The sequence below is a fragment of the Dromaius novaehollandiae genome, chromosome 2, assembly GCF_036370855.1.
Source record: "Dromaius novaehollandiae isolate bDroNov1 chromosome 2, bDroNov1.hap1, whole genome shotgun sequence".
Classification (NCBI taxonomy): Eukaryota; Metazoa; Chordata; class Aves; order Casuariiformes; family Dromaiidae; genus Dromaius; species Dromaius novaehollandiae.
This window is the reverse complement of record NC_088099.1, coordinates 65,965,816-66,037,904: the sequence shown is the minus strand read 5'-3', so window position 1 is coordinate 66,037,904 and position 72,089 is coordinate 65,965,816. Positions and strand designations below refer to the sequence as shown.

At 40.6% G+C, this 72,089-nt stretch overlaps 1 protein-coding gene across 1 annotated transcript; it reads right to left on the bottom strand.

Annotated features, from left to right (window-relative positions):
- Window positions 1–51,315: 51,315 nt before the first annotated feature.
- LOC135327375 (uncharacterized) lies at window positions 51,316–58,014 on the bottom strand. Its single transcript, XM_064505492.1, is given in 4 exon segments — window positions 51,316–52,346; window positions 55,881–56,864; window positions 56,866–57,159; window positions 57,331–58,014. Coding segments are annotated over 4 exon segments (2,826 nt in total). The 3' UTR covers window positions 51,316–51,482.
- Window positions 58,015–72,089: the final 14,075 nt, after the last annotated feature.

The window sequence follows — 72,089 nt, the reverse complement described above, 5'->3', positions numbered from 1 at the left end:
AGGTTTCTTTAGCTTTAAATTCTTCACAGGATATTTTTTAACAGCCTTTTAAAAAGGAGCATATTTTAAGAGCTGGCCAAGTGTTTGTAAGGTTAAGAAATGTCCTGATAACACAAATTTTGCAAAGACAAGTGATAAGTATTGCTTATTATAGAAAATATTGAAAGAAACAATCTTAAATGAGGACTCTTCATAGGAAGTTCATCCTACAATGACCATCTACTGAAACTGTTCTGATCAAAAGGCTGTAAGATTTATATCCTACAAGTTCCATTTTTCAGCAATATACATCACACACTTACTAAAAATCTGTAGAGATCCCTACCAATACAGACACAGGATTAAGAAATGTAAACTCAAATAGTTAAAATTGCAGTGCAGAAGTATCCTCAGTAATGTGGATACGGTAGAGGCTGGATTAAAAGCCTGGAATCAGGTTAAGGTTCCTTACAATGACAAAAATGCAACAGCGAGCCTAAGCTCTATGATAGTGCTGTTGTAGAGAACCAAAAACCACTAAACAATGGATTCTGTTTGATGCCAAGTGCTTATTAATTTGAAAGCCATTCTTAATTTTCATTTATAGCTTCCAGAACTTTTGCACTGTTTATAGGTACTCTATTGAAGATATTTTCATTTTACACATATGGTTTTATATCATGAGAACATTCTACTCCATCTTAGCCATTTGTCATATCCTGCCAGAACCAGCTGAAAATGAGTATTTATCCCACAGGAGCAATAGATTTCAGTAAAAAAATCATTTTTAAAAAACCCTTTACCTACAGGATTCTTCAGTAAGTCTTACATTACAATGGAAGCTTCAAACAATAGTCTTTGCTTGCATAGTTAGCCCTCCTATAAAAAAGCTAATCATTTTCTAGTCTTGTGATCTGAAACACTGCCAGACTATTTTATATTTATCTCAGTGGATGAATGTGTATCTGTGCATTTGGGTTCCACAAGCCAAATGCTTTCCAGTGCACTATCTATATGAGCACAGCTCTACTCAGAATAGTTTCTCCCTAAGAAAAATTAGATGCTTGTTTGTCTTTATAAGACTCCCCTGACATGGAAGACACTGTCCAAAGGGCAAAATAAATCAATACACAAAGCTTCATGCTGCTGCAACCAGACTACTTTTGGTACTCAAGCAGTACTACTTTAGAGCTCATGCCTTATGTTACATTGCATGAGACAATGGATACACCTACTCTTAAGTTAAACAAGACAGCTTGCTTTAGTAGATAATCCAAAAGCATGCAGATGACTTCCAAGATGCCCCTAGACATTATTATACAACATTTAGCAAAGCCAGTTGATAGGTTTTTCTTCTTTCATAATTTGGTAGCACTAAAGTTCTAAGGTAAACACCTCCCTGTTTAAAATAAACAAGTCCCTCATTCAGTCTCATTGTTTAGTACTTTTATTCCTATAGGTACAACAGAAGACAGTGAAAAATGGAAGCTATTTTCCAAATAGGAAGAACACTGCTAAGTTTAAGAGCTACAATTTTCATGCAGGCAGAAAGCAAAGAAAGTGTTCAATAAGAAAGCTTAGCTAAACCAAGAAGGTAGAACCAACACCAAGTATCAAATGAAAATTGACTGCAATAAATTTTCATTTTTAGCCCTCTAGCCCTTTAAGAGACCTCTTTTTTAGGCTAAAACAATATAAGGAAACAAATTTCTCTCCAACTAGACTCCTCATCAGGGCCCTCTGCAGACCTCTACTTCCTCTACTGGAGTCTTCTTGTCCTCTTCTTCAGTCTTCCTCTTCTGGCTTCAGTTCTTTTCCTTTTACAGGACTCTTGCTTCTCCTTTGTCACCTTCAGAAGACTAACTAGATCCTGCCAGCTGCCTGACCTCCTCCAGACAGGTATAAAAGCAAGTCTTTTATTCCCAGCATGCTCTGCTAGCAATTCGCAGGCTGCCATGACTGCTGGACTACACAAGTGACAGGATCCTTCTGTTTTGAGCAGGCACCATGTTGAAAAAAATATTTGAATTCAGTCTTTAACAGAATATTGTTAAATTAAAAACAGATAGATGAAGCAATAAGCAGTCCCTGGCTTCTTTCCATGCCTCTGACAGTTGTCACCATCCCAAATACAGGAGGGCTGGATCTGTTCATGAACAATCAGTTTCCAGACAATCTTATTACATTAAACTGAATTTGAGCTCAGGTTTTAAGGTTTTCAAATAATTTCAAGGAGTCAGAGAACATATCTGGAACATAATATTAAGCAGTAAACTAGCCAGCTGAGAGTGGAATATAAAGAAAATTGAAAACAGCAGGGAACAAAAGCATAGAGCATTGAGTCTTCTGAATATGAACTGTGATAATAATTTTATCAGTTAGAAAACTGTTAAAAATCAAAAACATGGCATGTTAGGTTAACTATAAAGTTACAAAGAATTTGGACTCTGAACCAGAAAGAATGAGAGGTTAATTAGCAATGGATATAATTCAGGAAGTCCAACCTCACCCAGTTTTTTTAAAAAGTGATAACTTTTGTGTTGTTTATAACAAACAGATACACCATTCTAGTCCCCATGTGTGTAATTTTGGGGTTATCCAGCATGAAAAATTTTTGAATTCTACTCCAGTCAATTCAGCAATTTCTTGCCACTGAGAGAGCCTCCATTCCTACTTATAAGCATTATTTCTTTCCTAATCAGAGATTGGGAAATGCTGTATATCAGATGAAAACAGGGCACTGTCTCTTTAAACAGTATTCTCCATCACTGAGGAGAGCTGGAAATTACTCCCACATAATAGTAAATTATATCACAGCCCAAGTCCCTGCCAGCTCAGTTTCCCATATCCAAGGATGGTGCTCCACTGGTCACTGCAGTCTCCAGTAACATCCATGCTAGGTCATACAACCCTGTCCAAACATGACAGGTGTCAGGAATCTTACACCAAAAATGGTACAGCACAAATGCTCCCAGGCTGCATGTCTCCCTCAGACACAGTTACTTCACATTATAGGCACTCCATTTCCTAAGAGATGGTCAACTGTGGCAGTAGTAAACAGTAGTGAACTTCCAGCACATACCTTGATGAGCAGTCTGCCTTGCACCTACCAGTCCAAGAACAGAAATAACCTAGTGGTCCATGTACATACTGCCATGGCCACCAGCATAGCAGCTGGTTATTATGACCTCCCTGCCATAACAAAGATCTGGCTGATGAGTTTTTGGGGGAGCAGTCACAAACAGACACCATCTCAAAAAGAGCTGCTGTTCCTTTGTTGGGGAGGCATCTAAGTTAAGAATTGTCAGACTCCACAGGACTTCCTTTTCCTGTCAGTGTGCTTCTCCATAGGCAAGCTGAATCATAATCAAGTTGAAAATGAGGACATGCAACTTCATTCTGCACCAGCAAGTACTGTAGTAGTTGGTTTCCCAAGGAAACAATACACAATGATCAGGACACCATGCAAGACTGATTATGGCACTCTGGAATGTGGACAGGCAGCAGCATAGACACAGCAAATTCATGGAAAACAACATGGTGGAGACATCATCCACCCTCCACTGGGCATTAAAGGAGTAGGAGGTTCTGCATTCAATGCCAGCTAGAAGAGACACAATAAAGGATTATCACTGTGTGGCCCTCAGTGGTATGGGGCTGTCAGAGGATGAGTTTGCCAATAACAAGCCAGTGAACTAAAAAGGCCAAATATATTTAAGCTGAAAGATAAGCAAAGGGGAAGAGCTGAAAAATAAAGTAGCTGTCTTTCAGTGTTGTATTAACCAAAAGTGTGGATTTTACTGCCACAGTACAAAAGACAGGATGATTACTTGGGTGGTGGGTCTTAATATTTTTTTAATCCTATGTATGAAACTTTCTGTAAAATATGTATACATATACATGCAGTTTTAAACAAATTAGTTATTTTACATACAGAACTTATGGATGCACACTCTGTGCACAGCTGTCTCCAAATGTGGAGAAGACCTTCTCAGGTATAGGTGCCCTGTCAGTGCTACAGTTGCTGGTGGGAGCTGTATGCAGAGAAGGCTGTAGTAGTGAGTTATCTTGCTGGCTGCAAGTCTCCAGGCTTCAAAAAAATTGAAGGGATATGAAACAGGCCTACAAAACAGTGGTGTGAGGAGTGGATAGGGATCAGTTGTTCATCTCTTGCAATAAAGCATCAAGGAGGTCAATAATGAAGCAAGAAGGACCAGGTTTTAAAGCAAGTGGAACTGATTCTTCACACAGATGCCAAGACACCTATGGAACCAAGTATCCATACACCCTTGCCAAAAAAAGACTATGTCAGGGCAAGTACCATGTTTTCCCTGTTCTTATTCTTCCTCAGGTGTCTGTTTATGGTCAGTATTGAAGGCAGAATAATGGATTAGATGCACTCAATCTGATTCAGTATGGCTATTCTTACACTTCCATGTCTTTATTTTTCATAGTCTCAAGCACTTACCCACTGTCATGACAAATTTCATAAACCAGAAGAGCTGCATTGTTGGTAGACAGGTTGCAAGATTTTCATCATTTTTACAATGTTTGTTCAGAATCAATTTACTACAGGCCATTTCCAATTGATACACAGGTCCACTACACTGAGAATTTAAGGACATGAAATCAGCAGAATGTGCAGAATGTTGTTTTTCCAAACTTTTCATCAAAATAGATCCAGAGTATTTTCAAATGCTAATATGTTGCACTGTTTTTATGCCACTTGTACTTCTATAGCAGTCCAGCTCTTTTTCAACATGAATGCCACACAAAACTATCATTCACTGCACTGAATTACTGTCACACCACTTCAGCCAACTTTCACTAGGATTGAGCAAAAAAGCATTATTTCTCATTCTGAAGCTTTATACTATAGGATGCCCCCTTTCAAAACTTACAAGGTCTGTGGCAGGTTACAGCCTTCACTATGATGCTCAGCAATGCACAGGTTATTCTGTGCATGCAAACAGAATAGGCTCCTGAAAATTAGAAGATACAGCTGAGTATGCAACACTGCTTCAAAGACAAGATAGATTCATATTGGAGTTGCTCAATCCAGCCTTTGGCCTCCTACCATCTTTTCAAATATTTTGTATGCCAGAGAAAGGTTTGAAGGTTTCTACACAAATAGTCTTCATTCGTGAAAGCTGGCCAGAGTAAACATTGCCTCAATGTCTTAGTGTATTAATGAAAGAATTCCTACATAAAAGTCTCAAATGAAATATATAGAGTCACAACAAAAGATACCATATGTCAGTGAACTTCAATACTAAGGATAAATGTCTTATGTCTTCCCTTGTTATTATGGATTCACAGCATGAAAAGGAATATATTGCAGTTTGTCATTGCTTAGTGCAATAACTTGTTTCATACAAAGCACAAATATGCACCTTTGCAAGAGAAAAATATAGGTGATTGTTTGTCCTTTCCAAAGATGAATGGGGAGCTGAGTGCTGCCAGCTGCCTGTACTAGCCAACTTTGAACTCAGCTGCAAGGACAATATCATTTCATTTTCCACCATTGCTAATCTGAATCTAAGCATGTTCACTACTATCCTTTGACAGCTACAACTGTCAAGTCAGCTTGGGTTAAAAAAGGTGGCAGTTTGTGAAAGCTGGTACTAAAGAAAAAGTAGCACTTTCTTGATGGTTAAGTACTTCAGGGCATGTAGTGATATTTCCAGCACTGACTGTATCCAGATTCCTCCCGGTGTCTTGAGAGGTTTTGCTCCTAAGATTGTGAGAAGTCAGGCAAGTTGAGCCAAGAGCCTAGAAATCAGTCTTTAGCAACACAGTAACATTGTCAAGATGATACACTCCGACCCAGGTCTTTAAGACAGTACTGTTCAGAAATTTTGCAGAAACAAGGACAACCCTACTTTCCTTATAAAACCTTCTCTCTCCTTTCATAAGAGCTTTACCCAGGGAAGGACCAGACACCTCCAAAGATAAGTTAACTTGCCCACCAAGAAAGCAACTTTGCTTCAGAAAAGAAGAGAAAGAAACAGCAGTCAACACATCAAGACTAAGAGACCAAACATGCTACAGAAACATGAGTACTGAAGTGGACAGCTTGCAGTGCAGCTTGAAAAAACATATCCAAGTCAGCATATTCTATTAGAAAAGCCATAGCTGCTTTCAAGTTTTATTGCATCAGTAGTTCCTTCAGAACAGGTAGTAGTAGTAGAGCACATGCTTTGGGTATGGTGATGCAGCACACCATGGAGTAAATTTGGGTAAGGTAGTGCACAAGACATAGCAGCTGTGCCTGGGCTCAGCCTTAGCAAGTCACAGAATTGTGTTTTGTCCAAAGCTTCCTTCTAAGTGTCTTTCAAATACCACCCCTGCCTACTTTGGGTAGCCCACAGATGGCCATAACACTTGCTCCACTCATGCATTTCAACTGAGAACATTAACACACCAGCAGCAAGTGGGGACATGAACACTTGCCAGAAAGAATCCTAGGCCCTGCAGCTTGGACCACAGCACACAAGATGCTTGAAATTGGGGATCTTTTTCTTCAGTACCAAATATGGCTTTGAAGCACAAGATGAGGTGGCATGTCAAGACAAATAGTTCAACTACATTCTTGAAATATCAAAAAATACCTGAAAAAAAATCACTGGCTAGTTTCTTTCAAAATGTGAGCATATCATCCAAGTCACTCATCAAGACTTTCATTTTGTTTTAACAATACATCAAGATACTTATGCTACTAGAAGGAAACAACTTGTTTTCAAGCTTTTCTGAAGTAAGACTACAAAGCCCTAGATAATGGACTGAAATCTTAAATGCATATTGTTAGAGAATTTAACAGTCAAGGAGCTCAACTTTGAGTTTCTCTTCAGGTCCTTCTAGCCTTCCCATATTGGGGGTTAAGTGTGATGGTATGTTTTAGTTAAATATTTAACAACTGACAAATGGAAGCAGGTAGTCTAGGTTCTGCAGTGGTTCATGGTGAGATAGTTGATGACCACAATAAGTATGGGCCATATCAGCATTTCAGATCCCTGGTGTCCCCAGAGTTACTACTGGATTCAATAGAGCTAAGTTATCAAACTGCAATAGTCTATACCAATATTAGTGCACACTTTGTTTCTCTGGTTAATGAAACCACAAGTAATTACACTGAGCACTGGAATATAAGCTGATTTAAGACTGAATTGCTTAGACTTGAGGGTCTTTTTTTTGAGGGGGGAATTAAGGCATTATTAGAAGTTCTTGGACCAATTGATGTAATGTCAACAAGGCAATGCAAAGTATTGTGGCCTATTTCATAGTATAAGTCAGAAGAAATGAGAAACTATGAGGAATAGTCTCATTCTGTTCATATATTTGCATTCACACCAAGCTGCCTTCAGACTTTACTCCCCTCCTCCACACCCAGAAAAATCACTGTCTACCTCCCAGGCACAACTACAAATACTTCCAAGAAAGTTCTCCATCCACCTAAGCAGTCAAGCCTAGAGCAAGCTGTACCTAAACCCTTCTTTCTCTGAAAGGCACATAAAATTGCCCAGCTTGATTTCACAACTGCTCCCTACTGAGAAAAGAATTGAAGTAAATAGCCCTAAACCAAGACATATCACCTCTCCAGCTAAGAAAAGCAATGACTGCACCTAAACTCCAAGGGGTCTACCTGGCACAAGTAGACCTTCAGACATACCTCATCTTTCTAGAGAAAATAAATGGTGTACTCCATAGGCATCACAGGATCTACAGTAACTCCTCCTCTCTAACCCCCTCTAATCTCATTCATTCCTAAAGCTCAGCTGCCTTTCAAAGGATCCAAGACTTAAGCTGTAACATGGCCCAGCCATGCAACCTCAGCTCAGATTGCTGAGGAAACTGATAAGTTGCAAGTCTGTAAACCAGAGCCATGCAAGATAAGAGAGGCAAAATTAAACTTATATTTGAGATAGTGAGTGTAAGTAGCTCAAGGTTTCAAGATAAAAGCCCCAACAGAGATGCATAAAATCCTACAAGGAGATGAGAATGATCTTCAACAGATTCAGTGAAAGATGGCAGAATAGCAACATCAAGAGATCTGTTCCAGACCACATGCTGTTATTTTACCTTTTACACAGCTAAGTCAAGCACTACAAAATATTTCACTTCCCACTCTAAGCCAGTCTTGTATGTCTAAGTGCATGGCAAAGAGAGTATTTCATGTTTCTGCTTTAAGTCAAGCAAATTTTTGGCATACCTGGATAAAAGGCAAGCAGTGTATGTTTCACTAGTAGGCTTCATGCTGCAAGACTGACAGATGAACATTCCTGTACTGACCCACCTTGGCAATACCAGCAATGGAAAAAATTGGTAACTACACATACAGTGCAGTATCACTGTTAGAAAACAACATAGGCCTATTTTCAACATAGACACCTAATGAAAGCATGCAATACAGTGCAGACATATGGCCACTATACTAATTACACAGTTCAAGTGGTGGTAAGTCACAACTTATGCTATACCAAGCCTCTGGCCACCCTAGTAGGATGTTGAAATTTTCTTAGTCTTCACAATTGACAGATATACTAGTCCCCATTTACCCTTTGGTAGCACTGCCCCTAAAGGTTAATATAGAATTCAGATCTGTGCACAAAAAACACTGGGCCATACAACTGCATGTGTGTGCAATTCCACTTGTAATAGCCCTATCTCATCCCATGTCCTTTACCTTGCTCTAGTAGCTGTAGTGCAGGTTACAATAAGCATACAGGGTCTTCCTCAGTAACTGAAGTTTAGCCTGGAGTTTGATGGCTCTCCACCTCTCTTCTAGATGCACTGTTACATAGCTACTCAGATAAAGGTAGATTTCCAGGAGAAAGGACAAGTTGCCAGTGAATAGCTTAACAGGACAGCTTGGCAGGAATTGAGCAGGATCATCAAGCAAAAGAGGTGGATGATCTCATTAAGCCCTACATCAAATGCAAAGTCTTAAAGTTGAACTCAGCTGGACTAGAATTAGAGGGCACATGGTACAAACATCTGAGTGAAATACCTGTATTGTTCATTGCTAGCATCTGATTAGTCTTTGATGTAATTAGCCACATAGAGGCTAGGGAACCTAAGGGTATTATAAGCATCCACAATTCAGTAGGCATTTTGGAAAAGAAGCAACATGAACTATTATTTCAAATGTTATTTATATAATAACATATTTAAGTACTTTACAGCATGCTATTAGTTATCAGTATTTCAATAGTTTACAGATAGTGGGAGGACAAATTCCCACTAAGTGGATCCAATAGTTTGTAATTTGACTTACATGTGCCTATCAACCACCAGGCAGAGTAATTGGAGAAGAAAATCGACTCCCTGCTGACCCCATGAGGCTCCTCAGAGAGAAAGACCCTTTGAGCACAGAGACAGGCAGAGCACGCATAAGAGCATAGTTGCTTCTTTTCCTTTCTGTTGCATCATGCAGTGATGTTATTCTGACAGAAAGCCTGACCTCTCCTGTCCTCCACACACTACCTCATGCATCCATTATCATCTCCTAAGGGCTCCAGTGCATTTACTTGATAAAGAGATTCCTTTAAGATTAAAACTATCTTAGGATCAGGACTCACCAAGAACACCCACAATCAATTGCTTCCATAAATCCTACCCTTAGAAAGCCACACAGGTTAATACAGAGCAGTGCAAGGTTTATTTCTCCCAGCTAAATCACTTGGCTACCACTGACAAAACCACCTATGAACTTCTTTAGAGCTTTATAAGAGAGATCAGTTAATAATTATCATATTATTAATCAAGTCTGGTAGCTCTTTGGAAGAAGAGAAAAGGATGGTCACTGCAATTTTTGTTTTAACTTATGAAAACTTTCAGAGAAGATGATCAGAAAAGAGTGCTCCCATACAGCAATTTCAAACATAAAGGCATTGGGATAACACACTAGAAGGAGAAGAGCAGGGAATGGTTACAAGCTGTTAAAAGAAGAGATTAGCAAAAATAATATAACAGTTTTTTCCCCAAAAAACCTATGATATCAGTGAGACTCTTTAAATTTCTATGAAATACTTTCAAAAAATTCCTCCATAAATAAAAACTATCTTACTTCCAGTGTTGTAGCTATCATCATCAAAGTAATGAGTCAAGTTCAGAGTCCATCCAGGGAGTCCAGGCAGGAACAGCAAGAGATGAGCCTGAGTCTGTCATACAGCATAGCTCAAAAGAGGAAAAGCTCCCCCCAGCCTGAGCATAAATGGACCCCCAGGCCTGTGGCAGGGAGGAATTGGTGGGGGTACCAGGTGAGGCTGGTCAGGACCATCAAGGCTCATTAGTACTCTCAGGGCCCTGACTCCTAATTACTATAAAAAGAAAGCGGGTGTTTTAAAAAAAAATTACTTCTTCTCACCTTTAGTTTAGGAAAACAAAAGTCAGAAAGAAAAATATTTTCTATTTAAAATCTTTTCAGAAAGGGCATCTATCTTGATAAGGATGTATATCCACATTAGGAAAAAAAAAAGGTCTACAGGTTTACGTAATGTCAGTCTTGTATTTGAATTTCTGCATGCAAGTGTGGGGGCTCTTGTGATAATCATCTCTGGAAATTATGTTAGGAATGAGGGCAGGAGGGAAAGAGCAGGCTACTGTTTGAAAGCAAAAGTTAATTTCCCTTTTCTGCCACCTTTGAAAGCAAATCTGGATCTTCCACAGCAGAATTTCAAATTGAACCACGTGAAAGAGAGCTTTGTCATACAGATGGAAGCAGCCGAATTTACAACTACGTGGTTTTGTGCCTGACACCACCACCTTCAGAAAGGTTCACGATTAGGAATACAGCCATTTATAGTGTTACGTTGGTGTTTGTATTTCTATCACTAGCTTTTCACGTATCGATAAAAGCATCATACTGCTGTAGCAGAAGTAGATAGATGCTTTAACAAACAGCAGCCTAAAGGGTTTGATTTTACACAGTTAGACCTGGAAAATGCATGAAGTTAACACATGCAGTGAAAAAAGAGCTAATACTGTATTGAGACCCATAGATATAAAATAAAGCAATAAACAGAGTTTGCATTTCAGAGAAGTCCCTCTATTCCTGTAAAAACAATCCACTGATGTTATGATAGCATAAAGACTGGAAGGTAAGGAAGCTACTAATCAACACTGCCAATTGGAATCCCACTAAAAAATGTAAGAACTGGTGGTTCAAATGTTGCCATGACTAGCATAAAAACAGTTCAATGGCAGAGTTTTTTAGTGACAATAATCTATTTTAAAAGCCAGTTTTATTAACACCCCACCCTCCCCCAGACAATCTGCAAATATAAGAAAATGTAAGAAAATGCAAATGTAAGAAAAAACTTTGGGACATATCTAATACTGAATGTAAAACCACAGAAGAAACTCCAAATTATATCCAGAGATCCAATGACAAAACGAAACAAAACAGGACAGCACAGATTTGCAATACTATTTCTGTTATCATAGAGGAATCAATACATCTGAATATTCTGTTAAAATTATTTTAGTTTAAATCTTTAATGGTACATATAAAAATTTCATAGAAGCACCATTTATCAGAAAAAAGTTCAGAATTCAGATATGCTTTTAAAAGTGGGGAAAGAAGAAGGAAAAATATGCTTAAATGTTAAAGAGTCAATAAAATTATAAAACCTTCATTTCCTTAAATACACAGAGACTTAAACTTTTTTTTTAATTTTGTGCTGTTTGAAGTATTTTCTCAAATTTAAATACACTTATATTGTTCATTTAAAATATAATTTTAGTTTTCTGAAGTAGTAAGGCAATGCCATTGAATTTTAATAGCTAATGATGCTTATGATAATATTTACCCTGAAGATACTAAATCTTCTCTTCTGAAGCTTCAAAATTAAAGTGTTTTTAAAATAATTTTACATCTATATGATAATTAGTTTTCTTCAGAAGAAATGCTGAAATTCCACTCTTTCTGGAATTAATGTAATTTCCCTTCAAAAACTGTAAAATATTTAACCTACAGCAAAGTTTCCTATAGTCATGTTGTCACAAGTGTTCCCCACATGGAAAACACTGATGAGACTTTTCAAATCCTGTTCACGTCAGCACTTAAAACATACTATGAATCTGTACCTGGTGAGGACAATTTGCAATAAGAGGCCTGGAATCAAAGTAAATGGAAATCTTTCAGAGGTAATTTTGTACTGGTCAATTGAAAATAATATCAGCAATCTACAATATCATGTAATATCATTTTTTAATAATAGATAACTTGGCTACTTCTTACTTGCAGCTGGTGGGCGTGCACACGCACACACACACACATGCAGAGTCGCAATTTAAAATGAGCTGGAGATTCTTCTGAGTTTCTCCTGCCGTTATTTCCTTTTACCATGGTAGTTCCTAGAAGCTAGAGTTCCACATTGCCATTACCCTAAAATGAGTCCCATACGTGCTCAGTTCAGAAAGCGCAGCATAAAGTCAAAGTAGATGTGTGTAATGTCAAATAAGACTGTTACCTCTGGTTTTCTTCCAGGCTAAAATCCTGCCCAGATCATTATATAACAATAAAAGCTACGGTACTAAGTTCAACCTCAAGTTTTGAAAGACAGTTATCACAAAGGTACGGTAACTTCATTTCAGAGCTCAGATTTTCTAGGTAACAAGTTAGTTACAAGCAGTTTATTTTCTCCATTGCTATGTACTTAATCAAGCTAAGGAGCAAGTGGGTTGTTTTCACAGGAATTACCCTCCAGCTCAAATGAAACATATCTCATGTTTTCTTTAAAGGCTCTTTCTACCTTCAGATGACAGTAGGAGTATGAGACAGTATGACAACATGACTTTTCCGTCTTCTTTTGCCTAATGAACACTTTAATGTGAGAACAGCATAAACTGACTTTAAAATGTCAGCAGATAACACACTAAATTTCTGGCAAACATGGGTAGCGTTCCCAAAGAGAATAACCTATTCCATTTCCCCTCATATATTTGGACTTTATGACCAGAGTATTGCTTCACGTTATGGTTGTTTCCCAAAGCTTGCTCCAAGAAGGAGGACAGATTCCACTACAGAATGATTGACTACATCCCACTGTAGGAGCTGATTTGGACTCAGTACTGATTTATAAAAGTAGATAATACAAACTCCACCCCTGTTTTCTTCCCAAAGTGCCCTTCATATTCTTGCATGACTAAGAAGATGATAATGGTCTGCGTATTTTATTTCATTATACTTACTTTTCTCTTTAGCATGCTGCTTATCATTTGCTGCTTTTCAGTAAAGAACTCTTCTAACCATCTCTTCTCTCATTCAGACCTTCAAATTGCTGTTCATTTTTTGTCCTTGGTTTTTGGATCTTTATATTAGTATAACACTTTCCGAAGTGTTATACTCTAAAAAACTAATTAAATATATATAGAAAGCTAAGCTGTGGCTTAAACTCAAGAAGAGTTAAAACCAACCACATCCTTAGTTTTGTCTTAAGCATTAGATGGTAAAAATGTTTGCTTATTTAGATAAACAAAACTAAAATATATTCTGTTCCATAAGTTTCCAACTTAATTTTTATTATATTTATAAATTCTAGAAAACAAAGGAAGGAGCTAAGTTAAGCAAAGATGGCCAAAACTAGCATTTTGGATTGTCCAGAAGTCCAGTTCATAACTGTCCTGGCAGTTCTTGAAAAAGTTATCAGGTTTTCCTAGAATTTAACTCAGTAACAGGAAATGCACTTCATTAGGTGTGCATGTGAGAAAGTATACTAATATTTATAGCTTAGTGGAAAAAAAACTTAGGGTAATTAAGTCCTTCAGACTCTAAATAGTGTTGGGGGAAGAAATCCTTTTTAAATGCATGGCTTTGTTACAGTTTTAAAGGAGAGCCTTAAAATACATCTTGGCAGCTTGAAAGTCAGCAGTTCTGCAAAATGACCTCAAATTCTTATCATATGTATGGAGCAAACTGAAGTTTCTTCCTACTGCTTTACTTCCCTTCTCCTCCAGTCTCTGGTACTGATTGAGCCACAGAGCAAACCATAAAGCTGATTAATTTAGATGGGCAACACCAAGCTATCAGCACCATCCTACACTTGAGCTGTACTGTAATAATATCAGGCTTCCCTACCCATTTCCTAGTTTTTAATTTTGTTTCCTCTGCAATTTGCTATCATGTAGCATGAGAAGACACCCCACAGAAAAAAGAGCTCCAGATAAATACATTCACTAAACCACAGAACTCTGGCCCCAAACTCTTTCCCATGAACAGAGAACAGCCCCTGCCTGTGTCTGCACCTCTGGGTATGAGGCAGTCAGCGACTGTCTTAGGCAGAAGCAGTGGCAGCCACAGGGTCTTCTTACTCCAAAGGAAATTTCTTCAAGGAACCTTTTTCCCTGTGATCCACATCCATCATTCAGATGGCTTTGGGTACCTATATTTTAGTCCCAAAGTATTATTTAGTCCCACTTAATTATGTAGTTTCTTGGAAGTTTTCTGTAACTAATGCACAGAGCAGAAAATAGCTGAGAATAAGGAATGCATATTGGAGAGAAGTATGGAAAAAAAGATTTGGAAGAATGCCTAGATCTTGTTAAGCATGTCCCCAAGAACACAGCAACAATCAAAAATTATTTACATGGAGTTTCCTAAATTCCCCAAATTCTCAGTCTGTGCATTAATTCAGCACGGCTAGGGGCACTGAATTGATTTATTTGTGGTTGCTAAATGTTGGTTGTATGGCCTGGTTTATGTTTTGAGTTAAATTAAAGTAGAAGATCCTTGCTTGGAAGTATTAATCTAGAACTGTTTTGTACATGTTTATTAAGTTAACTTTTTCCTGCCAGTTATAGGGCACTGTAAATTTGCAATGGATTAAAATGAAAATGATAAAACAATGACAGGCTTAATCCAATCCTGTCAATATTGCATGTTTATTGGAGGCAAAAGACAACTGAAGTGATTTGGGCATTTGATGCCAGATGAAAAGAAGGAAGCTGCAACTATTAAAATGAATCTATAGTACCTGCTTGACATTTTTACCTTAATGCAGAACAGAGACTGTAAACAGAAAAGGCTCAAGCTAGTGAAGGAAATCATAAAAAAATACAAAAATAGATGAAAACAGGGATGCCACAGAAGGGGGAGGGAGAGGAATGCCAAATAATCTGACACACTAAGTTCAGTTTATTAAGTGTACCAAGTGAAGGATATGCTATCAGGGAAAGCTGCTCGCCTGTTCACCCACTCACTCCCACTCACAGAATCACAAAATCACAGAAGGGTTGAGGTTGGGAGGGACCGCTGGAGAGCATCTAGCCTAACCCCCCTGCTCAAGCAGCGTCACCTAGAGCACGTTGCACAGGGATCCGTCCAGACAGCTTTTGACTATCTCCAAGGATGGAGACTCCACAACCTTTCTGGTCAACCTCACACATACACAACATCAGCTGAGACCTGCCCTCGTTCCCACTCCTCTGATACAGTAGGGTAGAGCTGGCAGGGGGACACGACACCCCTCCGACCCTTGGGCAGGGGCTCTGCTCCAGCTCGTAATGGTCCCACCTGGGGTACTCAGTTACCATGCCATGCTGGATGGCTGGATAACAATGTTTCCCTGATCTCTACTATGGGGGGGGGGGAGAGGAGGCATTACAGCCAGACCTGTCAATCAGGTCTACCAAGATGATATGATGGTTCAAATTTTCAGGTTTTGCAGGTATTATTCTCCTACCTGTTGTTGACCCATGGCCAGCACCAAGAATCATTGCCCTCAGTTCTCATTTGCATTTTCCTGCTTGACACAGCTCGTCATGCTAAGCCCCTGTTTGCATCATATTCAGCCCTGGGCCAAGGTAGGGCTGTGATACTCTCGTGTCAAGGGAACATTTAAATACCTCTTTAAAAAGATGTATGGTAGCTGCTGTAGCAAGAACACAGTTCTAGAAACTTGAAGTAAATAAATTAATTCCAAGGACATATCTGTGTAACCTCTGTAAATGGCATGTTGAATGTAAGCCTTTGGCTATTCTAAGTGGGATCTAGAAAAATGAACAGAGCTTGTGAAGTAGGACAAACCAATACTCAGGTCAGAAACTCCAGATGTTTGAGGGGAAATGGAAAAGCTTATGAGACAGCAGGTTATTCTCTCTGTAGTTCAGAGCATTTTGACCAAGAGTGTCTGATCTGAGAAATGTAAAAGTCTGCAAAACTTGCAAACTTCGCAAAGAATTCCAGGTGGTACATTCCAGATTGCAGAAGTAAACACTGAGCATAGCATTTAACATTGTTAAGGGGTAAATACTGAAAGTTACTAGTCTTTTCTGGTAGTTGATCACATAATTCTGATTGCATGATTAGGAAGCTCTGTCCCACTTGAAAACCTTAGGAAGACAGAAACAGTTTTCTCAAATGTATACGATATGCTAAGTGTGGCTAAAATACCACTTTTCATATTTGGCTGATGTTCAATGTGTGGAATTTTTGCCACCTGGAACATCCAGCTAAGATTTTGTTCAGAATGATTAGAGAATCAGAATCACTCATCTTTGGCAAAGAAAATTTTATCGTATAGTTTGAGCTGTGAAATGCTATTTAAAAATGTAGCCATCTTAGTCCTCTTGAAAAAAATTCAGTCAGTTCTCTGCGACAATCTATCTAATCACAATCAGTCTAATAATTCATGCAAATGTTAGACTCTAGGTGAAACATTTTTTCTGTATTGTGAACAGAGTTTGCACTGAAACTGGTCTTGCAGCTGGGTAAGCATTTAAAGGTGCTTTGATCTGAACAAGAGCCTGCAGTAGTCATTTGATAACATTCACATAAAACTGCCTGTAAATTTGAATTGGTTCTAGAGTTGATTGAAAATTCAAATTTACATTTCTCAGGCAATGTTTTTAGTGTGAAACTTATGCTTATAAAACAGAAGCTTTTATAAATATCATCATCATGGAATTTGCAAGTTGACCTAAGAAAGAAGTTGGCTTCTTGTGGCAAGATTTCACACTTTGTTTTCACAGCATCTTCTTAACATGCTTATTAAAGCTTTCTTGAAATGCAGAGACTATAAAAAGGAAAAAAAGAAAGATTTTAGAAGCATTCCTCTTGAGTATTTTATTTTATTTCCAGTAAGGTGATAGTTACCACTTTCAAATTCTTCAGTCAATGCAACTGCAATACTTGCTAGCAACTTTGATTTGCTAAAAGACAGCTACAACCAAGGTCAGCTGCATGATGTTACTTGGTCTACCTTGGGCAGAATAGATTTTTTTTTCTCTTTTTATAATCTACCACTGAGTATAATAACCAATTTATAGCTTTCTCTCCTTTCCTTGTTATGACCAGTTCAAAAATCACATGTGATAGTTACTGAAATTCCAATATTTCTGTCAGTCTTTTGTTGTTATCATTATTTCCTCTTCATTACCTGAACCACTGCTTCCGTCAACGATAAGAGCTTCTTGCAATGGGCCATAACTCTGTTAGTGCAATTAACAAAACATTTTGTCCAGATGCAGAATTAGTGGCAATGTTACTGTCAGAGAACATGACTTGTATAGTGATCAGGTACCTGTAAATGGAAAATTATGTCCTTCCGTGCAAATGGAAAGCAATACCTCAGTCTCAGTAACTTTCCGTAGTGAAATGTTAATTTATTCATCTAGAAATATGGAGGCCAGCATAGCTGATGGTGATATCTCTGTCTGGGAATAAGACCATGCACAGGATGTAACAGAAGTGTCTGCAGTGCCTGCACTAGCAGAGAGTTAACAGTAATTGAAGCAAAGCATGATCTGAAATTAGTTTCTAGTGAGTCCTTCATGTCCCTGTTAGGGCTATGAAAGCATTATTTTGGTTTTGAAAATTGCCTGACCACATCTTTGTCACATAATATATTGTTATTACTTTGATCTTACCCTAATAAGCTGTTCCACAACCCTGTGCTTACACAAGTCTGGACCTCTTTCTGATTTTACCTATTCCTCATTAGCAGACTGGTATACCAATAACTCGTTCTAATATGAAAACTCTTCCTTTCCTTCACTTTTATTTCACTGAGGCCATGCTTTCCACTCCTCTCCCGTAGTCCAAGCTTGGATTGTCTGTACTGTGCTGGAGGGAAACAAACTTAATTATTAAGCTGCCTTCTGAGGCTGTGTCTATTCTAGTAAATTAAACATGGCCAGGAACATTTCTTAGCATCAGAACATGAATATTCTAGCAAGCTGTTTCTTTGGCAGAACTAATTCCAGTTCAACTAGCACTCATTCCCCAGCATTCACAGGCCCAGTTCATCAGTACAGACATTACAGGGAATGTTCCTGTTTACTAGTAGGGATGAGACCATGTCACTCTGGGATAGTCCTTTCAGACCGTGGGGCTGGTACTATGCCAGATGGCCTTGGGTCTTCATGTCTGCCATGCCGCACTTGAGGCCTCCTCAGGCACAGGCCACATGCCATCATGATGTCAAGGCCCCTCTCTCTCTCTCTCTCTCCCTCCCACTTTATATATATATGTATATATGTAGGATTAGGAGATAGCAGAGCTGCCCTCTCTCTCTCTCTCTCTTTTTTTTTTTTTTTTTTTAACATGCAGGGTAGTAGATTCAGTGCACTGAGAACTAAGAAGGAGCCCTGAGGAAACATCCATGGTTCTGGTCAAAGCAGCTCTGGCCAATTCATTTTGCTACCTCTGCTAATATAGTTCAGCCTGTGGAGGTGATAAAAGTATACAGCCTGATGACCCTGTGCAGAGCTAGCTAGTTAGGTGAAGAAGCAAAAATTGGTGTACATAAGGCCGTTAATTTTCTATTCAGTGTAGGTCTAGAAGTATAGTTCCACTATGCTGAGTTGCAGTGGATCCTTCTCCTGGTTTTGTTCTGTGTGCAGAAGATCTGAGTGGTGGTCTGCAAACCTCCACCATGATCTTGCCTTGTGTGGATTTGCTCATTTATCATTGTCCGGTAAGAGTTAAGGATAGCAGTGATGGTAGTCCTCTTCACCAGGAGGAGCTTCCTGAAGGCTGAGGCATGGTGACTGGTAGATAGTTACCAGCTAGCTACCAATTGGTACTGGTCTCCCAATCACTAAACCTCTTCTGTGCAGTCCTTTGGTAGGATTGCCATCATTAGTAGCTTCTGGTGGTGTGGCCCAAACATAGATGTGTGGTGTTGTCAGTGGAGTTGGAAGACATTTGAATTAGGGCTTCCCAATTACATTGGGATTTTTGATTTAGCAGAATGATACAGCAATAAACTGAAAGCACAATACATGTGTAAGTTACACTTAGCAAAAGATAGCAATTTCAATATACCGTTCAATCACAATACAGATGTAATTCCCATTACCAGTCTTTATAATACGCTCACTGTCAAAACAGCGGGAGTCCAGAATCACTGGGAAGGAATAGATGGGTTGAAGCCAGCTCAAACCCACTACTCTCTTCAAAATCCTTTTGTTAGTTGTTCCATTTTTATACCCTGTGTTTGGCTGAGCGATGTGTGTACTACCCCCATGCTGGTCTGGTGAACTCAGACAGACATTCACTCTCCTTTGCTGAACTCAGGGAGAAGCATTTACACCAGCTGATCCATTCAACTAACATAGCTGTTTATCTAAAACAAAGGCCACCCTCAGGTCCCATCTGTGTTGAGACAAATTCAGCTGTCTTTGCTGTGGTCAGCCACTCCTTTCCTTCTTCCCTGAGCTTCATGGGAAAATCATCTTTGTCCATCTCTTCTGAGCCTTCTTCTATTGTAAGGGTTTATTGGTCACTGATACTGATCAAAGCAACATAACAAGAAAATAAATTTATTTCTCTGACCATGTGCATCTTCCTTCTCTGGTCGGGGGAGACCAATACATTTCGTCTAACATTTATGAAGAAATGCTCAGAGGGGAAAGACTGGGCTTCCTAATAGTATCCTTCACATCTAAATAGTATGAGCATCAGTTACTTTTCTCAGATAAACAGAGGAATGAGGAATAGAGATTAATACCAACATTTTTTAAGGGTGTGTATTGATTTAACCCTGTTCTAAGATCAAAAGCATCCACTGATTTTTTTTTTCCTTAAATGAGGTGCTCAACAACTTACTTCAGCCTGTTCAGAGTTGCCTACAGGGCAGGAGAGTAAATCAAGGCAGCTGGGAACAGGCATCCCTTGGTTTTTCAGGAATAAAGAGATCCTATACTCGCTGCATGATGATACCGCCTGATAAAGAAAGAATCATAATTTTAGCTTTCTGCTCTGAAAACATCTGTGCACTTCTGCGTCAGGCAACAGGACCATGAGCTTCCTGGTTCCTGTCAAAGTCCTGATTAAAGGAGATTCAAATGCCATTAAATAGGTATGCTTTCTGGAGTGGGAGGATTTAAATCTGTGGTATTTTCTGGTACTGAAATGAGACATTGGAACATTGCTTGTGCTTTGCTGTGTTTTTTGCATACAATGTATACAGTATGAGAAAATGACACTGAGTATAATCTGATGCAATTGTATATATTACCTTACATGTCACCTTTTAGATAGCTGAGGAGTACGATCTTTTCCAGAGGAAAAGAAAATAAGCCTGAGGAATATGAAAAGTATGAGAAATGGAAGGTTTCTTTTGCATGAGAAACAATGGGACTCCCTTTGTATCCCTTTCCAATTACAGCTATTACTCTCTTACACAAAGACGCCTGTGTCATTTTTCTGAATTTGTCTCTTAGCTGTCTAATCTTTCAAACAGGCTACAAGGTCATTGTGACATTTGCTTTAGTAAAAGAGATGACGATACTCTATGTTCTACATGCACTATAACTTTGTAGTTACATAGTTTGCTTTTTCCATAGTAAAACTGATACGGCAAGAAGTATATACAATTTATAGTTCCAGAGGAAGTAGCTGCTTTTCCTCAAGCTGCAAATAAAAAGTCAAGCTGCTTTTAGGTAAGCTGGAAAAATTCCCTTGCATCTGTTAATGCATTGTCAAAAGAGAGATGTAGTATTTGGAGAATCACGGTAATTATTTCCAGCATTCTAGAGAAATTCATTCTGGAGTTTTTCCTCATAGACTATGTTCAGCTTGATGGTACAAGCCATGTTAAAAGCAAATGTTTCACTAAGGAAGTTTACACATGGACTGACAGTTGAATCTGTAACTATCTGGTTTTTTGGGTCAACCTGTTGGTTTGCAGTTAATCTTGCTGCTTCATTTTACTGAATGTTTCTTTAAAAGGAAAAAAGTAAACTCCCTTTTCTCCCTCTCTTTCAGCCACAAAGATGGAAAATGTGTTTTTTTCTCTTTAAAGTGCAGGACACTTCTAATTTGAAATTAAAACCAAGTACAATAGCTCTTTTAAAGAAACCTTTTCCCTAAAAATTTCCTGCTTTGGGTATTCTATTTCAAATAGAATTAAAATTAAAAATTTCATTTTTAAACTGTTGTTTGCTCTTTATCCTTTACTCAATTTGCATCATTCTTCTTCCTTTAACCTCTGTCCTTTTACATGCTGCTATTTGAGCCATATCTAACAAATACCTAAAATTTCCATTAATTTTAGTGGGACTTCCTCACCTTGAGGTTTCACCATGATCAGGTTACCAGAGTCACCTCTAATATCTGTACTTTTGTTTTATAATGTATGCTGGAATTGAAGAATACAGAATACACAATTTCTACTGTAGTGTATGGCACTCTGAGACAAATATGTTTTTATTACCAAGCATGAATAATCAACTTTAGATTTTTGCCTATTTTGAATTACAGAGATTATTTCAGAATCCCACAATTACCTCTTGCAGAATAAGCAAAAGAACAGACCAAAAGAGAAATGCTGTAAGACAAATGAGAAGCCTACACTCCTAAAGCTTGATTTTTATTGTTATAAATGCAATATTTCCAGAATATGATACTCAAGATAGCTTTTATTTGTGGTGCACTTCATGCATTTTGTGTGTATTTTATGTAATAAAAGTATAGAAAGGCTCACTGAACTGCAAAATGATTGTTGAACAAAACAAGTTGCATTAGTTCTTCATTAAAGGAAACAATGTCACATACTTTGTTTCAGAAGGCTGTCCTTAAATTATTCTAACAAAAGGAAGTTTGTACTAATAACTGCATTTTGTGCTGCATCTGATGGCTTGAATTTGTTGTTCAACAGAATGTTGTTTGAGTCTGAAAACAAATGTGACAGCCCTGACCTCAAAATTATTTTATCTGAAAGTTGTCTGAAAAGAGGTTAGATGGTGGTGATATTTATCTCTTATGCTTATTTATAGTGGCATATAGTGCTACTATACAGTGGCATTGCTAGAGTAGGAGAAGTCATCTTAGTTTTTACGTGGCATAGTAATCACAGAATGGCTGCTGAAAGCCACTATAAAATAGAGATATCTCAGAAGTTAGACTCTTAGATCCACTTGCTGACAAAGACAAAACAGTTATCTTCCATGTTTTCATTAATTCTTAAAGTTAAGTTATCTTTAAGTTAAATTGCAGGTAGGATTATTCAAACAGACCAGGCATCTTGATGTGAGAGAAATACAGTCCATCTGGGAAACAAAATATACTTTACATAGGAAACAAGAAGAAACTTTTTTCCAGTGGACATATACTTCCACTGCCTTCCTGAGCTGGTTTTCTTTCACATTAATACATCCCTGTCACAGCAGAATGTCTGATCACAGCTGTCAAACTACAGCTATACCTACTACATCCTCCTCTGCCTTCCTATCTTCCTCTAAGGACACTTTGATCACTGCCCATCTGAATTCCCCAGTAGCTAATCTCCCAGGCATATCCTTGTCTTTGCCAGTGTAAGAACCTATACTTGACAGGCAGTGCAACCAATCTGCATATTTATGCCACACGTGAGTTGTGTTGGTCTTTCTTCCCGTCCTCTGGGCCCCTAATGCTCCTCCTTTTGCTCATGTGGTGCTCATGTGGCATGTGCATCACTGAGTGACAACCAGCAGGACAGTCTTTTTCCAAATTTATTACTCCTGGTAAAGCAGGGCATAAGATAGGGAAGGATCATATTCCCGCAATATGGAAGCAGGTCCTCCTTGTTACTACTCCATATATTTCTGTGCCGGTCTCTCAGAGTCATCCCTGGTTTCCACTGACAGCTGCTACTATGGCTCTTCTTGCTCCCAGAGCCTCCTGCAGCAGAGAGATCAGCCTGATGTCCGTGGTGGACAGATTCACTAGTGGCTTCCTGTGTTTCTGTTTCTGGATAAGCATGCCAAGTGCAGAGTGACTTTTCTTAATCTCATTTACTAATTTCATCGTGTAATTTCCAGCTTTTTCCTCACTTTTCTCAACAGTCTGACACTGCTCCCTCACTTCCTAAGTTTCAATAGCTTCCAGCACAGGGGCAGCCTCAAACATCGTTATTCTCTCTACAACTGTCTTCTTCAGCCTCCAAGGCAGCAACTCTGGCCTCTAGGTCCTGATGGCTTGTCAGTGCTGTGGCCACACTACAAAGAGCCCATGCAGTAGCACGCTTTAAAATATACCATAGTTGTGTTGCTTCCTGCAACAAGCTAAATTCCTATAGCCTGTGCTAACGATGAAAGGAGTTTGATGGTCCGGAGATTTTCTCCCCACTGGGATCCTCACTTCAGCAAACTGGCCATTACCAGTTCAGTAGAACCAGGTCATGATTCCCATTCCTGGAAAACCCAGATTCTGTTGTGCCAGAACCTTCTGCTCACCATCTACATTGCCTGGTATTGGGACCTCTTCAAGAGGTCTCATTTGCCACCGGTTTGTTGCGGGCTGGATTGTTTCAACAGACCAAGCATCTTGGGACAAGAGAATTACACTTTATTTAGGAAACAAGAAATTGGAATCCATGACTCATGCCTATCTGATGTTCTGCTCTCATGTGCCTGTGCTCTGATATCGGCAGTTCCTGCTGATCTGTGTGGTCAGGCAGAGTCTCAGTATGCATCTTGATGCAGGAGCAGTTGTATGGGTGAAGTCTTTATATTGATAAGCACTTGACTTCTATGAGGTTTATTGCTCTTCTATATGCTCCTTTGCTTTACCTATAAATGGTTGTCCCCTGCTCTTTGGTTCTTTGCATATAATTTGATTTCTCGTGTTCTACTTTGATTAGTTAACATCAGGTAGGAAATGCTTTCAAATTGGTGCATGTGGGAAATACAGTGTTTACAAGCAATTTGTTTTACCTAAGCGACACCAAGGCAGTGGTCTGCCTTAGGAGGCACTTAGGAGGAGGTTGGCTGGAGGTGAGTGTGTTACTGGTGCATTCTGAGGCAGCTGGCAGACGCTGCTATTCAAAAGGGATCTTCAGATGACGTTCATGTAACTTTTAGAAAATCTTCATGTGGTCATCAGCCCCAGTATCCTTGTCTGAATTGGCTCAATTAGGGTTCTGAATGGCTCCTCCCAAGGATGGACAAATTTTTGTTCACATCTATTACATAACAACAGCCTTACCCTAACTAATAAGAAGTGTACTAAGCAGAAAAGTAACCCTCTTGGCTTCACTGGGCTTTAGAACTATCTAGCTCCACCGTTTAAAAAAAGTTTGGTAGCAAGAGGTAGAAGAGTTCTGTGTTTGAGAAGTGGCCAGACACAAGACAGAGCAGTAATATGTAATTGAGCACCTGCATTTGCACATGATTAGTAAATGCTGTTATTTGAATGCCACATATGTCTTTTTTTTTTTTTTTTTAAGGAGAAAAGGACAAAACACTTGGAATTTGTTGTCTTATCAGGGACTAAATGATCTTGGTTTTGGAATCCTTCAGGATGAAAGTCCTATGTGAAAAGTAAGATGTCAGTATGTTGCAGAAAAAGCTTTATTTGTCTCCTATTGAAAGACCATAAATCTCTATTTAGATTACCTTTGCAAATCATAAGATTAGTTAAACTCTTCATCTTAGGAGCTGTGTACAGTCCTCAGCAGTCAGCTTCTTTCATAGTGTGTGAATTTGTCAGGAAGAAATCTATGTTCCTGAGGGCAAGAAGACACATAGTAGCTTTACACTCAGCTTGCTATTCAGTGTGGGGTTCTCTCAATAAATATACTCTTTCCTGAACAGGACAGGAGTTAAGACAAAAAAAAAAAATCTCTCTTCAAATATGAATTATAGTTTTCTGAGAAATGAAATACATTTCATTTTCTGAAGGAGGTGGAAGCTATATTTCTAAAATTCTGCCAGTATCACAACTGTCAGTTTGACAACTGTATCACAGGGATAGAGGCTGTGGTGGCTGCCAGAACAGAACCACAGCACTCAGTGACATATAATTGAAAGTTTATTTGCTTGGCGGGAGGAGAATAGTGTGTGGATAGTGATTCCTGTTTTGCAGAAACACACACACACAAACAGAGATCAGGGGTTCAGCCTGTAGGAGCCCCAAGCCCAGGCAGCCAAACCTCTAGAACAGGAGGAATGTACTCAGGGCCCTCACAGCCTGTGAAATATTCCTCTGCCTTTAATCATGTGTTGTTGCAGTAAGTGGTGTGGGGAATGGTGCTTGCCTCTCTGTGATTACGTGGGTTGCAATTTTGAGAAACGTTATTGCAAAAGCAATAAAATACTAGTTTAATAAGTAAGTTATCAGCATTATAAATAAACACCTCCCCCAAACTAGTACTTTTATTGAGACAGAACTTTTATAGACAGAGGCATCTATCAGGAGAAATAATGAGTTTCATTGTGAATACTTATTTTTTTCCAGATGAACCACGATCCTTACTTTTAAATTCCTTTACTGAATGCAGGCTGCTAATTGAATGTTAAATACTATCTGCCAGGAGAGATCAGGTGTTCATTTTGCATAGTTTTCAAGTTAAAGTAATACTGAAGTATTCACAGACACCTCTGTTTACCTTCAACCTCTTTGGAAGGTCTCACCTTCTCCAGCTGTGGTGAGGTTACATAAAGCAAATACACATCCCTGGACTGCAAAGACAGCACTGACCTCTAGGATCACATCATCATACAGGCCTGATATAATCAGCATGAACACAAAATTTTCAGAAGCAGAGCACCGATATCTAGCACTCTCTGCCAAGAGCTGATGCTCTCCCAGTATCACCAGCCCGTCATGTTCGTCAGACACCTGAGCCTGTCATGAGGACTGCAATAGCTATGTTGTGCAGCCTTGATATGCTGACTTCTGCCAGTCAGTTGCTATACTGTTTGGGATGCAGAAACTGCTGGTGAGCTGGTAATTGAGGCCTATGAAGCTGCTAGTCCTTGTCTTCCAAATGGTACCCTTGGGGAGCACTGAGTCACACAAACATCCATCCTCCAGCTTTTGGGAGCCATTTACAGGTCTTTCATTCCTATCCACTGAGTTTTTACTGTATTAGCTGGGAAAGCTCCTACTCTGTTTTCTCGAGAGGCCTCATGGACCATCGAGGGAGATTCACCGACTCCATTGCTAGCTTTATTGGCTGATGTCATGGCTCCCATGCTATATGGAAACTGGAGTCTGGCAGTGTGAGGAAAGCTGGTAACCTCTTTCCCTATAAGAAAGGGATCTGATCTCTTAATAAGTCTGGGTCCTCATATGAGTCTTGAGGAATGATATCTATCCCATGCTGGAGGGACAGGCCTTATCTGGACAACTCAGGTCATGGGGGTGGTTCAGCCATGCTTTATCTGCCTCATGGATGGACCTGGTATACACATTTGCTCATCTCACTGCCTAGTCATGGAGTGTGAGTGACGTTATGTGCCATCAAGTCCAATGCCAGCATGGCAGCTTCAGTCTTTTACCTTTTTACCCTGTGAAAAAAGAGAACTTTCTACTCAGACTGGGCTTGTAAATAGCAAATACTTCAGCAGCAATTTGCCCACCCTGTTTTCTGCTAGCAGCCTCAGCACCCAAAGTGACACAAGCTCCTGCCTAAGGAGGCCTGAGGACAGGCTATATCATTTCTCTCTTTGAGAAAAGTAGTTTGTAAAAGCAAACCCAATCATTTGTCAAATATGTCCCTTATAGTGGTTTAATAATATTCTGGAAAAACCTTCCTCTCAGGCAGCTAGGGCTGCAGCTACACATTGTACTTTGCACTTTCTTCTTGTGCACCCTTCTTTACAGCACTCAGCCCCTTTTATTGACCTATTGCCACACAGTCTACACTTTCATTTATAAATTGGTATTCCCATTTCAAGCCAACTTTTGAACTGACCATGCCCTACTTACAGCCTCTTTCTACATTGAAATAGAGGCACCAGGGTAGTGGTTGTCCCTTCTTGTGTCTATTTACCCAGCACTGTTGGAGGCTGGGCTGATCCCCTCCTGTTTCTTCTGATTTCTCCCTGGATAAAGACAAGATCCCTGAACAAAGAAGAAGCATCTCATTCTTTTGGCATGAATCGACTATATAATGTTCTGCTCCTCATGTAGAAGGGAGGATTTACTTTGGTTTAGGATCACTTTACCAATTCCAGGACACTTTGAGCTGTTCCCTTTAGTTACTAGCAACAAGGGGTACTCAGTGTGGAAGGATGCCCGTATCTCCATCTCATGTTGGGTTTTGATGTGGCATGCTGTAGACTCTTTCCAGTAGAGGTACAGAGACCCATGATAACAGTGATGGTGAGAGGCTGAAGAGGACAAACAGATTCTTCCATCCCATAATAAATTCTCCTTCATTGTCACCATGGCCCGACACTCTTCCCTTGTCTTGTAGCTTCCCCAAATGAAGAAGAAAGAAGTCCTTTACTCCAGTTGTTAGCTATGGCTACCATCTAAGTTGGTGAATACCTTTTAATCCAATAAAAGGAGGACCTGCAAGCTTGAATTGTTCCCATTTCTGGGGCACCTTTATTCTGTGCCATTTGTACTGTGTTATTTTGGTTCCTTTCACCCCCTATGTTTGTGAAGGGGAACAGATAGCATAGTTGTGGCCTAGTGTGGTTCTTTGTGAGGGTCCTGGCTGCTGCTGGGCAGCATGCAGCAGAATATTGCCCTGGGAGTCCAGAGCAGTAGTTAGTAGTCTCCCATCTCAGGGAGCATGGAGGCTCCACAAGCTTCATTTCATGGCTGTTGGCTCCAAAAATGAGTGGGAACCTTTCTAAGCTGGTGTCACAAACACCAATAACTGCTTACATTCTGCATAGTCAGCAATGAAGAAGAAACCTGTTACTGCTTCTGCACTAAATCTGTGCAACATTTATGCTTATATACCCACTCTAAGCTGAAATAATGAAAACATTGTCAAAACCACGTGAAAGACCTATTCAGACTAACACAAGCCTGCACTTCTCCATAGGCCAATACATAGACTTCTTCATCCCGTTTGTTTGCAAAGTAAACTTTTAAACTTTCATTTTGCTGCATGTTGCAGCTGCAGAGTATCTTTTGCTGACTTGTAAGATTTGTACGTGTCTCATTAGCTTGTTGACATGAAACTGCTGTTGATATAAGAACTTTGATATGAAACTAGGACAATGTGAGCTAAAATGTGGATAGTTTCATTGTCTTGCCAAATACACTTATTCTGCTAAGGCTTGTCATGTGTCAGCCATATCTATGTAGAAGCTAAAGTCAGTTACCAGATTGAGAGCATGGTGTTAACACTATAAAAGACAATAACCCCCTCCAAAGCTGAGAGAAGGAAGAAACATCTGTCAAGCTCCTTCCTCTCTGACCACAGGGAGTGGCTACTTAAATTTAGACGAATCAGTAAGCAGGTCATCAATGTAATCACCAGTGTAAAGTGCCAAACCACCTACAGATTATTATGTTTTGCTATCCCTGTGTGGCAGACAGATGAATGAATCTTTTTGCCTTAAACATTTCTTGGTGCATGGGGTGCAGGCAGGCTGTAACTCTGAACAAGCCATCTGTCCCTGGCAGAAACAGGACTGGGCTGCTGCGACCCCCGAGACGGTCTCCCTGCGACCACCCGGGACACACCGAGCCTGCACTGAACGAGACCACAATCGGGCAGAGACTTTGGGATCTGGACTGTAAATTATTGTCCGTTTTTAGCACAACTTCTATAAAACTTGCTTGGCATGAGTGGCTAAATTTGCTGAAGCCTTAGGCTGCACTCCCTAGTTCGGTGAGAAAGGGCCCCAGAGCTGGTGCAGGCAGGAACGATAAGGGATTTACCAGCAGTTTGCATCTGAAACAGTGCTAATTGCTGGAGTTACCGTCTCTTTGTCAGGACCTTGAGAGATAATAGCAGAACCCGAGGAATGGAGACACACCTGTGGAAGAAACTGCAGCAGAAAACAGCCTGCCTAGGAACAACGAAGAGATCCAATAAGGAGCAGGAGACCCCAGACCCAGAAAATTACTGTTGGTCCAAACTACTGTGTGAGGGGTGGAGAGCTTAGATTGGAAGGTATAATTGTCCAGGGATTTCTTTGTTCGGGGTCCCTCTTCGGAGGTACCCAACTCGAGCTGTGTGAAGAGGACCTATCTACCACCAGACGGAAGCCCCCCGCCACCGTCGAGACTCCCAAAGGAAGAGGACCAACGGGACAACGCTGGATCCACGGGTGGTGATATCTTTTCTCTCACTCTCTCTCCCCCCGCTCCCCTTTTTCCCGCTCTTTTGCTGAATTTGTTTGGAAACGTGTGGCACGGGACTTGTCTAGCTAGCTGATCCTATTTGACCACATGCCTTATCTTTGTGTTAATAAATCTTAAAACTGGTTGGCTGGTGTCGTTTCACCTTAATTCAGTCCAAGGGCATCACGAACTTGGTCGTTTGGTCCCAAGGGGAGGGAGGTCGTCCTGAACGACTCCCTTTGGGCCGCGACACCCTGTATACAATATAGGATCATAGCATAGCATTAGTGAAAGTTTCTAGTGCCCTTGTCTCTGTCTTTCACTGTCATCTTGATCCCATAAAACATCAGCTCTTGTTGTACCAGTGCTGTAGGGTACTGACAACTAAGCCTAGACTTGTTAAAAGATTGGGCTGAGCAGAGCAGTGCTGCAAAGAAGCTTCTCAAGTAGGTGCGCAGAACTGAGGGATGCGCTGTGCTGTGCACAGGCTCACAGCAAGAGTGCTAGATGCTCCCTGCTCTTCCCACACACAAGCTCCAGCCAGCCTGCTGCGCTGCACCTCTGATGGGGGAGGGATACATGTGGTTAGGCATTCCAGCCCATTTGGGAGCTACTGATCGTTGCTGACTAGCACATGCTCATCTCAAGAGGACTGTTGTGCGGATGGTGTTATTTTCAGTAGAGGCGCACACTCAGCCATCCACTAGGCTAATGAAGGTATACCAAACCACTGGGGGCCAGACCTTTGTTAATTAATTCAGCAAAGACCACAGGTAACTGTGAGCCTAGTGTGATTTCTATAGGAAGTGGAAAACCTTTATAGTAGCTGAACAACTTTTGATCACCTTTCAAAGTAAGAGCAACTCTGCATGGAACATTTCTGTTCCCACAAGAAAGTTCCACATGAGAAAATACTGTCTTCTTAAGCTGCACATCACATGGGATGCAGTTACATTTAAATATTGATGCAGGCATATACTGAACACTTATCAAGACTACTAATGCAGGGCAAGCACTGTGATAGACGAGAATGTGACTTTTCAGTACTCGTGCAGCAGTCAGTTAAATATGTAATACGCATTGCTGGATGTTGCAAATCCTAGGCCTTAAAAGGAGGGACATAAAATCTGCAAGTGAGCTGAATGGGAAGGCAGGTTGAGGGGTGGATGTGTTCCTTTGAATGGTTATTATCCATATTCCCCTCTGTCCAGCCACTGAAAAATGTGAAGAAGAAGAAGGGAGAGGTGGAGGTGGAGGTGGGTTGTTTCTCTTTCTTAGTGCCATACCTTAAGAAATGCAAACAAGCTGTCGTGGAAGGGAGGGTATCCTGGCATCACTCAGAGAACCTCCCTGTGCTAGATGCCTTCCAACTCTTTCTACATTGAATAGATGCTTTCCTCAAATACCTAATGTACATTGGTAACTGAACTCAAAAATATTTAATAAGATATTTGCAAGCAATCCACAGGAAACACCAGTGAGTAAGCTGAGAAAAGCTTCCTGAATCTTTACCTCCCTTCAGTACAGTCTGAAAAACCAATGAATTTCTTGCAGTTTTTACCCACTCTGATGATAGTGTCACAAAGAATTGAACGTGCATTGTTGCCACCATAAAGCCAAGGTCCTCAAGGCTTAACTAAAGCTATCAAAAGCCTGAGTTAAGATAAATACCAAGCATGCTTTATCCCAGCAATTCTTTTCTCTCCCCACCCCCTCTCTCTTGCAAGAACCTTTACAGTACAGTGTAGTAGAAGTCAGTTTTATTTTTTGATTATTCCACTTCCAAAACCAAAATTGTAACATTTCAGAAACAGGGAAATACACAGCATTATTTAGCAGATAAATAACTATTAGCAGCAAACCTGGCAAATAAACACATCTTTGTTACAACACTAACAGCTTTTGAAATTTCCTTTAACACCTGTAAGTTAAAGAATTCATTCACAGTCACTGTGACTGATATAACATTTGGAAGAGCATTTCTAAACAAGCAAATGCAATACTGCATATTATGCCTATGAAATGGATGGAAAGTGCATTGGCCAGCATGGGCAGCCAGTGGGCGAAATCCCAGCAGATTCACAGTTGGGGAAGACTTTCTCCTGCAGTGTTCTGCCCCCAGCCCCAGCAGACCATTCATCTTCACCCCTTCCATTACCTGGGAAGGGTTTCTTCTCCCCAGGTGCCTGATGAGCGGTTAGGCTTTCATTTCCAGATCTTCTCTTTCCTCAGTTTGCTGAACAAGGTGCAGTACCGAGGGTGGAGTTTGGCTGCATCCATGCACTCAGAGGTGCAGATCCTGCCTCTGCCTGAAAGTCCTCCCCAGCTCCCTTCCCTTTGCATTTGGAGGCATTCTGTTAGTAACTGGCTATATGTCAAGGTGAGGCTTTTATATCCCCCAAGTAACCTCAAATTTCTGAAATATGTGATAGTCATGTATTGCTTAATGGGTAGGGGAGACACTTCAAACATATTGGCTAACATTGCACTTATGTCACTTCAGGGATAGTGGAGCACTATTATAATGCATTATTATCAGAGGGCTTATACTTGCATCTATCTTAAAATGTTCAGTGTTAGCACAGCGTGACTTCACTGCTGTCTTGTCAGCACACTACATGCTGAAAGTATCCTTATAGCCTCATCTACTTACAAATTAATACCCTAAAAAAATTAATTCCTTTTGTTACTCCATCAACATAAACAATCTCTCTCATGTTTAAAGGCAAATTGTTAAATGTTTTTTTTCTCTTACATTTGTTATAAAAAACTTAACAAAACCATTGATTAGGCCTCTCAAAATTCTAATTGGTTTCTACATGTCTGCCTGCCTAATTGTTATTGCTAAAAGCCTTTGCATAGCCAGTAAATAGTTTAACAGATAGCAATACAGAGCTGGAGACATTGTCGATACAGAAAAGAGCTGGGATGTGCAGTGATAAATACGGTTGCAATTGCCCTTCAGTTCCACTTCCACGTCTGTCATTCCTGTCTAAGTCAGCAGGACAAAGTGCAGGCAGGGACTTACAGTGATAATTTTCCTGTAAACTAGAAATTTTTCATTTGGGAAAAACTCAGGAAAAAGTATATGTGCTATTTCTCTATGGCAGGATTATGACACATCTGTGAGATGTGAAAAAAAGCAAATGCAGAGTATCCAGAAAAGAAATGTACTTACATGTACTTTAAAAAAACCCACTGATGTTGTTACACTGGTTATGATATGTTCAGCCCATCTTCAAGAATGAGTAATTCAATCTGAAAAAGGTCTTCTAAAGACCAACTGGAATCAGTGGAGGTTCTAACTCATGATGGAAAAATAATAGAATTTATCTTGTATAACTTAGCAAACTGGAGAAAGTGAGGGACATTATTGCTCTGGAGTACAAATAGATGAATAAAGGATTTAGTTAGCCTAGTAGCAAATATATAAATTAGGAATAAATTAGTCAAGAGTAAATTTAGTTCTTCAAATAAAAAAGTTTCTAAAATTTCAATATCAGCAGGTTTCAAAGCAAAGTTTTAATTAGCAATGGGGTAAAGGAACCCACAACTAGTATCCAGTAGGCGCTTGATCTTGGAACTAACCAACTTGCAGTTTTGTTCAATGTTTAAGCAAAGTATTTAGGCAGTCCTTATCTTAAAATACAAGTGACATTGTCCCATTGAATTTAAAGTAAATGAATCCCAAAATTAGACAGAATGTATGCAGTTAGACAGTGTAACGTCACACTTCCAAGACCCTGCCCAGTTTTAGGCGACCCTTACTCTGCAAATAAAAGTGCATATTAAATCAATGAGCTTTTTCAGACAACTCCTTGGCAATGCCATTTAAAAAGTTCATTAGCTTCTCAGAGAAAGTGACTGTGGGTAGAAGTTCCACACATTCTCTTCAGGTACAGTGCTGCATGTTGTGCAGTACATATTATGCATATTGTAACCAGTAGAGCTTAAATCACTAAGTCCATTTTCACAAGAAAAGGGATATAGTTATTGAAATAAGATATATTGTATGTTTCAAGGCTGGCAGAGCTTAGAAAATTGAAGGGCCTATTAGCAATGAGAAAATTTCCCATCAGGTTCATGGAAGCGGATCTCCGTCATAAATACAAAAGTAATCACCATCTATTATTCTGAGAGTCATGATGCTTCTGCATTACTCTGATGGTAATGCGAGTAGCTTTTCAGTAATCAGAAGACACCAGGGAAAAAGATATGTAGAATGCTTTTTGTTTTTATTTTATTGTTTGTACTCCTTTTGACTGTGATCTGACAGGCAGGAAATGGTGCAGCATTAGTCATAAAAATAAGAGCTGAGAAGGTACCAATTTAGTTTCTGTGTCTTCTACAAAGAAAATGGAAACTCTAAGACTGTTTAATAACCACCATTTCTCTCTGTATTATTCAAAACTTTCATTCATCATTAGAAACAAAGTCTTCAGAATTCCTGTTTTGACTAGAGTTTACAATAAGTACTGCTATTCAACCTAGGTATTACGTGATTATTCATTGCAGTTGAGCCTTCAGCTGAGTTAAATGAAGTGCACTTAAATGTTCCCTTTTCCTCTGTCATTAACTGTTCCACGGCAGCCTCTAGTTAGGTCCTACAGATCAATGTTTCTCAAACTGTGGGTTGTAAAAGGACTGAAAGGGAATTGCCAACTGCTAGACAGCAACAGTCAGTAGCAGTTCAGTTTCCTAAGTCTGCAGTAGATGTTTTTTCAGGAGTGGAGGATGAGAAAAGTAGTAAATACTAACTGCAGATATTTATTCTACCCAGGGAACCGTTAACTACCTCTAGTTGCTAGCAGGGTCTCATTTCCTCTAGGATTGACAGAAAATAAATAATAGTAGGTTCACACTCCCTTGCCCTGGAAGAACTGATCTGTTACAAACTCAGGTGATTATACTGAAACAGTTGAGCAGATTGTAGATAGCTGACATATCATATGGGGAAAGTGGATTGCAGTGTCAAAAGGTCTGGGAAACACTTTGGCCTTTAGCTTTCTCTTGGAAAGAGTGACAGTCTGCCCTTTTTTGCCTACCTTTTTCATTAGCACCACCCAAATATCTCAGGACACATCAGATGTCCTTCCATTTCCATATACGTGCATGGCACTCCTCAAGGTGTTGGGGAGACACAAGGTCTTCCCTAGGCTCTGAATGGGGACCCGCTCACAGGCAGCCTCAGCGTGGTTAGGTCAGCCCTGGAGCATACCAGTGTGCAATAGGCAGGGGTAAATTCTTCAACTGATCTACATCCGATGCTCATCTCTGACTCCGATGTCTCAAAATGAGGGAGGAGAGGAATCAGTATCTACCCAGGGAAGGAAGCTAACGGTTGGTGGGGGTTAGTTTGCCTCTCCCTCCCCACGAGGGAAGGAGAGGCAAACGCTGTTGTGACTACTTCAGAGCTACAAGGCATCTAGCAAATCCTAGACAAATACAGCGAAGTGAGAGAACTACAAAGAATTACCAGATGGCGTAGAAACTGTCCTCTTAATAGGGATATCAAACAGCCCAGGCAGTATGTTGAGACCACCTCACCTCTGCCTCAAGCAGGTGCAGTGCCTTGCAGTTCCATACCAGCACACCTTATATCATGCAAGCAGAGTTTTTGTAGTTATTCTTTTAGTCAAATGAGTTGTCTGAATCCTTTAACATGGAAGGGTGTTTTTTTTCTTCTTATAATCTGATACTATAGAGACTGCACTGCATGAGTCTTGCACATTGAGCAGTGACCACCAGTGGGTGCAAAACATTCCAATGAGGAGGATCACCTCTGATCTGGGACCCAGAGCTCTCCTTTATTACTAAGGTATGGCAGGTAAACGGTAGAGGACACAGATGTTCACCATCTGGTGCCTATGGCATGACTGCTACCACTATTTTACCTCCTAAGGTTTCTAGTCTGCTGTCCTCATGGACCAGCAAGAGATTCTCTGGACAATCTTGCCACAGTTTGTAGAATTCAGCGTTGTGCATTGTAGGTTTATATGCACCCTCTTTTCAGGGAATACAGAATCATTTTGGAGTGCAGGTCAGCGAAGGGGAGATGCTTGCTTACCTCCTGCGTCAAGGGGTCACAACCCATCAATAGTTTAACTGTGCCTTCTCCCCCTCTAGGGTTGAGTTGGAATTTGCATTTAGTCATCTCATTGGAAGATGAGAGATATTGTGCAAAAGACTTGAATGGAAGTGTACCCAACCTGTGCAAAATAATTGAAGCCTAGTGCGCCTTACAGTCTCTACAAGGATGAGCCTTTCTAGCCGCGCTGGAATAGAGAAGAAAATTTGCAGTAGTTGCATGCCCAGCTTGTCACACCATCCTCCAGTGAGTGTAGCACCTGGATGGGAGCCTGATATGATTAGAATGTGCTCCCACAGTTCCCTTACTAAGATAAATGGGTAGTGCTAAATTAAAGACATCAGGTTAGATTTTCTGAACTACAGGAAAAATGCAAAAGTTATTCTCTTAAAATTCAGAAATTCTGATCCTTTCCCTTCCAACTCTTCTCTTTTCCTCACATGAATGTTGATAGCTCTTTTCCTTATAAATACTCATTGCTGCTAACACTTTGCTTCTGCTCTCTGATAGTCCCCATTTCCCTTCACAGCCTTCAATGACCACCTCCTTTCATCACCTCATTCCCTACCCCACACTAGGTCTAGGGCCTGTTATTCAGACAATGACCTTCTTCTTTCCTTTCTCTTTATTCTTTCCAATTTTCAAAGTATGTCTCCCTCCACGAGTGCCTTGGCTTCAGTATCTTTCCAATAGGCAATTCTGCATGTCTCATAAGGCACTTAACAGGATCACATCAGTGTCAGGACCCTTTTTCTTCCTTCATGCTTGGCAGTGGGCTCAGTGGCACACAGTTTTCTTATTCTTTAATCATCTGCCACTCTGTCAATATGTACATTGACATCTTTGGACAGATTAGCAGTGCTTCACATCATTTTCCTAGGAAATTTCCAGGCTGAGGTGACTGGCTGGAAACCTCTTCTGTCTAGAGATAAAGTTCAGATTTCCCTCTCCTCCTTTCCCCTGACCACACTCACCTGCCACAGAAGCCTGTAGTTCTAAGCAAAAGCCTGGAAACAGTATCAGAGACAGTTGTGGAGCAGGAAAATGGTTCATAACACAATAAATTCAAGTTTTACGACTGCAACTTGAAACGTTTGAATCACAAGGTGAAACAAGTACAGGCAGCAAGAAGAAGAAGAAGAGGAGTATGGGAAGCACAAGACAAATAATCCTCTGGGGCCAACAGAAAAAAGGAGGGAGATGGTCCTTAATCACCCTCCGTGAAAGAAGCCACATGTGGCTTCAGCACAGCGTGTTCCTATTAGAAAGCGAGCACAGCTAGAGCAGGACACCTGCTTAACTTCCATCTGGAGCCAGATCATTTCTCCTCTGCCAAAACTGAGACCTGAAAACATATGAGGCAGCTGGGGACAACAGAGGGACTTGAATCAAGCTAGTTCCAAACTAAGTTGTTAGGTTAGACATAGAGTACTAACCGCGTAGCAAACAACAATAAATCATGCACACTGGCAGCGTCCACCAGAGCTGAGCTGTGCACTCAACCATTCTCTAGGCTCTAAGCCTGAATGTGTCTGTCCAACAGCTTGCAATTGCTTAAACTTTGATGCCCATCAATCACTGTACTGGGATGCTGTAGGTGGCAAGGGAGCAGGGAAAGGAGGTGCTAACATCATCATGGTATGGCTCTATTAATTTTAAAGCAAAAGGAAGTGAGAACAAGCATTAGGCATTTCTGAGTGTTAGTTTCACCCTATCCAGGGAGTTGATGAATGTCCTAATTATCTGAATACAGCATGGTTCTTCTAGGATTCTCCCTCCTGCAGCTGAATAGCTTCCATAGTATTTCAAGGTTTCCTGCTTATTTCTGGAATTTAAAATCATATTTTATTTCTTTCATGAAGGATGAGGACAAAAACCTAAAACGCATCCTCATAGGCTCTTTATATCTGTTCCATAATTCTTCTAATTGTTATACCACTGATGTTTAAGATGAATAGCAAAGTATTCTCTGAAATATCTTTTTTTTTTCTTCTTCCTGAAAAAGAGGCAAGTTTTCCCTCCAAGAAGTTTCACCAGCTTTTATGCTTGAAGATTTGAACAGTCTTTTTTACATCAGTGGTGGAATCAAGACCAAAAAGATTCAGCAAATGTGGGAAACTGCTTGCTCTGGCTTTCCTTTCCCTCACATTGTCATGCATGGTACTCCATTCTTTTAATTTCTAGCTTCTGTGTTCACATTATTGTTTTGGCATTGCAAAGCCTTTTTCTAAAGTTTTCATATCATTTTCCTGGACAGGGTACAGGAAATTGTCAAAGAAAAATACAGGCCATGAAAAGGCAGTAATGGAATATACCAGCTGGGATTAAGGGAGTAATGAACATGTCTGACTTCACTTTTTAAGGAGGACACAATATTATGATTTTTTTTTTGTTATTGTTTTAAGAAACCCTGCTGTAGGTATATCTGCAGTATTTTTGCTTCAGTGAGAATGAGATAAAGTAAGCGTCTGGAGATCAAATTTTCCTCTGCTTTAAAAAAAGGTGTGTAACTGAAAGTTACTGTAAGCCAGTTACTGTAATGTGTCAGATTGGCTGCTCCAAAATACTGTTTCCTGAAAGCAGTAAAAGAAAAGTATATGGACTACTTGAAATATCTCTTTAGTTTTTTAAGTGATGATAGTGTTCACTGAGCTTTTTCTAATTTAAATTATAAAGCCAAAGCACCCTTCCTTCCTCCCACTCCCCCTTAAAAGCCTGGGTTTTTTGTCCAAATTACAATTTTTTGATTGTTTGACTCTGGCAGACATTGACTCTACCCTTGACTCTACCCTTCTGGCAGCACATTGAAGCAGGGGGTGGAAAAGTACACAGGCACCTTGAGAAGCTGATTATTGCAACAGACTTATTGAAAAGATAACTTCTCCAGATCCTAGGTCCCTAATTACTTTCGAAGCTCGTAGTAGCTGGGTGTCCAAATGACCTGAGGCACCTGGTCAGACTAGTTCTCTTCCAGCTACTTCTCTTTTCTTGACCTAAAGATTTTTTTTCTGTTCTTAAGAACCCTTCTGAACACTGTCAAACCCAGCCTGTGTTTGAGTTTAACCTCTCTTGGCTCCTCAACAATTTGCCCAGTAAAACGTAAAAAACCTTCTGTTTCTTCGGGAATCACGGTTTCTCCTGACACACTTAAACAGCCTGAGGTTTTTTGCCTTTCCCACTACTCCTTAACTTCCCATCCCCCAAATTGTTTCTTCCTCTTCTCAGAGTGACACTGCCGAATCCAGTGTGCAGCTAGGCTCGCTTTTAAACTCTCCTTTTGAACAAGCTTAACATTATTCTTAAAAATGGCTATCTGTATTTGGCATTATAACCAGAAATAATGAAAATATGTACAATTCATTCTTCTATAGTCTGCACGTTTATAGTGCAACAGAAGTTGCAATGCAGTTTGATTCTGTGATCATTCCTGTCTGTCCTTGATCATATCTATGAGATGGAACACCCAATTAAGTGCAATTAAGTGCAAATAGTGTAAACAATTCTCCTTATAATACCCAGGAATGCTCCTGGACACTGTTTAATTCACTAGTATAGGCAGAACCTTAGGAGATTGATCATATGTAATTCTCTCTGCATACTTCATATTCTTCATTATTGTCAAGTGATGGTGACTGATGAGCGAAATCATATGGCATGATTGGTTAGATGAGTTCTGCTAAAGACAAGAATTATTCATTGGTTTCAACTTAAAATGTGTTTTGTGAATATTCATGATGCTAATGAATAGCTTGCACATTACTTTTCACCCTTTGTGTAAAAGACTTATAATACTTTCATAAGTAATTTGTCATTTTGAAGCTGTAATTTTGAAGCCATTTGGTACATAAATGGAGCATGGTCCCAGGCATGATATTTCTGTGTACGGATTGCTGCAGAATCGCTGATGAAGAAGCTACAACAAATTTCACACCCAGCATAAGAAGATGAGAATTCTGCCTCATTTCAGCAATTTAGTCATCTGAAATTAAACCTTGATTCAACTAAAATGTATGTATGTAGGTTTTTTTTTACATTTTAGTAGGACTGCTGACATGATTAAAGTTTAGGAATGTGTATTAGCACATTGCTGAATCGGGGCCACGGTGACTGTGATGGGTCTTTCTTGCCTATGTGTCTTTATATTCAAGAATCCTACAGACTATTCATGACTTGCTTGCCCTGCTTATCAAGAAAGAGAGGTTAAATGCCCAGATTAAAGATGTTTTGTGTTGATGTAAAACAATCTAACTTTATTACCTGAGATCCTGCAATGATTAAAATGTGTATCAGAAGTATAAACAGCTTTTTTTTTCTTTCCCTCTAAATGCCTGAATTGGTTAAGCAATGTTTCTGTGTTTTAATTAGACAGTAGAAATCTATGAGACTGCCTTCATTTGGCTTTCAGCTGTTTACTTTGCATCAGTATAATCCATACACTTTAAAGGAGATCTCAACTATAATTAAAAGTGTTATTGAACTAAACGCAATTACCAAAGTTTATCTCATTATGTAATGCTGCTGGCACAAAAAGCAGAATTCAAACTTGTTTTGTTTTTAGCACTGTTGTTTTGCAGCATTTAAAAAATGCCTGTAATTCAATCAGGTAACGACAATTACTGCTGTCAAGCCTTGTGAAAGCTCTGCAGTCCTGAAGTTCATACGTTTCAGCTAAACTCTACCTATTACAGCATGTTGAACTCTAAAAAGCGCAGAACTGTGAAACTGAAGCCATTGGTATTTTTCTCCTATACATCTTCTACTGGAATCAGGCTTACTGTATTTTTACTTATTTGTACCAAAAGGGAAAAACAGGTCATTTTCTGGCTTCTAGACATGCTTCCCTGAATTTTGTAACCTGTTACAGTGTATATAATATTGTACAATGGGTAAAGTTGTTTCATGCTTCAGATATTCATTATTAAATGTTATATTGTATGATAATGAACAGCAAGTGGAGGAGTTGTGTGCCTGTGTAAGATTTTCCTCTTTACCCTTTTACTTTTAATGCCAGGAATTATAATAGATAATAAATATAGCTAAAATATCTTGAGATAAAGTGTTTCTCCAAATAGATAATGCTTGATTTTCAAACAAGGTTGTTACCTTTTCAATCTCAAGTGATTGAAAGGGCTGAAATCTGGTAACAGATGTCCAGACAAGAATTTCAGCAGAGGCTCCTTTTGCAGAGGATCTTCCTGATGGTGCCCAGCTACCTTTAGTGACCAGCAGTCTCTTCTCCCCACACTATCTCAGCACTCACAGCTGTTCTGCCTCACTGCCTCATTCCCATTCTGTGGCATTACAGCCCCTGTGAAACCCAGGCGTTACAGGGGTACACTACAGCCAGCATGACCCTCATAAGATACATTTGCCAGGCAACAGTGCCATTGAACAGGCACGCCAGACACATGACAGATAACAACTGTGGTGGACCAAAAATGTTACGCACAAGCAAATCATACCCAGACTCACAGCTGCCTTTCTGCCACACTATCTGGCAGGGGAACTAAATGCAATTACATTCAAGTAAGTTGGGAGAGCCTGAGTCAGATTTGAGACCTGCAGATTTGAGCTCTACCTCATGGGAATCCATGAGCCATTGCTGTTCAAATGACACTCCTGTACAAATACTGACAGCTAGTAAATTCTGTCTGGACATGGGAAGGTCACAGACAAATTATGTCTTACATATTTCCCATAATTTTTCCTGTCTCTCAGGGAGGTCCTATTTTTTTTGGTTGCCATGGTTCTCAGCCCTGAAGATATTATGTAATTCTTTGCTGTCCTAACAGGGCTAAAAGGTGGTTTCTACTGAATGGTCCATATGAAAAAAACAAGTTGCTCATCTATTCGTGCAGGGTGTGATAAGCACTGGGCATGCTTCCTCTAATGGTAAATATCACAATTGTATTTTTATGAAACAAATATCTTTAGATAAACATTATATAAAAAGTAGTTGCAACTATTGTGAAGTCAGTCAGCTGCAGCAAAGTAGATTTACTTTATTTTATTGAATGAATAACTAAGCTCAAAATACTGCAAGTGCAAGAAAGATGAACACTGATGGGAAGCTGATGGGAAAGAAGAAATGGCCTTTTCAGCACCGGTAGTCATCTACATTTCAGAAGGGTCCCTCACTGCTTACTAACATACCCAAAAGCAATGAAATATCTCTTCTCTGTGTTAGCAATCACACTAGGTTTCATGGACAAATCACTGCATGAGATCACTCTTAGGAGAGAAATTGTCCTCAGCTCTTTACCAGTAACCTCGAATTAGAGTAGATGTGAGACAGACAGGTCAATCTACTTTTATGACTAGTATATCCCCAAAGCTGTGCACACATAAGGATCATCATTAAAAAGGTTCCTGTTCACATGTTTTGGCTGGCTGTATTAATTGTCACATATTGTGTAAAGGGTGGACAATGACTGTGAGACGGAAATGCACTGGAAGTGCCTGCATCATTTCTCTCTGGTATCTTCTCATTTTCTTTATGCTCACACAATGCAACAGCCCTGAAAATAAGGAAGAAATAAATCTGCAACCTGTGGTGAGGGACAGCCCTGAATGTCAGATCTGAGTCAGGGGTCTCTGTAAGAAGCTGCCATATCTGACTCCTTGTGTTTGCATGCTGCATTATCCTCATCAAAGCTGAAGCTGAAGCAATTACAGCAACTTCTGATGATATGAATATTTGAGAGTGTAGTGTTGAAACGATTTTCATCACCAAATGCTGTAGTGGCAGTTCTTACACTAGCAGTGTGTAGACACTATTATTGTCAAACCATCTTCATATATATAGTGTTTCCAGGCTGCTGGAGAAATGTGGCATGGCTATTTTGGGGATTGCTGTAGAAATATAGACAGTATGCCACAACTTGAACTGCATTTTGCTGGAGGATCAATATTTGCTATCTGTTTGCTTTTGCGTGTGGCACTGGGAGTTGATTTTTTCTTTCTTTTTTTTTTTCTTTTTCTTTTTTTTTTTTTGACACAGCACAATTCTTGTGCCTAGTTAAACTTTCTTTTTCCATTCTCAGAAGTCTACCTGTTAGGCAGTGCTCATTGAAGCCTTCTGCATAGGCAATCTGAGAAATTATACAAAGCATGTAATGTGAGGGAACAGCTATATTTCTCTTCTTCAATCACACATTAATCACATAAAGTTGCAGGTGGATTCTCACCAGTTTTTTTCAGATACCACTCAGATACACTACTATTCAGCACCCAGTGAAGGCTCTGCTTTGTCTGCGACTCACTCTGTTGCCTGTTGGTCTTGGAATTGCCATTTGTTGTTTATGAAATATGCCATTACTGTCACACAATATTCTGGGTTCTCAGAGGTTTTTCATACAGCAGGCACTCTGGGTGACTGACTCTTTGGTCCCCCCAAAAAAGGAATCATTGAAAAAGTTTAGAATGGTGCATCTCTTTGGAGAGTATGGGATTTTAATATATATTTTATGTGCAACAAAAATGTCATTTTAAAAGGGGCGTTACTTTGCAACCAAAGCATTACAAGTAACTAGAGCTTAGCAAGTTAACAATAACAATTCAGAAAAGACTCCTTTTGAAATTCAATAGAGGAAATGTTAAAAATGTCAGGAGAAAGCAAATGCAAGCCACTTAAAAATGTGTTTAAAACAACCCAACTCTTCCTACCAGTTAAAGTGAGTTGTTTTCATATGGTAGGATACATCAAACACTATAAGTTTAATTTTCTGGCAATTGCAATGTTTCTTATAAATACTGTCAAAAGTTTAACACGGGATGCAGAAAACACAACTTGATATATCTCAGCACATTGAATGAAATAGCATTTGAAACTCTTTTTCAACAACATTTCCACAGGTTTCTTAGCCTAAGCTTCTCCTTATTTTTCTGTTTTGAGCTAAGTATTTCAGAAAGCGTAAAAGGTTTTACATTTAGTCTTTGCGGTTTTGCTTTTTCAAATATAGACTGCAGGTTTGTGTATTTGTAGGATACCTGGAGAGCTGAAAAGAAACACTTCACTGGGAGGAGACATTGATATCTGAAAGGAAGAAAGGTTCTTTGTTTGTTTAATGATTGTTTATTTGTGTTTCAGGAAATAATAAGGAAAAAAGAAAGAAAGAGGAACCTGAATTTTTTTCTCTAGAAACTCTTTCTCAATGACAGAATAAGTACAAGGGTATAAATAACAAGAGAGATCTCACCTGTTATGTAGAAATACACTTCATTACTTTATTTTTTATATTCTAAACATTTTTAACCTCATAAAATGAAGGTATGTTTAATTAATAGGCATTTGTCTAGGTCTGAGCTAAGAAAAGGAATGGGCTTAAGTGTTCTGTATCAAGTAACTCAGAAATAAAACTCACAATTCAGTACTACATTTCAAAGGAGAAAGAGGTGGTTTTCTGTTTTGTCTTTGGGAAATTTATTATATTTTAAAATAAATAGCTTGGGTTTGATAATATTATTCAAAGGTGGCTATTCATAACTTTTTCCTTCCATCTCTATCACAGCTTATCACATTTAAATGTATTTCACTGTGTTGCTTTTCATTTCTCACTTTTCTTTCTATCTGCTCTGTTAATCCAAGATGAAGATTCTTTCTAAGCCTGCTGAGGGACTGTGAATTCATTGTACTAATTGATGCATTGATTAAAAACTTCTTGCTGGAAAACGAAGGCTCATCTGAGGTATGCTTTACCACTTTGGGCTGTTTGGGGACTGAAAGCATCATTAGAAGGGTACTGTATTAGCTATGTCTTATTGAGAGAAAAGTGTCAAAAGATGAGGAGAAAAAAAATCAACTTTTACAATAAATTGGGGGACTTGAACACACATCATATAATCATACTTCCATAAATGAGAATTTTAAGAGATGAGACCGAAGAATTACATGAATTAATTGTTGAAGGTTTTAAAATACAATTAAACAATGCTGCATGAATTTCATGTGCAAGCAATATTTGCCACTTTTGTTATACTTTCTGAATCTTTTCACTTCTGCTCTTTTTTCCTACCCTCACTTGCTCATAATGTATTGTTACTATGTCATTTTTCCATTGCTCTCAAAAACTGAGACTTTACACTCCCATTTCTTTGGCTGGCACTTGGCAGAAGTGATCGGATATTTTACGCATTCAGCTAACGGGATGGCTAGTCAAGAATGTTCATATGCAGATGCCATGGAGATACCGCAGAAGTGGAAAAAAGAAAGCAATAGATAAAAGCAGTGAAAACAACTAGTGGTTTTAAATTATTTTACTTTTCAATTGAAGAAAACTTCATTTACAGTTAAGGCTATAGAGGTCATTGCAATAACACAGCCCACAAAATCTTAGCGCTGACTGCAAACTAGGCTCAGAATTCCAGATTTAAAGCATCTGGGCCAAATTATTGTATTTGTTACTTTTCCTTGTCAGAATTCCTACATCATTGCAATGAGAAATAGAAGTCTTTGCACTGAGAAGTAGAACAGATATATCTTTGGAGGTGATGGAAAATCATTCATGTAGATTCTCTTGCTCCAGTCTCAGGCAGAGTTTTGGGTCATCTCCAAAGGATGAATGCAGCAGGATGGCTGGGGGGAAGGTGGATAAGCAACTTTTCTTTCTCCCTTGGAGCTGGAGGGCAGCAATTGTACCTGTGGGGTCCCAGGTAGGACAGATAAGGCTTAAGAAGAAACTGAAGCCTGACAGCACCTCATGGCATGGAAGCAACAGCTATTTGATGGAGGCAGGCGAGAGCCTGCGGCTCACAGCCTCTGTGTCCTATCACATGCTGGCTTCTCCCTCACTTCAGTGCCTGGATGCTCCACAGTCTGGGAGGCACTAGCAAAGGCAGGGCCTGGCTTCTGTGTCCCTGCTTAATCAAGGCCTACAAGGGCTGGAGTTGGGCTGAGGAGTGTGTAGAAATGCTCTCACTGCCAGGGGAGAAAAAGCCCAGTGCAGCTGCTGTTAAGGAGAATTTGTTCCTCAATTGAGGTCATGTAGCGGGCTGGTCCCCTCCACAATTTGCTGGCTGCTTTCAGCTCTCCTGCAGCAGTGACAGGTAAAAGTGAGTGTTTTTGAAATACAGGTATTTCAAAACAAGACCACAATATGTTTTTCAGGAACAGGACTGGTGGAAAGGTAAAAAATGATTTGGAAAGAGGATGTCTGGTGCTAGGGACCAGCATCGCACAATTATAGACATGGATTAAAAACTGCAGTGAAGGTGAGGGACTACTTCACAGAACAACAGCCTGGGGAAAAGGAGCTTTTACCCCACAGATATATATGTATTTATCCTTATGGTACATATATATTACAATTTTATTAACAGATGGTGTTTTCGGAGCCCTCTACACATTTATCTCCTGCTCCATCAGACGCAGAGCAGTGGACATGTATCGTCAAACAGTGGTGGCAAGCACAGCCATTTGGGGATAAGAGAGCAAGGAAAAATTGCAACCTCAAGACATCTGGCTGCTGGGCTGTAGCTACTTCCCTAGTCAGTCTGACCTTAGAAACTGGCTAAAAGTCTGCCATAAGACACAGGATGCAATATATTTACTAGTATGGTTTTAAGGACATTTTCAGTTTACTTTCAAGAGATTAAAAACCTCTATTGCAGTGCAGAATTGAAAACCAGTATCAAGTCTGGAGGAAATAACACATCAAAAAAATAATGAGTAACCCAGCTGCAGGGAGGGTCACTGGTCCATTCAGTGTGTTACCAGTTAGGGGCTGTGAATCTCCTAGCTGGGACTGTGGCCTGGAACAGAGCAAGGGGAATTTAGGGTGCTTCACCGCCTGTCCTGCCCAAAGGCAGCATCAGTAACGGGCAGCATTGACTCGCAGCTGTGTTGTATAAGATACTGTGTTGTACAAGATACAAGATCGACTCACCGGTGTTAGTGACGCAGACCTGTGGTCCAGGGGCACTGCATACAAAATGCAGCATCAGGCTGGCATTTTGCCTGCTGACTCTTTGATTATTAATGTATTGGGATTTCATTTCCAAGGGCAGTACTTCAGTGAGACCCAGGTCCGAGGGTTGCTCAGCTGCCCGTGCAGCATTCAAGCAGCGTAGCACAGTGCTGGGATGGGCCGTGGAAAATGTATTATCTCAGTGACTTAGTATTTGCTGGCAGCATGGGAATAGCAGAACAGAAGCAACTCAGGGCAACATTTGTGCCATAGCTAGAAGATGCAAGTCCCATTGGCAGAAGAGGGAGATCTCAGTATACTGACTCACTTGGAAATTAAGTGAGGCAAATGGTTAGGCATGTGAGGGGAGAGGGAGAGGAAGGAGGAAATCTGGATAATGTAGGACATTGATTACAGCGGCAGAGAAAGAAATCCTCAAGCAGACATAGGTACTCGTATAGAACCAGATACTTAAATTTTGTATGCAGGATGGTGACAGTGACAAGGAAGTCTTATTCCAGACTGTCAGGCCCTGTCAGACAAATTAGTGGGATACGGGTGAAAGCTGTCATTGCCGGACTCGTTAGGGTAGTATGGAGAAAATCAGATTGCCCTTTTCTTCCCCTCTATCCTGATAGCAATAATGACATTGCAGGTGATGTAAAATGGACATTCACTTTCAGTGGGATAACGAGACTATGGAGAACATGGGTACAGTGCAGTTGATGGCAAGATTGGCATGTGTTTCACTGATTAAAATACAATATCCTATTCCAGCCAGAGCATGTAGCAGACCTTGGTAATGGTGACACGGACGTTTTGCCTTGCTTTTAGAAGAGGAAGTAACGGAAGCTCGCTGCACAAGCCAGGGAGGATCCCAAGGCAGCGCCTGTGCAACTTGGGGACCTCTGGTACAGGTGCAGCTCTGCATTTGTAGCCAAGACATTTTGTATGCCTATCCACCCAGTACCCTGAGGTTGCAGAAGCAGAAGGAATTACCAGCTTTACAGAGCAGTTAGTATACGGGCACTTAGGAACTGGCAGCATTCACCACATCTGGTCAGTGTCAAATATCTGTGTCACCTTTTACCTCTCCTTACCACATAAAGTAGATTCACGCTCTACAATTCAACAGAGTGTTTTCAGTCTACTGAATTTGTGACTTAGATGGGAAAGGGTGATGATGAGTGTTTTTAAATGTTGATAGTTGTCCACAAGCCCTAGTAGAAGCTTAGAAAGCTCTGCAACATGGGCAACCCACATCTACACAATTAACCAGGAAACCTCATCACAGGAAGTGTACATCTGATTGGTAGCTTTTTCAGAAGCATTGAACTTATGGAAGTATCTGTCAGATTTTGCCATATTTCATTTAAGCTGGCATTGTACCATCTGAGTACTAACTGAGGATGTGAGCTGAAAGATTACAGATTTTTATTCAACAAATAATTTTAGATGCAATATACTAGAATTATGTAGGCTTTCTAAAATCTGAAATGATATGGATTTCTGTGTTTACTCATAGCATCTCTGTATAATTTCATTTTTGTTTTTAACTGATAAAAATCATCTTATCACATATACTTCTACATTCTCTTTGCATGTAGAACAATTTTATTTATTAATTAGTTCTTTTGAATGATAATTCTTTGTCAAAGAGTTGCTTTATTGGTTAAAATCGTATCTTGGCTTTGGTTTACAAATAAACCGTATGTAACACAATGTTTTTTAATGATCTGTCAAAGAGTTCTTGCATAGTGTACTTGCTCATCCTGCCTTTGAGTATTTTATATTTAGTGGACAGTGCCAGAAGTACACTGCACGGATATTAGTCATGTTCAGATTTTCTGTTCCTTTAATAAATTTCACTCCACTGTTGGTGAGAAATGTGCTTTTCTTTTTTCTTTTTTTTTGCTTTTTCAGTTTTTAAAAGAATATTTTAAAAAAAATACCACTGTATTTTACAGTTATGTTGTGGTAATTTTGATCACATAGTCTTTAACTCTGTGCAGGTTTATATAACACTAGTCAAGATCACCTATAAAAGGATTGTAAACAATTTCTAGATGTCTTTTCTTTTCCCTTAATATGCATATTAAGGACACTTTCTACATAGCTTATTTTACAGTAAACTTAACATGGTATCTGCAGGCAGACTTTCCCTCCATATCTGTACTGCAGACATCTTCTTTTTGCTATTACTTGTTTGTCTTATGCAAGGATACAGAATTCACGTTTTATTGCACTCAGTACTCTACAAACACAAATGATCATTCCTGCTTTCAGGCTCAACAGGGTAGAAACAATCAGATACTAATTTTAAAGCAACCCAAACATAATGTGCCAAAATTACTCAGTGTATTATGTTATGTTTGTTTGCCAAAATATCCTTTTATTTAAATTTTACTGAAATGTGACCCGCTCTGTTCTTCTGAGTACATTTTCTGATATTTTTTTCTTTCTTTCTCGTTCTTCCTTCCTTCCCTGGTCACTTAACAGTTTCACATTTGGGGGAAAAAGATGAAGAAAAATAGAATTGTTTCAGTTATTACACTGAACACTTATTTAAAGTGTTCAGTTGTGAAGTATTTCTAAGTCCATGTGGTCAGGGCAAGAATGGTCAAAAGAATTAGTTCCCTTCAGGAGTAAGTGATGATGATGGCCAGACTATAACCCTGAAATCAGGGTTTCTGATGCTCTCTCTAAGCCTGATCCAAAATTAACTTAAAAATTGTAATGTAGGAGCTTGGTTTGGGCCTTCCTCACCATCTTTTGTTGCAGTATGTCTATGAATAGAGTCAAGACTTTATTTCCTGCAAAATGTCACTGACCTATTCAATATCTTCCCTTATGGTTTAGCCAGCTCTGTATTTGTAGCTAGTATTGTAGCCTTATGGAATAAACCTGAGCTTGCTCTGGGTAATTTGCAGAAGCTGTTTGTGGTTGGTTCAGCTTTGTTGTTTCTCTCTTCGCTACATACATAGAAAAAAAAGAGCTGCGTTCCAGTTTCAATCTGGAGGATCGCCTGAGTGGGTATAGAGGCAATACATGGATTGCTTTTCATGTGAAGAGTAAGTGACTATTTTAGACCCCTGAGTGAGGCTCTAAAATGCTGAAGTCACTAGCCGTATCCTTAAGTAAGGAAGGCAGAGGAGGCGGCAGGTACCCAAGGAGGGTGAGGGACTGCTGGCTGATGGGATGAAGATGCTGTCACCAGGAGAGCTAACAGCTCTCAAGGAAGTGGAAAGGTTACAGCATTGGACGGCGAAGGGCTGATTCTGGCAGTGTAAAAGGGTATTTAGGTGGGTGTGGATGTATCTGCAGACAGAACTAAAGTGAATCATGTGGTAGTACAAGCTCCTTCACAGTGGCTGGACAAAATTTAAACACTGATTAATAGCTGTAACATCCTAACATGTTACAGGGCCTTCACCAAAACCTGAGGTTTAAGTAAAGGAAAGTAAATGCAATTAATGCCACTCACTATTCTTATTATTTTTGAATAACATTTCAGTCTATTTTAGAGAAGTGAACTTGGGCGTTTTAACTCTGGAATTGGGGTAGAAATAATTGAAATTCTTCTCTAGGCCAGGCAACTTCACTTTCAATACCTCTATGAAAAGCGTGGTTGACACATAATATTGCCATCCTCAAATATTCTACCTTTATAAGCCAGATCCCCTAAAGAACATAGGAATAAGTTAAGAAAATTAATCTATTTTTTTCTATACTGCTTGTTTATATTTACCTTCTTTCTTTTGAATCTTTACTGCAAATGGATTCATATTTGCAAACTTTTCTCTAAGACTAGGGTTTAAGGGGGCTGAGTATTTGCTTTATTTAAAAAATAAGTTCTTCTTCAGAGTATTGTGTGTTCAATTCCATAATCTGCTGTCTACTCTGATCGGGGAAGCCTTTGATATTTTCAATATGAAACCAGCTTCTTAATGTAGACAGGTTTTTTTTCTTATTCATATTGCAGTAGTCCCCCAAAATGTGATAGGCATTGGACAGCCAGAAAAAGGAAGAATTCCTGAATTGAAAATCTTATGGTTTGGCTCATTTTCTTTTCTTAGTAGCACAACAGTGATGGCATTTCTTATTAGCTGGAATGTCCGTTCATCCCTTAACAGATGGGTCTATATTTCCTTAGACTTTAGAGGAACTTTGCTGATTTACATCACCTCATAAACAGGCCCATTGTTTTGCAAGTCTCATAGCTGGGCTCACATGATGCTATCTTTTGGGAGGCTACTGTTGTTTCTCTGCTTTTCGTATCAATAACTCTTAGAGCATTACTAAGGAACTCAGCTCCACTCAGGCTCTATAAAGAAGTCGGGAAATGGTGGTTGTCCACACAAGCTGCGCACGTGTTAGTTATCCTGAGTAGTTCAACTCGTTGCTAACAGTGCCAGGGTTTTTTATCCCTACTACTGCTGACACTCAGTACTGTCATATGAATTGTTCAGATTTAGATAAATTCAACTTGGTTCATAAACTTGGACCAAAAAATAGCATTGATATTTTAAAGATATTTTTTAGAGCATAACTTTTGGTAGCATGCTGAATTTTACCTGTATAAAAGAATTGAAATAAATGCACCAGGAAACTTGAAAGGCCTATGAAAGGCTCAGCAAATGTTTTACCTCAAATAAGTAATTAGCTGAATTTAGAGCAGTCTCACTTCTCAAAATTATTCAGTAGTACTATTTGAAAACTAAATTTGGCGATGATTAGTTGCATGCGTAACAAGACTGGATAAGTCTGTTTTCAGGCAGGAAGGAAATGTAGAGTAATATGTCGCCTTTTAATGCGCAATCTCCCGTCCGTCTGAGACAGCACGGAGGCTCCTCCTGCCTCCGGGCCAATGAGCACTGACACCAATATGAGGATGCTACAAATGGCGTTTATTGGACGTATGCATTCGCTTATATACCTACAAGCATACTGCTATCTCTGCGTCATATCCTTCCTCTTTCCGTGCCATCGCGAGATCTTCCGATCGCCGTTCCCTACATCTCCCCCTCCCCATGCTTTGGCTATGCTATTTGCTTTAAATTGCCGTGTCGCGGGTTAAGCGTTCATAATGTGGGTGTGGGCGGGACCACCCCTTTTCTAGCAGTTGTCTTACCAAGCATCTAAACACTAGTTTACATGCTAATATGCCTAGCACGAGCATCAGCAGCAGGTGCAACCCTTCTATTAGTAACTGCCTGGCCCATGGTCCTAGCCCAAGCCAATTACCAAACCAACTATCTAGCGGGTTAGTCATTACGGTAATTTTTTGCGTGTGCTCCTTTAGCCATTCTAACTCACTGTGTATTGACTGGCTGTGCTCCGTCAGATTAAAGCAGCACATGCCTTCCACATCTTTACACCCATGACCCTGGGCTAACAGCAGAAAGTCTATGGCTGCTCTATTCTGCAGGACAGCATGTCGTAAGCTATCCATATCTTGTGCCATTTCATACAGTACTTTGGTTGTTACGTTGCTCTGCTTCACCGCCCAACAAGCTAGCTTTCCCAAGGATGCCAAGGCGTGTGCTGTACCAATCTGCGGGATGATTGATGCTCCGATTCGAGACGCCGCTCCCCAGATCTCAACCTTATCATCACACTCGGGACCCAAGCTCGTCAGACTGTGGCGCCTTCGACTCGTTTGATTTGCCATGGTTATCACAGCCGTTAGATTGGGCGCAAAGATAGTTAAGCTACCTAAGTAACAAGGCCCCCCTACAGCACGTCTTGGGATCCCGGGCCACGCCCGGTCCCCACATATCAGGAATATTCCATCAGGGAGGTCCCTAGCCGTCTCATTTACCCAATGGGTCAGCCCTCCTCCTTTTGTTTCCGTCCCCAAAGAGCCGTTACAGTATGATTTTGCGGTATAATCAAACCCCGGTGTGCTTGAGGACACCTTGGTCCACCCGGTCCAGTTAAGGTTTCTATAGACATTTATCCCTTGTTGATTATTCCCAAAGTGCACGCATGCCGCACCGGTGTAGTTAATTGGTGCTACCGAACCCAGAAGGTCAAGCTCTTGCGGGTCCCAGGGCAATGATGCATTCAGCGTGTTCAAGCAGTTACTAATATTGCTTGTGTTTGTGCAATGCTCTCTCAGCTTTGGTAGGTCTACGGTCAAATTCAATGGGACCCCTATTAAGCATGTCTTAAAAGGCTGCCCCGCACCCACCAGCGTCAGGCAAAATTGCTTATTTCCTGTCCGGTTTGCCCAGGTGAGCCATAGATTGTTACTACCCCATTTCGCTAACGTTGGTTCGCCTTTCACCCCTTGGAGTCCCAGTCCCAGCATTGCTACGAGGAGAGCTACTTGGGTTGCTCCCCCTGCCATCTTCTCGGGTTTTCTGGTTACGCATTCTTCTTGTGGTTTCACGCGCCTTTTCTCATCTGTTGTTCTTCTCCTGTCTGCTGTCTTTGCTGCTAGGAGGGATCATCGGCCATTCAGGGTGGTCCTCCCCTGCAATAAAGCTCAGACATTCATTAATTCATCCGACTCTCTGCTTCCTGTCTTGTCCTTGCCCTGAGGTCTGGGCGCACCCACTTTGCAGGGACCCATCTTACCACTTCTCCCTGCCTGACCGCTGCATACCCTCATCCTTGGGTTACCAGCTGCCACCCCTCTTCCCATTCCCCTTTTTCCGGGATTCGGACCTTTACGTCTGGTCCCTCGTGCACCGCTCGGGCCGCCCAATGCTTTTCCGCTGGCGTCTTGTTCTCCTCCCCCCTGGTGAACTGGTTCAGACCGAATAAGGCCCACATAATTATTTCTGATTGTTTGTGCGCGGGGATCCTTTGTGTATATCCTTCCCCCTCCCCAAGAATCTCGATCCTTTGCTTTAAAGTGCGGTTTGCTCGCTCGACGATGGCCTGACCTGTGCTATTATAGGCAATACCGTGCACTAGCTTAATTCCCCACCGTACGGCCCATTCTTTCGTGCTTTGCGCTGTGAAACACGTGCCGTTGTCTGTTTTAATAGTTTCTGGGGCACCCAGCCAGGCCATTGCCGTGTGCCAATGCAACTGTGCCGCCCGCGCTGTGACTCGTTTATGTTGGGTCGCCACAATGATACCGCTGTGTGTGTCCACTGTGACAGCTAGCCAGGGCCGTGGTCGAAGTCGCTGGCACATTGTGAAGTCCGTTTGCCATATTTGGTTTCCTTTCAGCCCCCTGGGGTTGATGCCGGCTCCCCACAGGGGTTTTTTTTGGCAATACGGGCAAGCCGCAACCACTTCACGAGCTGTGGTGAGGGGGATGTTGCAGCTTTTTGCCAGTGCTTTTGCACCAACATGGAGAAGGTCGTGCACCTGCCTTGCTTCTGCGACTGTCCACACACCTTTGGCCGCTTGATCGGGTTTATTGTTGCCCTCTTGGTACACTCCTTGGATTGCCTCATGACTCCGAACATGAATAACGGAGGCAGTGGCCCGCCGCTGTTGTAGGGCTTCTTCTAGCATTAGCGCAATGGGCGACCCGGCCCATCCGGGATACGACATGTTGTGTAACAATTTAAAGACGAACATGGAGTCTGTCACTACATTCAAATGCTCTTCTGGCCACATTTGCAATGCCTGCGCCACAGCTCGGGCCTCTAGATGCTGTACGCTACTGTCCGGCTCGCTGATCTTCACTCGGTGCCATTGGGCCTTTTGATCTTGCCACACAACAACCGCTGCCCTGGTCACCGATGACGCGTCGGTGAACACTGTGCGCCCTGGTGCAGGTCGCTGTAGCACTCGGACTTTCAGATGGGGCCGAAGGACGGAGAGGTGTGTATACATCTCCAGCACAGGCGATAATCTGATTGTTCCCGGGAATCCTTCTAAAGCTATTGCTATGCTATCTTGTTTCTGGACCACGCTGTCCCATTGACTCCTTTTTACCGGTAGGTAAATGGACTCAGGCTCCTTCGCGAAGTGCCGAACGGCGGCGGTTCGTCCCTTCTGTATCATCTGTGCCAATGCTGTTACGATTGTAACGTATGCCATACTTATTTGGTTCGACACTATCCACCATACGACTTCCGGACGCTCCGGCGCCCCTTGTCCTAGAACACCTATGGCTCCTGTTCTTGTAACTGCCACGTACAGACTGATTGGTCTGGCCGGGTCGTATCTCGTTACTCCGCCCCTTACCATGAGATCTTCTATTTTTCGGAGGGCTTCTAACGCGTTCGGCGTCATCTGCCTCGGTTCCCATGGTTTGCGGCCCTTGAGCAACTCGAACAGTGGCTCCATCCACTCCTTGGGAATACCTATCAGCCCTCGCAGCCATTGGAGAGCTCCAACCAATTGCTGTACATCATGCAACGTCCGTATCTCTCTATTGAGCTTTATTGGCTGTGGGACCACAGCTCTGGGGAGGATGGTGGTTCCCAGATAGTCGACAGATTCTCCCCTTTGCGTCTTCGCTTTCTGGACGTACAACCCCGCTTCATTTAGGCAGTTAATTACTGCCTGTTCTGCCTGATCGGTTTCTTGCTGGGTCTCTGCGGCTATTAGGAGGTCGTCCATGTAATGGATGATAAGCGCGCGCGGGAGCTGCGCCCTTACCGGCTGCAATACCTTAGCCACTGCCGCCTGACAAATCGTAGGTGAATTCTTCATGCCCTGCGGGAGGACTGTCCATTGATATCGCGCTGCTGGCTCCTGCAGATTCTCTGAGGGCAGTGTGAAGGCAAATCGAGCTTTGTCCTGAGGGGCTAATGGTATAGAGAAAAAGCAATCTTGGATATCCATCACCACCACTGGCCAATTCTTTGGTATTGCTGATGGTAGTGGCAACCCCGGCTGGAGGGCACCCATCGCTTCCATCTGCTGATTTACCGCTCGTAGGTCGTGCAGTAATCGAAATTTAGACTTGTCCTTTTTGTGTATCACAAATATAGGAGTGTTCCAGGGACTGTGGCTTTCCTCCAGGTGTCCCTGCTCTAGTTCTCTACTTACTATTTGTCGGGCAGCCGCCAATTTGTCCTCTGTCAATGGCCACTGCTCTACCCACACAGGCTCATTGGAGCACCATGTCAGCGGGACAGCGAAATGAGCCCCAAGGAGGTAGGCAGTGGCCCTTACCCTAAATTTGTCAGGTGAAAGCCGCTTTGTGATAAGGCATCTCGCCCTAACAATGGTTCCCCTATGGCAGTTATGTACGGCCGCACACGGATGATCTGAGCAGGCCTATCCGGGTCCTCCAATACAATTGTGATATCGGTTTCAGAAATCATAGCCTCCGCCCTGCCTCCCACTCCATCTAACGAGCTTGCAACTTTTGCTGGCCAACTCGATGGCCACAACCACGAGGGCACACATGTAACATCTGCCCCCGTATCTAGCATCATTATTAAGGGGATGCTAGGAGGACCCGCCCCTGGTGGGCCTATCAGATGCGCTCTCACTCGGGGTCTCTTCTCACACCCTAAAACCAGGGCCACGCGGGGTTTCCCTTCGGAGTTTGGTCGCTGGAGCTGTCCATCAGCGGTGTGTTGTTGTTGACGGGGGCTACTTGAGGCCGGCTCACCGGGGAGGGGTGGCCCCTTACTTGCCCTCCCCGCTTCTCGTTTCCCGGCCGCCGACAATCTCGTGCTCTGTGTCCTGGTTTTCCACAGGCCCAGCATGTGAGGCTCCCCATACCCCCTGTTGGGCGCGCGTAACTTCCCTTATTCGTGCACTGTGCTCTCAAATGGCCCATTTGCCCGCAGCCAAAGCATGGGCCTCCTTTTGGACCTCCTCTAGCTCTAACCTCCGGCATTGCCATAACTGCTGCAGCAATCTGTAGGGCTGTGGTCTTGTCCCGGTGTTCTAATACGTACTTGATCGTCTGCCCTAGACTTGCTCCCTTAGGCGCTGTTCTTAGGATTTCTTTTGTCAACTCGTTGCCCTGCTGTTTGATACATTCCAACATTACCGCTCCTTTTGCAGCGTCTGGTAAAGATGCGAGTTCTACTGCTGCCTGTAGTCTGTCACAAAACTTGTCAAACGGCTCTCCCACTCCCTGCTTCACAGTCGTTCATGGGTCTGCCTGTTGCACCAGTGGCCCAATGTCATCAAAGGCCTTTCGAGATGCTTCTGTTGCCGCCAGTATCTCCCGAGGTCTCAGGCCCGCTGCCTGCTGCTGGGGCGTAACCATGGCCGCATCATTTCCTCTTAACCGTGTTAGGGTGGATTGGCCCAGTGGGTTCTGCGGGTCTGCCTGCGCGGCCATCAACGCTTGCTGCAGACGCGAGGTCCACGCCTCTTTCCACATAAGGACCATCGTGGGCGATAAGACCAGTCGCGCGAGGGTGCGACAATCCCACGGCACTAGGCCTCCCGCGTGCGCCGCGTCCAGCAACGTCTGTGTCACTGGGTGTCGCAGGCCCTGTTCTTGCACTGCTTTCAATAGCTGTTGTACCGTCTTTGGGTCGAGGGGCACCCATTCCACTGCCCCCCCCCCCGGGGGCAACTAGTACTGGGAAGGCCCCTATTGGCGCACGAAACTTGAGGCCACTCAGGGCACATTCCGTCGCTATCAGTTTCCAGTCCGTTAGGGGAATTTCTTTTCCCCCTCCCGCTTGGGCGGAACCTGCTGCCTCTAATAGCCCTCTTTGTTTAGCTACTTCCTCTTCCAGAGCTGTAAGCAGCATAAACATCTGCTCCATATCTCTTGTGACTTTCTTCCCCTTTTTTTCTTCCGCATCTGACTGCAGCGGGGAACTCCGCCCTAGTTGCTGCATCTTCGTCGTTATTCCTTCTAAGGAGTCAGAGTCTGTGCCTGAGTCTTCAGTCCCCTCCTTCCGCAATGCTGGTCGACGCCCACTCCTCTCTCGGCCAGCGCCATCTTTCCCCGGGCGTGGCACCCTCGGTCTTTCCCCTGCTTCCTCTCTTCTTTCGTCTTCCCACTGCACCCGAATCATGGCCCCCGGCAGCCAGTCTCGGGGATCATCCACTCTAAGCGGTCTTTTCTTTTCTTCTGCCTCCTCCACTTTCACCTTGCCTTCTTTTCCACTACCTGCCACTGGCTTTCTCATATCTCGGTCCCCATAAAGGTCCCCTGATTCTCCCCTTTCCATCGCCCTCATCTCTTTCCACGGGTACCGTGGGGGTGGTGGCGGAGAAGGGGGTATTACTGGGTATGCCTCTGGTGTTTCCCCCTCTCCCAGCTCTGGTTCCTGATAAACCGCCTCCTCCGTTTCCACATTCTCTGTTCTCACTTCATCCCCTACTATCGTCTCTCCCTCTATCACCTCCGTTCGCTCCTCTGCGTTCGCTGCTGTCTGTGTCGCCATTTCCGCGGACATGTGCAGCGCCACGCGAGCAGCCTGCCAAGTCTCACGCTCCTCCCTAGTCCTTTGTAAAATGGTCATTACGTCTCCCCATGTCTTGAGCTCTGCAGCCTTCTTCGTGGCCATGGCTGTCTGAGCGAGCGCTCGAGTGCATTTCTCCCAGTTAGAAGGGGAAAGAATGTCCCCTGGTCTAACTATCGCTCCTTCTTTCAGGAGCCGCCCGACGCAGTTCGCAACTGCATCCGCTCTCATAGAGAGCCCCCATTCCCGGGCACCCACACGTACAACCTTGACTACCGCGTCCATGATCCGGATCCTCTCGACCGCCTGCGGTCCACCGTCTCAGCTATCACGTCGGGGTCACCACTTGTCGCCTTTTAATGCGCAATCTCCCGTCCGTCTGAGACGGCACGGAGGCTCCTCCTGCCTCCGGGCCAATGAGCACTGACACCAATATGAGGATGCTACAAATGGCGTTTATTGGACGTATGCATTCGCTTATATACCTACAAGCATACTGCTATCTCTGCGTCATATCCTTCCTCTTTCCGTGCCATCGCGAGATCTTCCGATCGCCGTTCCCTACAGTAATACTAATGGATACTTTGCCTGTGCTAAGCTGAAAATGACTGTAGGCAAGTTGAGAAGAAATCAGATTTTTCCAGTCATTTAAGTATTATGTAACAATGGAATTCAATGTTTATTTATCTCTTCTCCTTTCTGGAATATGCACATAAATATTATGCAAGATGTAAGATCATATCTATAGTAAATTGAAATGCTTTCCTCTAGCCATAGGCAGGCCTATTCAGCATGCAAAATGCGTCCCCAACACTTGATTTTCCTTTTTTTGTCCTTCAAGTCAATCATAAAAATAGTAAACAGAACTTGCACTATTTTTTAATAAAGAAACTTGATTAGTAATTCTATTCGCTCAATTTTAATGTTTTGTTTGTTTAGGCTAAACAGTAGTTATTAAATTTAAACTTTTGCTTCTATAACAGAGATTTCATGTAACCATACTCCTTTAAAAATAGAGTACTTGAAAATAAGTTCTTGGATAACACATATAAAATCAGAGGCTTTAGGTCTGCTGTGATAGAAGCAAAAGAGCTCTAGAGTGAACATCTGCCATATGATCCATATGCATGTATATTCCACATGCATGTAAAATTAGTTTGGTGGCAAGAAAGACTGAATTTAAGGAAAAGGAAGAAGAGATGAGATTGAAAACTACTGGTTGCTCATAATGAAGGGACAAGTTTTGGAGAAAGTAACAAGTAGGAGATGTACTGTTTCAGTGTCCACATAGGAAAACAAAAAACAGACACGAAAACTGAACTGACGTCATGTGCTTTGAATTGCCAATTGCAAGAAAATGCTGAAAAAGGTGAGCGTAGTCTCCTTGGTGTCTTAATTTGATCGTTTAGAAGAAGTTTTTGGTGATTACTCTGCATCATTTTGTAAACATCTCAGGACTGTGAAAAGTCACCATTTTTAAATTAAAAACTAAGATAGTTTGTCTTCTAAAAAAGCCATTTATTTCTGTGTCCTTTTCTTGGTGTCATGAGAAATAGTTTTGGTAATTTGGGTGGAGAGCAGTTTGTTATACAGGAAACACAGTGGTATTAGTGATGACTAATTATGCACAGATATTACATGGCTAAACAATTTATATACACCTTTCTTTTAGCATTTGAATCACAGTCTGTAAAGACTTCATACTGCACTGGTACATGCATCTCACTTTCACTACAGTCACAGGATCACAGAATGGTTGAGGTTGGCAGGGACCTCTGGAGATCGCCTGGTCCAACCCCCCTGCTCAAGTAGGGTCACCTAGAGCACATTGCTCAGGACTGTGTCCAGGCGGCTTTTGAATATCTGCTAGGGTGGAGACTCCACAACCTCTCTGGGCAGCCTGTTCCAGTCTTCAGCTACCCTCAAGTCCCTCCTGACTGCCGGCAGTATGCAAATTAACATCTTCTATTAAAAGTAATATCGTTTCCTCATTTCTCCAGGAATATAGCTTTAATTTGAAATTCTTCAACATGTACAGAAAAAGTTTGGCAAACCAAGAAAATGAATCGATGTCTCAGAGACATATAAAAAACCTAGTAAGCAAAACGCTGATTACTGCATAAATGAAAATGCTGCACATGCTTTTATTTCCTATATACTTCCTTTCTGTCCATTTCTGGCTTCCAAAAACTCAGTAAAGAACAATTGAGAAATAAACCTTGACCCCATGGTATGAGTAGACAAAACTATGCAGTCTGAACTTCACAAAATTATTCTCAAAAATATGCCCTGCACTGTTCTTGGTGCTTATTACTAATCCAAAGACACTTTTATTTTTACTTCAGGATCTTGCTTTTGAAAATGGAGCAGAGCAGGTCACTATGGAGATAATCGCAAAACTCCTTTTTTTTTTCCTACTGCTCTGCACACATTACATCTCGAAGCTGCAGCTAAATGCAACTGGTCAAGTTCTTCTTGCTTCTGCAATTTAAAGCAAAACTTACAGTGAGACTAATATTTCACTTAATGAGTCCCAATGAAATGATCAAATGATCAAATGAAAGTGCTTCTGCTAAGGCGTAGGATAGTTCATAGCCCTGCAAGAAAGCATTTGTTCTACCTTTTTCCTTGCACCATTTTCAAAGAGTTCTCTTAAAAACTTTTTATGACCTTGATGCAAAACTGATTTAACTAAATTAATATCTAAAGTTGACTTCGGAAAAGGTGCTGCATGTACCCAGATTGTATGTAGAGCATGAGTCCGTGCTCGCTGTGTGCTCTTTGTGTGCCGGACCTCCTCCTGCTTGCAGGATCTTGCAGATTGCCGAGACCCGAGTTGCTCCCCTGAGCCAGTGAAATTACACCTGTATAAATTACTGTGAGGGAGCTCAGTCAGGCACACCATTTACAGAGCAAAACAAATCTCTGGGTAGCCTTACCAAAATCAAACCAGTGCTGCTGAGTTATGAGAGGGCAAACAACAAGACTGATTGAAAGGCTAAAGCAATTTTACTGTAGTAGGTTAAAACAAGACAAAGAAGAAGAGTGAAAAGAGGAGAGAAACACAGGCAGGATTGCTTTGTTGTTTTCCAATGTCAAAATGAGCTCCTCTGTGCCCAAAATTCTCAGGGATATCTTATGGAAAATAAAACTATCTCCTTTTATCCAACAGATTTTTATCCAAAATGCTGTAATTCATATCATCTTTTAATTGGATGCCTTTGGGATTTTGAATGTAATTAAACCACAAAAATCTCAAAATAAAGGGAGAGGGTCAAAATTCAAGATAAACAGTTATGAAATAGATACATTTTTGTTATTAAGTGTCAATTAATGGTATTTAGAAACTGCTCATTTTATTTAAGAAAATAGATTTGTAATGCAAAAACTAATATGAAAGTGAAGAACAAATGTAAGATTTCTCACTAGCAGATGTGGTAAGCTGAATCCTGGGAACTTATTTAAATATTAAATAGTGTTTCATTAGAGATTTTTTTTATAAATGAACATATTTTTGTCTAATTGGATGCATTTGCACATAGAACATTACTACTGTTGGTCTGAAATTAAACTTTTGAAACAGCCACTAGCTAGTGGGTCTCAGAGTTCTTCTAATGAGTTATTCTGAGGATTCCCCTGCTTTTGGTACAAGTTTCCATTTCTTTTGAAGATCTGTTTCTTTATAAATAACTTTGAACTAGCTTGAAATTGTGGTTGTGACGAATTAATGCAGTGAAGTTTGCATTACGAAATATGTTCCAAATTAGATAACACCCCTCGAGTTTATAGAGAAAAATAGCCCCATCAACTTAAATACATTATATGTCAAAAATCAACTGTTGCTATAGAAGTTGCATAGGAGAAATTCTACCATGAGCTCCTCTTTCTCTTAGATTATGCTACAATAACCATTTTCTTAATTAAAAATTATGGGATAGTGAGAATGGACACCAATATTCCATGGAATAAGGAAAGAAAAATGAAACATCTCTTTATTAGCTGTTTCAGTGAATGATTTCAAATGTCCATTTTTTTTTAGATAAAAGTTACGTGATGTAAGCCTCTTGTGACAGACTTAAAGGCTCTTTTGTAATCACCTTATGTAGTGTTGATCCAGTAGGATTCTTAAGGTCATTTACCACTGAAGGGTTGCCAACGAGAAGAGATTCCGAGTGTTTGAATCCAGGCACAATTTGACCGACTGTCAGTAAAACCTCTTTCTTGGCCTTTTTAAACCAATTGAAAAATGAGATGCTAATCTCAAGCAAGGCCTCATATTGGTTAAAAGGCTTCGGAAAGCAAGTGAACAAAAAAACCCCCATTCTTTCAGATCTTCAGCAATAAGAATCTGAAGAGAAAGCTGGGAAGATGACTGGGAGTGCAAATTTTTTAGCCAATTATCTTTATTTCAGCTGAGCAGTAGCAAGACATGATTTTCAGTAAACATGATTGTTTTGAAGTCTGTACTTTTTTAAAGCTTTTTTTCTCACACTTTAAGTTTGATTTTTTCCAGATAAGTAATAAACAAATGGCCTGATAAATTAGATTCATTTTTCAATGCTTTTTTTTTTTTTTTTTTTTTGACATGGGGAATATAACTATATTTCCAACAGGATTCCTGAGCCAAGAGAACTTGTCCTTATCAGTGTCAAAAGCAGAGGTAAAGACAAAGCAGTGGAATAATCGCAGATTTTTATAATTATCTCTTTAATAGGTCTAAAGAATTTATTCAGCATAATGATGGCCCAATGATGTACTTGAATGCCATGGTCTGGGAGTGACAGATTAGTTGCCCAAATTAAGGGAAAGGTGCAGAAGGAGCCATGTCAGCACTCATCTGGCATTGCAAGCAGTCACCTTGCCTTTTGGGTCGCTGGCAATAAGAGGCAGATGAGAAAGCAGGTGCAGCATGTTGGAGGCCACTGTGCAAACTCTCATGGCAACTACAATATCACGTGGTCTGCCCCCCAAAACCCAAACTTTTTTGCAAGCTGTTAACATTGTGGAGACATACTAGGGCAGTTCCTGGCAAGAAGAGCAGGATTCGCCACATGTTGGCTTTATTGGACAATGATATACTCGGAGTGGAAGGAAGAAGTAGGTTGGACACGGAAGGTGTAAATATCTGATATTCGCTAGAATATAAATAGAAGTACCCTCCAAAATAACATGTAGTTATCTCATGAAATAGTCCCTTCAAGTTGTTAGGTCTGGGAGCTGTACCACATTAAAGGTAACAACTATTGATCTATTTATTTATTTATTTATTTTACTTTGGCGTCCTGGATACAGATTCAGTGCCTCAGTGCATGACTTCTTTAAGGTCCAGACAAAAGATATACAGATTAATAGTATTATCATCCTCAAAATGCATAACAGTTGCACAAGATAGGGTTTGTTACTAAATGTCCATTAGTCCTGTGACCTCTGACCCACAGTCAGAGATCGTATATGTTGCAAAAACAACATCTTGTTTAAAAGCCTCAGACAAAGTCTTGTTGTATTTCTCTGACTGGTTTCTGTGTTTAAAAAAAAAAGCTTCATGTTCATCCTCATATCACAAAAGCTCTGACAGAAAATTGGTGGTTTTACAGAACATTTTATCTTCATTGCTACAACTCTTCAAAAATCTAGAGTGGAAATCTTTGACTTGCTGCAATCACTTAGAAACTTAATTTTTACTTCCCTTGCTTACCTGAAGGAATTCATGATATATCTGTAAATTGACCTTTGTAGTTTCCCACCAAGAAATGGATTGCATTCATTAATGGGATTGCTATCCTCAGAGACTCTAAATTGTTGTTTTAAATATATTTTAGGAGCTGACTGAGAAAATAAATCTCCTCCTACTCTTCTCTTACCAAAGGTGGTCTTAAGAGGAATAAAAGGATGGCACGAAATGACCTTACTGATATTAGTTGACAGTATAGGATTTAGACTAGAGAAAGAAATCTGTTCCTGAGCACGAACTGTGTAATGCATAAAATTCAGTGCAATATTAATTAACCACATATCAAGACTTGGAATCAAGCCACTCAGCTTTATATTCTTCTAGGAGGGTGTAAATGAATGAGAAGTTCCTCTAGGTTGTACTTAAAGATTCATTCAAAATAATTTTGCTCAAATGTGATAATGATATCTTCAAAGGAAGAAGGTTTCCTCCCTCTCAAAATTACAAATAAAAATACATATATACATATTATATATTACTGCATTTTATATTAACCAAGTGGCCTAGATTCTATGTTTTTATATCTGATATACAATATCACTTTTTCTACATACCTTTTTGTATATTAAGATTATTATATGTTATCAAGATAAAGGAGCTGCATTACTATAAATATAAGCTTGCTGTTTTAAAGTAGCAAGGTCTTGCTATATTTTTTTTCCTTTTTGAAGCCCCACTTGCATTTATTACCCAGGTGAATAGATCTCCTTTAAACATTTTCAACAAATAGTCAGCATTGTCACTAATGTGAGTATTTGGATTTATACCAGAATGTAGGCCTTCAGTGAAGGTTGTCTGGGTGAAAATAATCTGTGGAAATTCTGGAAGATATCCTACCCTCTTGGACCAGTTTTGGGGCTTGTGCAAGTTTGATCAAAATGCTTTTGTTTGCATTCCCTGAACCTTAAAAATCTTCCCTTCCTGGAGGTGTTCTCACTCTGCATATCAAATTCCCCAGACTAAATCAGTCCCTGAAAAATACTTCAGAATCTTCACTTTTCAGGACAGTTTTGGTAAGTTCTAAATTCATTGCCTTATTTCCCCCTTCCCTAACACCACCACCTTTTTTATTTTTTTGAGCTCAAATGCCTTAGTTATGATAATTATGAAAAATTTTTTTAAATGAATATCCCTTATACAATCTAGACTGCATCTTTTAAACTAGTTAACTGTTTAGACTCTTAGTTTTGAAACACCTTACTTGAGACGTATCTGTCATTTTTGATATTGAAAAATATAATTGAAAAACTATCTAAAAACCAGGCCTGTTTATACAAATTCAGCTTACACACTAAAGAACTAGTACATTCAAACATAGAAGCTACGTTTGACAATTCTAACCTGTCAATTTTGAAAGCATTCTCTCCTACCTGGTACATTCATGCCCTGCAGAAATGGTGCTGTTTACCTGCTAGGTCAGAAATGATCATGGATGAGAACAAAAAAGAAGACTGTCACATAGCGTGGTATAAAGCTATCCTTGCCAGACACTACGAATGCAGTATGCAAATTTTACTGTGTGCCAACTGAAGAAAAGTCGTTAATGTTGTAACGTTTTCCAGCTAAGTAATCAGACCATGACAGAAGTGAAGTGAACATGCTGATGCCTGAATGTGGAAATTAGGATCTGTGGCCTCTAGGCAACTGGAAAGCTTCCAGAGTGTGTGCCTGGTGTTCTGCTTTTTGTTGAATAGACTTGAACATCTAGCATTTAGCTGCATCACATCACCAGCTGTCTGTCTCTCTCTCTTTCTCTCACTACCTTTTTCTCTCTCATTCTTTTTCCTTAGGAGCATTTAAGGCATTCACAGTTTATATATGAAAATTGCATAGCATGCTTGTAATTAGGAATGGAAGGACTAAAGATTATTGTAGGGATGTGATTTTAAGGAACATACAAATAATTGGGTAACCTAGTACAAGAGAGTGATGGTAAGATGTTTAATTCCATCATACAGCTGCACTTAATTTCTTTTTCCCACAGTGGCAGGGGGTGGGGGGAGGAAGGGGAAGGAGTTATTCAGAATAGCTGGGAGCAAAAGCAAAGAGTTATAGGAGAAGAATCTTAAAATAGATATTATGAGAGAGATTCATGTTGCCTGGCTTTAAGTCAGACAGGTGCCGTACTGCCTTTGTGATCAAAGGGAATAGAGAGAAGGAGAGAGATCTTCCTCCAGAGGAAATGGGCACCTCAGTCAGGCTTCTGCTCTGACCTGTTTTCTCCTGTTTTCTCCTTCTTCTGACTGCCCAGAGAGCCTCCTGAGAGGGACTCGCTGCCTGATTTGGGTGCCTAAACTGGTGTCTGAAGCTACACGTAGCAAATACTCCTTCACTGGGAAGCCAACAAGAAAAAGTGTAAGAACAATGAAAGGTTAGGCCCATCCTCTAAACATATGTCCTGGGGTTGAGAACATACACTGGGTACACGTTATCATTTTTTGGTCTATATAGCATTCTTTCTATTAAGATTAATTTTACCCTTACTCCCACAATAGAAGGTGAAGATAAACGCCTCGAGCATAATATATTAAGTTAATACGATCATTATCTTTTTCCTAGTAACTGTCCACTGATGAATAGCTTTTAGCAGCAAAACTAATTGCTGTCCTTTCCTCATTCTGTTTCATTGCTACCTAGGCAAAGATAGCGCTGTTGGAGTCATTGCCAAGGGTCGCTGTGAACAGGACTATAACTTTATGAAGAGGAGTTGTATCCTAAAGACGCTTAATTGTGTGAATATTTGGTAATGAAATTAGCTTGTAGAGTGCTATATCTTTGTTCCCTGAGGACACTGTCTTAATGCAAAGAGACAGGGCAATCAACAGTTTATACAAAACAAAGGTTGTTTTTTGCTGGTCATTCATGCAATATGGCACCAGGGGAAAGAGAACTGGAGAACTGAAGGATCAGATTTATTTGTATTATGTGGGTTCACCCACAAAGGAGCAGATTTTGAATCATGCAAGTTCCCACAGAAAGCCACATGAGCTTTGCCATTAATCAGAGTTAGTATAGAGGTTCCTTTTAAGAATTTTTAGACATCCGCCTGGATTTCAAAGACAACATGTTAGAATCAGAAAAAAAAAGAGTGACAGTGAGTGAGAATAAGAATTTCTTTTCTTGCCTTTGCACAAAATATTTCAAAACTTCTGGTTTCTGTGTTAAAAAAATTATTGACTGTTTTGTCTGTCATACCATATAATCATGAAGTCACAAATGAAAAACAATGGAAAAAAAAACAGGTTAAATAGAAAGATACCCAATAGTTCATCATTGATTATGTCTCTAGCAATTTATCTGAGTCAACTCCAAAGTGATCAGGAGTGAAACAGGCATTGCTGATATTATTCCGAGGTAGTCACCAGTGTGTGCGTAAGGATGAGGCAGGGGCACCGCCTGGACTCCCAGCAGGGACGGATACACAAACACAAGGCATACAATGGTTGATATGGAGCATTTATTACCTCTGCGTCTGAACGGGGGTTCTCCGGCATTTTCACAATCAAGGCAATAATGGAGCAGGGGATCCCTGGCACCGCTAAGCGTCGGTCCAGGGTGAGGAACACCATGGGGGCGGGGCACTAGATGAAGTTCTAATGTCCTATACACATGTGCAGTAAGTATGTTGAGCTCATTGTTATTCCCGATTCAAAGCCCAGGTGCAGTGCCACCCTGGCACAGGCTCAACTACGTGACTATGGGTCAATATGCCCTGTTGATGCTCCTTTTCCCACGGGACGGTCCGGCTAGCTTCCATCGTCTATCTCCTCGACATTCTTCCACACTTTCCCATACAGTGTGTGATTGCATGACAGGTAAAACATAGAGCAGAACTACATACTTTAACATTTTGGTGTTGTTAAGAGCAATCAGAGGAAGAGCTCCTCAAAACAAGAACTCTCCCAAGTGTTATTAGGAGTACATCCAATCTATGGAATAGTTTTTATCATTCCTTGTGTAAAGCATTACATATTCCCTGTTAAAGCACTGCAAAAATAGTATTTTTCTGAAGCTTTTCTGTTCCAGCTATTTGAATTTTTTTCTTCTGCTTTCTTTCGGGCTTTCTGTGCAGGGCACACTTTCTCCAAAAGAAAAGGATACATAGATTTTTTAGTGTAAGACAAAGGAAACAGATTGATTTATTCCTATAATACTTAAGGCCAAGCTTTCAAAAAAATGGCATTTTCATTGGACTGGAATTAGTCTAACTTTTTTTTCTCATTAGTACATGAAATAATAAGCTTATTTGCACTGAGGTTATAGAGTAATTATGGGTCGTATCAGTCACCAGTGGCCATTTGCTTACATCAGTCACTTCTTTCCATTTGCAAATTGATAAAATGCAAACACCGTGTGCATCTACATACAGAGGCTGAGTTGGAGACCTTTCAGCAGGTTGTCTTCTAATCTCTCCTAATGTTTCTTTTACTGCAATAAAATTGGAATTCCTCTGCCTAACACTCATGGTAGCAATAAGGCCATGATCCAAAGTATATGGGATCCATCCGTAACAGAGGTGTGATACCCTATGCATAGACTTATTAGTCATCCATTTCCTTGTTATTTTTTCCAAACCTCTACTAGAGAAAAAAGGGAAATGAGATAAAAGAAAACAGAGCTCTGTGCCTATGTATATATATGCACATACATTTATGTTCATATACCTCTAAAAAAAAGACCTATTAATCAACATGCATCTTTTCCACCAGTCCCATAAAAATGACCCAGCAAGCCAGTTATTTGGAACTCCACGCAAACTACAGTTTCATTAATCCTGAACAGTAGCACCTGTCCCTTAGGTTGCCTCTAGTTTCTGATCGTCAACTCAGTCCGATGAATGACACTTGCCCAAGCTTGCAACAATTTCCCCACAGAAGAGAGTATCTTGGTTCCTCTGTAATAACCATCAAGTTGTGGGGTGCATTCTCTCTGCTATTAGTCAGTTTAGGAGTGTGTTACACATTCTTAGCTCTTGGTCAAAAAAAAATAAGATCTCGTTCACTTCAGCTGTCTTCTCTAAGAGGTCTTCACTTTAAGCCAGCCATCTGTCTCCCTCTCAGATAGGGTTAAGGAGCCTGCTCTCTTGGCTGGGCTGCCACAGGTCTAGGATAGCTTTTATTCACAGGCACTGATAACTTTAGTAGAGAATATTGAGAAGGGACCTGTTGGATGATCTGTCCCATGTTTCCTGTGATGGTAGTTTGTCTCTCAGACCAAGTAAAGTACTGAAATTTAGATTCTATCCCAGGTGTTATCATTCACTCTAAGCCAAGAACTATTTCACGTGGCTTTCCATGTGTAAGTATAGTTGTTCATCATCATACCCAAATTTCAAATGTGGACAATTTTGAATCAAAACAAGAATTTTTAGAGGTGAGCATATAGGAAACATGCAAACAAAGATGACCAAATTTGTCTCAGGGGTGGGGATGGGGGAACGTGCTTTATTTTTCTCTCTTCACCATCCAAAGACTTCTCTTCTTAGGCTTACAATAAATACCAATAATCTATAGATGAATACATATCATGATTTTTATTCCCAGCTCCATCAAAATGTTATGCCTGTAAATACCTTATTGTAAGAAACACTTCTATCCAAAAAAACCAAGAATTAAACTCCCAAGTTGTGACTACATAAAATGGCATTTTTCTATTCAATTGAACTGTTCATATACGCACATTCTATCATAATTTTTTAGCAGTACAAATATGTGTTTACCATTTTCATTATCTTTCAGTACTTCAGAACAGTGGGAGAGTAAGTTATGTTCTTTCCTGGCTCATGCATTGCCAACATTTGTTGATTTAAATCCTTTACTGTTGCTGTGTTGAATTAGCTGGTTGGTGTGTTTGAATTAAAATTCTAGGTTCAGATTTTGGAACCAGAATTTATTTATTTTTCATGTATAAACAAAGCATAATGTCAGGATTTGTCATTATTGAAACGCAATCAGCATGTAACCCTGTGTTAACATTTTAATCAGCATTTTAATGGGAAAAACAATAATTTAAACATTTTTCATTTCCTATACAGCTCAGTAGTGTCCATTCATTGTTATACCTTTGTACGAAAACTTATTTCTACAACTTCAGATAGGATCAGTTTTAGAAAAAGTCCTTCTTTCTGCCCCCTTCTGCCTTTTCATTTTAGTCATTATCATCAAATCATGAAATCAGACTAATTTCTAGTCATTCTGACTTCTCTGTGACGAATTTTTTTTGATTGACATTGTTCATATCAACCTTGCAGCTAACATATCTGTGAAATATATATTTCATTCATCTTTCCAAAGGACTTATGATCTTTTAGAGGGATAAAGTCAGTATTAAATTCTGGTTTAATAGGTCAGTTGCTCTATCCATGACAAATACCAGAAATACTTTTTGTTTAATGTAGAACTCTCATCTGTATACAAGATATTTCTGAATAACGTAGAAAATAAAAAAAACTTTTATGTTTACAGTTGTTGTGAATTTTGAAAAGTAAACTTCTTAATTCTTATATATAGGGATAAACCCACAAGGACGCTGTTAAGGTTTAGTCAGGAGCATACAAGAATCAATGCTAACAAAATATGCAAAAAATGTTACACATTTCTTCCAACTCTATAAACCACACTATTGGCTGTCTTCAGAGGCTCCCTATTTTGATCTTCATGTCTCTTCAGACATCAATACATAACAATATTCAAAAGCCTCTGAGAATTCTTTCTGTACTCACTAGGAACTGCAAAGTATAACTTTTATATGGCACATTTTTAATAGTGTTCCTGTTTGAAAGTGTCATGCCTAACTATTTGCAACTTCAAACATTCATATAGGTCAATTTGATTTTTTTTAAGCATGGTTCATAATCCAATACATAAATACAGTTGTAAGTTATTTCCCCTAACATATACTTAATTAGGGTAAATCTTGTAGTATTCAGCTTCTGAATGTTTAGAAAAGTTTATATTCTGTGAATTGATCTTTACACTGTGAATATTAATTGTGTAAGGAGCCTATGTCAGCATGAGCAACATTTGTGTATGTGCTGTGTGGTTACAGGTTTAATCAGGTACACTTCTCTATGCCTGTACAGTTCTTGCTGGTTTAGTGAGGGGGGGAAAAAAAGAAAAAAAAAAAAAAAGAGTTTTAACTTCAAATGCCTCTTTATGCTGCTATAACTCGCTTTGTATCAGGTTTTCAGCCAGTGCGGAAGAGCTTCTAAAGAACAAGCAGTGACAAACTCTCTGTGCCTGCATGCCTTGGTTCCTTCCCGCACCTCCACAAGTTCTCCTTCAGCTGCCAGGGCACCTAGGAAATTGCTTGTGTCCAGACTGCCACCTCCTCCCTTTTGGAGAAGGTCTTGGAACAAATTATGCATCCAGCAGTTCCCACTATAAGGCAACTGGTTTGTAAAGATAATACAAAGCATTTAAGATATTCTATATAATAGGAAACAGAATGAACTGTTGGATTTCTTCAGATCCTCATCTTTTCTCCCCTCATCCTACCCCTGAAAGATCCTGACAGCTTGTTTTCGCTTCCCCTGATATTATTACCTTCAGGGTCCTGCTGAAATGATTGCCAAATCTCAGTCTGCCAGGCCATTTGCCCCTTATGGATGATGGTTGGGAGAGGGGCAGCTGGGGGGGGAGTTTAATGACTGAAATGCAGGAGAAAAGGGAAAAGGGCTGGTGGTCTCCAGGCGCTTCGTCACCGAATTTGTTCATGGAGCTCCTAAAACCTTACTAGGCTGACCTTCATTAACAACACCTTCATGTTAAAGGTTACTCTTAGTATCACTAGTTATAAGTATGTAAACAAAACTGTTAGTCCGTGACAGTTATATCCTGCATCAGCTGTGACTGCCGTACAGTTAGCACTGATAGCTACAGTTCATGATGACCTCAGCTGCTGAGGTCAAAGTGATCACGCTGTATTGGTCTTTGATGAGGAAAGTCAGAAGAGAAGTGGGCCTGTCTTCTTTGTTCTCCTGTTTTCCTCAATCATGCCTGGTGTTTTTATATTGCTTGCCCTCCTCCTAAAAGCAGAATTTCATCCACTCCCAGTGCTGCTGATTTTCATTTTGTTTTTGCCAGTTATGCGGCATGTATGTTGTGACAAGATGCCATGTGCATTTGCAGTCCCTTGTGCTTGTCTTATTCTTTGTTCTTTACCCTGCATATTCCATTACTTGACTGTTACATGTTTCCTCATGCCTCTTGTTTGCAGCTACACAAATCTCTGTTTTCCCCTCTGCTGTTCATATCGTTCACACACTTAGGTAAAATGCTTACGCATTACCTTTGCCTATGCCATCACAGCATTTATTATATATTGTCATTGGTTACACTATTCTAGTATGTTTATATTATGGGTTCAAGGCAAGGTAATATTAGTGACAGCCTAATTAGTGCACTTATCCCTAACAAGGTCACAGACCTCTGGTCTGACCGCAGTGTGCCAGTTGTACAACCATTCCTTTACTGGCCCACTGGTAGGAGGACCGCTCAGATGAGAGCCCTCAGCAGGATGGTTCACCAAGTAGCAATGGGTACTCCTTACTCCCCATGTACTGCTGCAACGCAGAGGAGTCTTTCTTGCAACACAAGCATGGAAGAACGTAGAGAGAGAGGAAAGGGGA